Source organism: Scophthalmus maximus, chromosome 9 (genome assembly GCF_022379125.1).
Source record: "Scophthalmus maximus strain ysfricsl-2021 chromosome 9, ASM2237912v1, whole genome shotgun sequence".
NCBI classification, from domain to species: domain Eukaryota; kingdom Metazoa; phylum Chordata; class Actinopteri; order Pleuronectiformes; family Scophthalmidae; genus Scophthalmus; species Scophthalmus maximus.
The window spans coordinates 3509239-3581327 of record NC_061523.1 but is presented as its reverse complement, the minus strand read 5'-3'; the positions used below and the strand labels follow the sequence as shown (position 1 = coordinate 3581327).

Here is a 72089-nt window from a genome sequence, read left to right as displayed (position 1 = left end):
ATAACAGTCAAGCAACACTGATAATAAAGCGGTTATTATAGCAGCAATAAACGGGACACAGAGGTCCGGTACAAACTTCACAACAATACACAGTAAGTTAACTTACTGAAACACACATAAATAATCTACGTTCTGCCCAGAGCTAAAGCCTCTTAATGTACTCCTTTGAGGGAGAACGAGCGTGTGTGGTCCGTCCTCGGATGCGGCGATGCGCGAGGCGGGAGCCGCGGCGCTTTCTAGCGACTGGCGGCGGGGTGCGCGGTCCTCCGGGGTTCGGATCGGACCGGCGGTCGACTCGGTTGAAAGACTGTGGGTTCAGATCTTTCCCTCTCCGGGAACCATCACCTTACCGTGGTGGAGGGGTTTGTGTGTCCCTATGAACTTGAGGGCTGTGTTGTCTGGAGCCTAGTGCTCTTGGTAGGGTTTCCCATGGCAGAGTGGTCTCAGGCAAGGGGCCAGACTAAGTATGGTTCAACAAAGACACCATAACATCCAGGGAAAGGACAATACCATGGCACTCTACGAGAAGGGCCAGAGCAGATTGTACCTGCTCAGGAGACTCAGGTCCTTTGGAGTGCAGGGGGCGCTCCTCAAAACATTCTTTGACACTGTGGTGGCATCAGCCATTTTCTATGGAGTGGTCTGCTGGAGCAGAGGAGGAGACTAGACAGACTGATCAGGAAGGCTCTGTCCTAGGATGCCCCTTGGACACAGTGCAGGTAGTGGGAGAAAGGAGGATGGTAGCAAAGCTATCATCAGTGATGGACAATGACTCCCACCACATGCAGGACACTGTCTCTGCACTGAGCTCCTTCAGCGACCGGCTCCTTCACCCTAAGTGTGTGAAGGAGCGGTACCGCAGGTCCTTCCTTCCTGCTGCTGTGAGGCTGTACAACCAGCACTGCTCTAAATAGAACAAACACAAACACACACAGGTCTCAACCACTCGGATACACTTAAAGTGCAATAACTAACTACAATATTTATATTTAGTGTCCATGTGCAAATATTGCTAGTACTCTGTATATAGTAGTCATATACCTTTGTTTTTAATTTAATGTTATTTTTTGTTAAATTTTGTACATACTAACCCTTTTTTCTAAATGTATTTATAAATTCTCTGTCCACTTTGCTGCTGTAGTGCCCAAATTTCCCCATTGTGGGACAAATAAAGGTATATCTTATCTTATTTTTAAGCAATTTAAAAGAGTGAACAGTAACGTCTTTATTTTAATGTATTTATTATTAATTATATTACTCCATATATGTATTACAATATCAGACAGTTTTTGTATAGAAAAAAACGTACTGCTCTATTCCCCTTAGATGTAAATGGCCATAGTCCACTCTATATACGTTGAATGCATTCTGTAGTGAGAACACATTCAAACACACAGGTTCAAGGCCAGGATGATCCACCATGCAAGTTGGGATATACTGCTGGAGCTGTTCTAGTCTTCTTGTAACCTAGTACATTTTAAGGGTAAGTATTCGATTACAGAAAAAAATGACTGCATCATTTTAATTTACAACAAGCATTTACTTATACCTGAGGTATCTCCCTGCAGCAGACATTCTCCTCCTCTGTAGACATTGTTGCACAATTCCCACATGTACACCTGTGCCAAGAAAGAATGAATATGTGACAACATTGCGGATGCTGATTATTTCAACTCAATTGTTTGTTGCTAATAAGAGCACAAGTCACCAAATGCAAGATTTCATAACCTAATTGGTGTTCATAGGTACATCATTTTTAAACTAGGCTGGAAGATTATCATCAACAACATCAGTGCTGTTCCATTAAAATTGAAGGAGGTCCAGTTATAGAAATCTTCGCAACCTCATAATGTCTAACTTGTGTATGATTTAGTGCCATATTGAAGTATGCTGGGTGCCTAATTATCAACAACTGACTGTCAAATGCAACAAAGAAAAAGGACTGTAATTCAACTACATTTTAACAATGTTAATTATCAGTTTTCATATTGAACTGGAGGAATTATTAGTAACAAGTACTCTAATAATGTTCTCTTCTCACTTCAAGTAAAACATACAGCTTTGAAAATGTACATCTCAGCAATCTCAGAACACAAAACATGGGAGGAGAAAACAGTACACTGAGATACCAATATTATCTCACACTTCATGCAATCATCTGAGTTTCCTGGGCCACTAAACCAGTGTTATATGAGTGCCATATCTCCCATCGGGACTGGAGAGCATTGTGTGTGTGTGTGTGTTTGTGTGTGTGCCCCTCTCCATGTCTCTCTGTGGGGGAGGGGTGGCAGAACGACAGGGGAGAGAGGTGGGAGCATGCACATCGATGAGCATCACTGGCGTAAAAACAAAAAGAACCTGGATAAAGTTCATCACTAACCATTCAGTAAGGTCCTGTTGCAGCCTTAGTTGTTGGACTTATTCGGGAGAGTCTTCATGCTCTGGGTCCATCTCTGGTTCGAACATATATGGCTGCAGACCTGTGTTTTCACCGGCACCTGCAACCATGTTTTTCCCACGATACTTGCAATTCTTTTCATAGCAGCACACCGCCGTAATTGCGAAGCAGACCTGGGGAAGAGCGAGGCGGAGCGTGACGGAGCAAGAAGGGAGGGGGGAGGAGTGAGCAGGAAAGGCACTGAAATCGACCGTTCTCTCACAGGGTTGTTTAGACAGGGTTGAGGAGGGTGCTGTGTTGCTTGATCCTTGAGGTATTTTGACAAAGAAAGTCAAAGACCTTTAGTTCAGACACCTGAAAACCAATTAAACTTGTGGAAAAAGGGGCATACTATGGGCCCTTTAATTATTACAAAAAGAATCAGAAACATTTAAATGTGGCCAAATTGTAGCATGAAAGTCTACATAAGAAACCAATGATGACTTTTCCACCAACACAAATTTGAACATGGGTACTTTCAGCCCTAACCTGTGTCGGATTTGTTTTAAACACTGCAATGCTTCAATCTGTTTATTTTAATTAATCAAATTAAATGCAACATTCATCAAGATTATTTATAAAAGCTCAAAGTCAAAGTCAAACTGGTGCGCACCAAACAGGGTTCGTCATTGGCAACTTCGTGGACATGTACTGTAATCTTATTTATGTGATGTGCTTATTTATTTGCATGATGTTGGAATTTTTCTTCATTTAGGTGAAAATGGTTGTTATAGGCGTTTTGCTGAGCTTCTACTTGGTAGATGCATATGCTCTATGCTATATTGCTACATCTTGAGCAGTGACTCAGTTTCACGTGACTCACAGTCAGAGGCGCAAGGGTGTAAAGCATTAAAAGGACTCTATCTTGTTCCCATGTAAACAAAATCTATAACAGTGATCCTCATTATTTTTCCAAATGAACCGCACAAACCAACTGCCACAAAAACAAAGTCTACGCCAGCCTCACATATCTGCCTAATTTGTTATCACACAACTTACAATATGCAATTCAAGTATCACTGCAATTCTAATAATAAAAAACAATCTTAGGCCTACTTTAATAATGGGATCTGCGGAAGTAGGCATGCATTAAAGTTGAAAATGTCTTTGAACTCATTCATATCACTGAATATTGATTAAACCCCCCCTCAGCACCCTCTACTCAGTCATCCTTCCATTAGCTGCAGCTGTGAAGGGGCTTTAGACGTGTCTCTGACTGGGACCAGCTGAAGTAGAGTGTACTTTTACTTTCAAGTTCACTCAATGTTTACACAGATCACTCATGTTACCACCTTTACTTGCAAAACCGTTGTTACACTTGTGGCAACGAGCATTGTATCCATTGATTTTGTTGAAGTACAACCAGACTTGAGACCAAGTTCACTCTCTGCTATTGCAGGTGTGCATCTCTGTATGTGCTCTGTGTCTGACGGGGAGTGAGATACAAATGCCTGCCCCTTTTCTGTGTCTCTAGGCGTTGTGTATTGGCTGCGGTGGATGCCATGCGAGCCGCCAATTAGCCGCTGATCTAGATGATCACAAAAATGATTCCCCCCAAAAAAGCTTAAGGACAAGGACAAGCAAAAACAAAACTTCAGATCCAACTGACAAGGCACATTTGTTGCTCTGGAAGAGATTCAGGTGGCAGAAAGTCAGCTATATTTATTAATGTGGTGGGGTGTGAAAAGTTCCAGACAGGATTAAAATCACACCGCACCTCCTAAAGGGAAATAAATCCAGTCCAAATGTAATCCTCTGCAGCCCTGAGCAAGTGAGGTGAACTACAGTCATGAACATGGCCTTTACAAGCAGCGTCAGTGCTTTGGTGCGCTGTAAAATAATGAAGTTGTTTCATTGCAACATAGACAACATGTGTTTGTTTTTTCCCCTAAAGGCGTTATTCAGGAATTGGAGAAATGTAAAGAGCAAAAATTATATAAAGCATTTTTTTTTAAAAAACGAAACGATCCAGGTTCAAAGTAGGTTTAAAAGTGACTGAGACAAGGAGGTATCAACAACTAATGAATTGTCTGAAGCCATCACTTTTTCTGAAACCTGACACAAGGACACTGAGGACAGGAACAGCAGGGAAATCTGCTGTTTGTATTGTACACTTCCTTCACTAATTCATCCAGGAACTGCTCACGTTTTTCAGGGCGGAAAAACCTTTTCTGTTATGGCTTCACTCTGCCTGATGACAGAGGCAATTACATTCCCCAGAATTGTGGGAGAACAAGATAAGAGGATCTTGCATCCTTGACCTTTTTTGGTACTTTGAAAGATTATTAACACCACTGTATCCAGAGCTGGGGTTCAGCAAAGCACTGTTAAATCTAAGGCTGTGGAATACCAAACGGGTCACAAAGTTTTGTCTCTGTGCCATTAGGTTATCGATTTACTTGTAGACTAATTTTAACCTTCTTTAGTTGGGATTTAGGGACATATATCAATGATAGTTTGAAAAGAGCACAAGATCTGCACACCTTAGGGATTTTATTTGCTGTCGTGATGTTACGAGCACAGAGTTCTCCCTCGTTTGTCGTCACTATGATTAAAAAAAAATGAAAATAAAATCCTCTAACTGGAGTTTAGGTTGTTCAGATCTCCTCCTCTTTTTAAATTAGGTACAGAAAACTATCATGATTTGGGTTATAATATTATATTACCATGTGTTAGAAACACTTAGTTGAGCAAAGCTGCAGTGAGAGGGACAGGGACTTGATTTGGATCTTGAGGTGTTGTAGCATATATTTACCCAACAAACATGTACCTACATGCATTTCACTGCTAGATCACAACTGAACTGTTGCTCCATTCACATGCGTCACCATCGCACACACACACACACACAATTTCTCACTGAACTATCCATTAAAGGAACAGCACTACCTGTGTATATAGCTAGCATTTGTTAGTCAGGGTTAGGGGCTTCTAACCTTTCAGAGACTGCAGGTCTTAGCCAGGTTTTAAATGATGCTCGACTAACCGCTTGACAAGATGCAGACTTTGTCAATGGGACACAGGAAAATGACAGAAACAATGATGAGGCTGTTGGTCAACCTACCTTCCAGAGACAATAGCTGCCATCACAAATGTGCAGTAAATTAAAAAGAAATGAATGTAATCAGGCAGCATCAGAACGCTGTTCAGAACGCTGTTCTGAGATCAGACGTAAGGAGAAATATCGCTTAAACTTCAAGGTCAAGGTCAAGTACTGCCTGCCTGCTGAGGATAGTAAAAAGTCTTTGGGGGGGGGGGGCAGTGAAGCAAACGGCGCTGCACACAGCTCGACAATGGATCAAAACACTAAGATAGAGATCCTTTATTTCAGGTAAAAAGTTTTAGAAGGCTATCATTATGAAAATGTGGTAGGGGCAAAAAATACATTGTTAAACAAAGTAAGAGCTCAACTGGAGACGGGAACATATTGAGAAGGATGGCAAGACAAAAAAAGTGCCCACAGATTCACATGTAGGATAGCAGGTACAGCACCACATCAGACGTCCCCATGTTTCCGTGTATTTGACCATGGCCCTTCACTAATCTGTCAATGTGGGGCGCTAAAATGAAAACCATGAATATAGGCCATCCAAGCAGCTACTACTCTAACTCCAATTTTTAGCTGCATACATAAAAAAATGGCTAAACACCAGGTCATATGGATAAGAAATTTTACAGCAGATTCTTGAGTCCAACACAACCAATTCCACAGGTAAGCACAGTTAAGAGTCTTAAACTGATTCCAGCTCATTTAACTACACTTTTTGCTTCCGTGAACCCGTTTATGCAAAGACTCAGAGGTACAGCCTCTTGGAACATGTGCAGCCATTGTCTCATTGTTCCCAGATTTGGTGAATTTGTCCATTTTTCAATGATGACAGGCATCACTGCAGCATTTCAAATCCAATTGACTCTGACTCTCATTTCTTTTTAGCTCTATCTCTCCACTAAGAGGCAGTTCTGTCTGAGTTCCCCTCTGTACTACATGTCTAATTGTGATAAAAATCAACCGATAGAGCAGAAAGTAGAAGGACTACAGGCTACTATCATGCAGTAATAAGTGACGTCAACCATACTATGACATTTTTATGTATAATGGTGTGTGAATTTATGGTGAAAAAGAGTCAATATAGCAATTTTCTTTCTTCATTTGGTGTCTTCTAATACCCCTTCAGAGATTTATATTTTTTGCATTTAAAATGTTTCTTTTTAAAAAGGCAACCTTTGACCTTTCAGGGCAAACTTTGACTCCTTCCCCTTGAGTGGAGTCACTGATGTGCTCTGATGCAGACAGCAATGGCTGTCTGGACTTGCTATGTTTAGTGTGCCGGGTGGGGGGGTTGGGGGGGCAGCAACACGTTCGGTTGACAAATCGGCAGCCACACAGGAGCCTAAAGGAGCTGTGTCCTAACGACCAAACACGGAGGTCAGTAGCAAGAAGAGGGAGGGCAGCTGCTGCACTCTTGTCATTACTTAGTTGAATTATTATCTTCAGTTTTTCTGCAGTGATCAAACCACAATAAAACCACGTGGTTTGATTCAAAAGAAAAAAAAATCATGGTTTGACTTAAACTAGACCCTTTGCCCAACGTTAAGAATGATATAAGTGTATCTTCACCGGCAGAACAAAGCAAAAATAAAAAATCACTTGTGTTATATTACCAACCACTATAATACAAAACAAAACAAAATAGAGGCATTATCTAAAAATATTTCAATACTTTAAAGATATATACAACATGTTCAATATATAATAGTGCAGTGCAAACAGGAGGTGTAAAGTGTTTCACTGCGTAAGCGGTATGGGGAGGGGGGGGGGGGGTGTTTGCCATTTAAAGTCCTCAGCAGCTATGGGAGGATGGTGTGTGTGTGTGTGTGTGTGTGTGTGTTACATTAAATTCAATTAACTACAATTTGTGCATTCAACCATGAAGATACTCCCCAAAAACTGCAAGAATCATGAGACTACATAAACATTTATCAATTGGGGAAAACGGCTTCAAGTGCTCCATTTTTTTCAGTTTCATAAATATATACTTATATATATACTATATATGGTTGCAACAGAGCTGTTTAATGGTACCAGCTGTGATTGCTTGGAAAGCCTTGAGGCTAATGTATAACCATACACTTATTGTCTGTATGGAGGTTTTATAGGTGCCTGAACAGAGTCCTGATTGAAGGTGGTTGTACTGTGACTGTGCCTTGCACTGCGGCTTCACCAGGAATCTGCAGACTGACAGGTCAGCGAACAACTGTGATCACACACACAATGGAATGAAGGTGGATCCATCTCACATCGTTCCTCCTCCATTCTGCTCTCTCCTTCCTTGTCACCTTCCTTTACCCCTTCGGCGTCCTCCCCGTTTGCTCTCTCCAGCGCTTCCTGATAAGCGACCAATCAAAAAAGGTAACAGTGACGTGTACAGCGCCTTTATCTCCCCTTTTCTCCCTTTCTTTCTCTCCCTCTCTCTTTCTCTCTCTCTCTCTCTCGCTAGCAGCTGCAGTTGAGGAGTCTCTCAGCCGTGTCTCTCCATCAGGTCTGAATGCCTCATTACCTGGATTGTATGGCCTAACATTGGCATTCCCCTCACTTTCCCTCCCTCTCTGTTTCCCTTTCCTCCTCTCTATGTCTCTCTCTTGCTCCCCTCTCAGTTCAGCAGCTGTAACTGGTCGGTGCCAGCCATGGCCATCACTGTTCAGTGTCTCCATCCCTCCATCTGTCCTCTCTCATCCTCCAAGCTTCATTTCACACACACACACACACACACACACACACACACACACACACACACACACACACACAGAGTCTCCATTTCTTTCTCCTTATTCTTTGATTGTTTGACTCCCTCTTCCCCCAACCCTGCACCCTATTTTTTCCTCTCCTTTCTCCTCTTCCCATCCTTCCCTCTTGGCTTCTTACCTTGATGGCATCAGCGCTATCTCTGCCCACAGAGACCAGTGTGAAAAAAAACAAAGAAGGATGGGAAGAGAGGAGAGAGAAGGAAAGTGAGTGAGAGAGAAAGGGATTCTTTCTATTGGCTTGATTTCAGCCTAGCTAATTGGTTTATCCAGCAGCCTTCCCAGTTTTGCCTGGTTCACTACACCATTCATCTGCTCCGTGTGTATGTGTGGCAGTACAACTGTGTGTGTGTGTGTGTGTGTGTGTGTGTGTGTGTGTGTGTGTGTGTGTGTGTGTGTTTGAGAGGTAAAGGAGCCAAAGAGCCATGCAAGAGAGGTACAGAGGAAAAGTTAAACAAGAAATAAAGAGCTAGAACCAAATCATCTGAATCAGAGTTAATTGAGAGAAAGGACAAAACGGCTGCGAGAGCGCCTTAAAGTTGCTGTCGGCAAGATTTGCAAAAATAACTTTTTTTCAAATTTGCTGAAACTGTCACTATATGCTGGTAGTAATATGTGAGACAGATCGTCTGTGACAGACTCTGGGTCATTCAGCTCCCCCTACTGCCTTTAATGCCATTTGCCAGAATCCACAGCGCCCGAACAAAAGTCTCCAATCACAGCCAGGGGGCGTCTCTCCGCTCTGTCAATCATCCGGGTAAGTGCTGCGCTGCAGAACCTGTGCACACACTCACTCGCTCGGTCACGACCAAGCTCACATCTTAGCGACGAGGAGGTTGCAGCAGAGTTAGTTTGAAAACACTGTGGTAAAGAAATGCCAAGCATCGAAAAAACTGTCCGGCTCCTTTGCCAGAAACTGCATATACGACAAAGACCACGAGCAAAAACAAGCTAAAAAGAAGGAAACAGTGCTATGGCTATTGGTTTGCGACTTTGTAGCATAATAGCTGAAAATATGTTTGTGTCCAAACAGTCTAATCTGTTTTTGAGAGTTTTCCTTAAGTGTGTTTCTTTGCTTGTGCCTTCGCGACCAAATGCTCCCCCATCAGTGTCATACTGTTTAGTTAGCATCACTATTTATCACCAACAGAGCATCCCGTGCTATGCTAAATGCTAAGTATATGTCAATATTCCCAGCTGTGGCTACAGTCACGTTCACGTACTGAATTTGCAAATGCGTGATGAATTTGTAAGGAGGAATATTTTTTCCTGGATCATAGTTTCACATACTCATATTGCTTTTCTCCACAGATGCTGACTTTACTGGGGGAACAGCTGAGGAAGGAATATTCAACACACCTACTATATTTCATTCATGTGCAAAATGAAGCTTGACAATGTTTCATCATTGTGTACTTTGATACATTTGTTATGCTTTTCTTTGAGATACTGCATCGGTAGTACTGAACCAGTGAATCTGATTACCCAAAATTAATATATTTGTAATGCCTTGAATTGATTCAAAAAGTATATTGATGAAAAAATGAAGTAATCTTCCCAATGTTGTATATTCATGCAATGAGAAAACAATCACTTTCAAAATCCACTTTATTGCAATGCAAATATTGATGTTGCATAAATATTAAAATATAACGTTGAAATAAATAAATGAAATGAAAAAAAATATATATTGCACAGCACACTATTTACATCTAGCAAAGTCTGAAGCTAAACCATCTTGGGATGAAACCAGTGAGAGCAGCAGTTACCAACTTGCACATCACATGAAGATCAGCTATGTCTCCGGCTCCGATGTCCTCGGGTGTCGAGCCGACACGGTGACCTCTGCCCCGTCTCTCACGGCCGCTGCACGGTGCACTTCATAGGCGACTCCCTCTTCTCCTCAATCGACTGCTTGTCGAAGCAGCCGTGTTTACTTCCTCATCGGAGTCCAGTATACCAGTCTCAAAGCTCTAATAATGTTATAAAATATACACCATATACATGAAAAAGCTGATTCGAGGCTGATTCCATCCAGCAGGTGTTTGACCGGATGACAGGTCACAAAAGAGAGAAGAAGAAGAGGAGGGGGAGGAAAAGTATTTTGTGCATTGTTTGTTGTTTGTGCATTGTTTGTTGTTTGTTGTAACATCATTTTGTTCTCATCTGTTGCATCAGTTTTCAGTATATGACATGCCATTACCGAGAAGAAATGCATCACAAAATAAACGAAGCCGCATTGCTTCCTAAACAAAGACAGCTGGTTCATACTCTGGGGCCGAGAGCCTTGGAACCTGATGCCTTTCTTTACTCCAAGTTGCTTTTTGACTGTTGAAGCGCAGATGCTCGCTCGCGATCAGAGGAGGAGATGTGAGCCTTCCAGAAAAAATACACCTTGGACAGGCATTAGAAAAAACAGTTTGAAATTTCGGATTTCGGAAATGTGGATTTTTAAGTAAGATATTGGACGTACAAATTATGCTTATAATACATTTTGCTATTAGCACAGTGAACAATTTTATGAGCACAAGAAACATTTCATACTATCTACCCATTAAAATAAAAATAAAATTTTACTCACACTCATGTGAGACAACATCACTCCCTGAACAACATGTTTACGTCCATTACAAAGCCCTCTGGCGGCCGGAGTATCTATGATAGGAGCAAAGGAGGGAGTCAGAGTGATGGTCATGGTTGAACAATTGCTTCTTTTAACCAAGACATAGATCGCTCTATGACAATCATGGCTCAATCACTGGCTGTAAGTGGCAATAGAGTAGGTAAATGTTTAAACTTATCTGTTGTGAAATAAATATTGATCACTCAATATAACAGCTACAGAATAATGACACCATCGCCATCAAGATTGATTCACCTATATGACAGTTTTAATCTGCAGCTCTGTCTGCCACTGGAAATCGAATGTCGTGGAAAAAAGATGGCGCTCAGGTCGGTGAAGCGACACCACAGAGAGGGCTGGTAAAAACTTTGTGGATTTAAAAAAAAGTTGTTGTGATAGTCCTGATGATCATTCCAACTATGGAGAGCTCCGCGACTTGATCAAGATTCACTTGACATTATTTGTTCTAGACCAGAATATAACAGAACCTGTCTACTTATTAATGCAACCACGTGTTTTACTCTGCCTTCATGATGATTGGATGGTTGTTTCTTGCTTTGGACAGTAGCCAGCGTCGAGCCATGTTGCTAACACAATAGAAAATAAAGTCGCTTTGCCAGGCACATTTTTCTCTTTGTGTCTTAGTTAATCATGACCGTGTTTTGGCCAGAACATGCAATAAACCAGAGTTCCATCTCCATTTCCCTCATCAAGCCAGGTGTGCTTGTACCTCATGAATATGTTGTTTTTCCAGTAGAGAGACCTCATCTCTGCAGAGGAGTTCACTTCACACATGAGCAATCCATCTGTATGTGTGCGTGTGTGCTGCATCCACCTATGTAGGTGCACATTACCATCTTGATAATGAGCCTTAAAATAACTGAATTACTGCATCACTGACTTCCCACCAGCTTTTTGTTGGTCAAAAGCACAAATGCCTCAAAATAGCGATGTCCCTGACTACAACCCCTTACTACAAGACCAACACAAGCACGGATGCTCAGATGGGCATAAGTCCATGTGTTATTACAAGAAAGTAGGCGAGGGATGGAATAATAATAGCTGCATTGGTCTAACACTTGTAAAGACATTCACATCGAGCAAGGTTCAACTTTGTGTGAGATAGGGCCGATAGACTTGGATCGGTTTTGCATAGACAACTCCTTAAATATCAAAAATGTGATTCGAAGCACTGGACTGATTTGTCATCTTAATCCTAATTTTGTTTGTTTTTTAAGCCTGAACCTAATATGTGACACAGGCTGCGTCCACAATCACCCCATTACTACTATATAGTGCACTTTATAGTGCCTTCGCCATTTTGTAGTGGTATCCGAATTCTTATTGAAATTTCCTATACCCTATATAGTCCACTGATTGTATCCTAGAATGCATTGTGAAAGGTAGTGGACATCCGATGGTCACTAACCGAGCAATATATACCATGATGCATTGCGCTCGCTGCGCCGATAACATCAGCAATGTCTTCAGGGACCGATGACGATGTGGCAAAGTTAATACACCTGCGAAGAGAGAAGGACCACCTCTTCTCCGGAAAGTGGTTTGCCTCGGCAGCAGGATGGAAGTGAGTTATGTCAAATCTTTAATGAGTAGACTTAAGTAAAATAAAAATACTTACTCACTGTCTATCAATATATGACACCATTCTGCTTGATACAGTTGTGTTTCAATATACTTTGTATTAAATTATGTAGAGCTGTGCTGAAAGAGATGGACCTGACTGGCCTCATAACTGCTGCTAGAGCAGCTAAGAAGTGGGAGAACCTGAAGAAAACATACAAGGTTTGAATTCATAGTATTAGACTGTAGTGATATCATAGTTAAAGTGTAGATAGATCAGATACTGTTAACTTTGCGTGTTTCCTCTGTTGTATATATCAATTAGAACAGAATTGTGTTCTACATAAATTACAATGTTTGCAGGAGCTCAGGAAGCCACCGAGAGGGAGCAGAACTGAAACAGGGGAGTCCACTGCTGTGACCTGGAAGTGGTTCTCTCCCATGGATTAGGCAATAGGTGGAAGGCCATCTATTCAGCCTCCATGCCTCATTGCCTCAGCCTGGGGAGAGAACCCTTCTGCTTCCACATCAGCCTCCCCTGATTCAGTGCCAGAGGAGCCAGAAAATGGTCAGGGAGTCAGGGAGTATGTCAGGGTCAAATGAGCCAGTACCAGCAAAGACACTGAGACTTGACCCCTTACTGGAGCTGCTGGAGAGGCAAGAGAGGAAGGAAGAGGAGAGGGCTAGGAGAGAAGAGGCAAGGGAGGAACGGTTGCTGGGACTGCTGAAAAAAAATTGTAGAGAAAATGTAGTTCCAATCGGTTAATTGTGTTCAGTTGTATTGTTTGTGAAATGTTTAATTAAATAAAATTGTTTGTGAAATTGATGAGGACTGACTGATGATATTCACAGAGGAAAAAAAATGACTTGTCTTTAATTTTGAACATTGTTAAGGAGAAGTAACTGTACACATTAAATACTATGAGAAATAGAATTAGAAACTATTATTAGAACTATTGGAACTTTGAGCTATAACAATTTAAACTATTTACATGAAATGACACTTGAACCAGAAAATTGGTATGTGATTTGCAACTGCTGCCTTCAGAAACTGAGTAACTTTTTTATACAGCATATCACTATCAATAGTCTTGGTCCTGAAGAACCGGAGCAGTGGTGTTTGGTGCTGAAAGAGCATAGATAGATGGATACTTTATTCATCCCAAGCATCAGCAACGTGCCCACGCAGCTGTTCCCCACACTGCTGGTCTGCCTGGAGCTGACCACCTCCGTCATCCGGTCCCGGTGTCTCTTCCACAGGTTCAACTGTCCCCATTTCTGAGGCAGAGGTTGTGCAAGATGGCACAACAAGCAACCACCTTCACAGCAAAAGCAGGCTGCACCTCCAGAGCCTTGAAGAACAATGATCGCCACCTGGTCTTCATGATGCCAAATGCTCTCTCGGTGACAGAACGGGCCTTTGCGTGGTGCCTGTTAAAACGTGCGGCAACGGCACTTCTCACTGGCTCCCTGTAAAGTGTGATAAGGGTGATGGGTTGGGACACGCAGGGGTATCCACCATCCCCCAGAATGCAATATCCCTGAGGTGGGTACAGACTGCGCACATACACAGAGCTGTTTTTAAGCACTCTGGCATCAAAGACTGACCCTGGGTAACCAATGAACACATCCAGGAACTGCACTGATGGTCACACATGGCTTGCATGTGGATGGAGTGGAACAGTTTCCTATTGAAATAGCACTGAGCATTCGCACTCGGGGGCTTTATTCTAATATGCAGCCATCAATGCTGCCCACAACCCTGGTGAATGCTGCTGATCCAGCAAGGTGCTCGAAGCCAGTGCCGATTCTCTAAAGCTCCTCTGGTGGCAGAAAGTAAATGACCCTGTTCTTCAGACTGATGATTTTGTTAGCAACCCTGTGAATGATGTCATGCACCATGGAGCATGGGATGCTAAATGCTTGTGACGTGACACGGTAAGAGGTTGCGCTTGCCAACCAAAACAAAAACACCAGAACCTCTAGGCCCTGAGCCTAGCCATGGTCAGATGGAGAGTGGAGAAGGTGGACGAGCTGAGCAACTATGGGTCTGGAGAGGCGGAAGTCAGAACCAAGTTACTTGGCCGTGCTAAAAAACTGAAATATTGATATTGTTAATGAAAATGAATAAGAGCAACAATCCAATAAATCCAATGTGAAATCAAAATTGGGCCTTGTTCAAGTTTCCCCAGGAGGGGGTGTCTGACAGAGAACTCAGTGGATGTATGTATATATCTATTTATATCTTCTTTATAAAAAAAAAGAAATGTACATGCCTAGCATCATCTTCATCCTTTCACTTACTATTTGATGATGTCTAGCTAGTCTGGCAGCAGCAACACGTCTCAGCCTTCTCTCTCTTCTTGCTTTATTTCGCCTAATTTTTGTCAAAAACCATTGAATAATTCTGAAAATACACACGGACAAGTTGATATTCGTGGGCATTTTATCGAGACAAGCCAGAGCGGTTTTGTGAGTATTTCGATTGATGGCGTAGTTTGTCTTTTGTTTTTTTAAACAGGAAGGAGAAATGTGATTTGTGGCGTTAAAATATAATACCGGCCAGCGTCGTTGTAGTTAAGTCATAATCCTGTGACAAAAACGTAATTACCATCGCGACTCAAGTAGTGTCTGAAATCATAGCTGGTGAGTGCACCATATAGCCCACTAAAACGAATTCCCTTTATAGTGAGTAGGGGGTAGTGAATGAGTGGGTGATTTCGGACACAGCCCGAATCTCCTACCCTCAGGGTACAAGAGAGATGTGTGAGTGATTGCATGATGCAAATCATGGCAACTGAGCCTCAACAAAGCTGTTGTAATGAAGCTGAAAAGCTCCACAAGCATTAAATTAAGGCAAGAGAACAACACTTTGTTCATCAGCGATCTGGTGAGGGATTTTCCCAGGTTGCTGGTAGGTTGCTTCCTTTAGACTGCATTCCAGGGTACAACTTGAAATTGAAATCAGTGTTCCAAAGAAAGCCTGATTTATACAGTAAAGCGTGTGCGCACACACATACACAGACATGTACGTGTACACACATTCTGCCAGGGCCGGCCCTTGGCATAGGCTGTATAGACGAATGCTAAGGGCGCCGTCATCCATGGGGGCGAACATAAAGTGGACGTGGTCTTCCTGAGTTCCTTGCTGGGCCGCACACCTGTTCCTGATCAAGCTTGTTATCTCCTGCATTAAAAAGCTGTGAGTCGTCGCCAGATTGTTTTGTCTCGACCGTGATTAAACACTCGGATAGTTTCTTCTATGACTTTGGTTAGATCTTGTTCTGGGATTTAACCAAAGCTGATTTACCTTCTCTGATCGTTTTGCTCAGTTTCTGAGGCAGGCCAGTTCCAGCTATAAGTCCTGAAACTCAGCCCAAGCCTTAAACTTAGTCATGAAACCATTGCCAAGCTCATGCTGCCTTATTCCTGCTTCTCTACCTAACTGCTCAACGTCGCCACCCCAAGTCCTCCCCCTCTATTGCTTGAAAGACAATTAAATCTGTTAAAACTTTAATGGAGTCTGGTCGTCTGCATTTTGGGTAACATTTCTAGCTCAGCCCTGAACACTTTTATTTAGAAAAACAGACAAACTGCGCCCCCTGAACGCAGTTTGTCACGAGCTGTCATCATGAACTCTGTCTGCGGTCATGATGTGATGCAAGTAACCAATGATACATGCACGTTATTATCACCATCCAAGACTGTCCAGGTCTGCCTTTGAGTTGCAGCTGAAAAATGAGTCCAAACAGGATGAAATTCTTATTAACAGTTCTCAAAAGTTTCTTGAATTATTTGTTGTGTAATTAATACATCATTAATATTGAATTATAGTATATTATTATATATTGCACATCTTAGATGTTGTACAATGTTTAATTTCTTGCATTGCAAGTGGTGATAATGGGGTGGGGGGCGCCGGTCAAAATTCTCACCTAGGGCGCCAACATTGCCAGGGCATTCTGCCACCACATAGATTCATAATTTAAGGTGTCATAACTCACACCTGCCTCACATAACTCAGTTGCAGTTATAGTAGTGCCGAATCTCATGTCCTTCAGGGTGTGTGCAAGTTTGTGCGTGAGTTAGAGGGAGTGCGAGGGAGACGGAGAGGGTAAGGAGAGATTTAGATGACACACTTCATGGCAGAAAAAAGGATTTGATTCTATGTGAGCGGACAGTGAACGAACAAATTGTGCCACCAAGGAAATGACGCGTGGGAATGTGTGTCGAGTGGAATTACACACATCAGCAACGCACGCATTTACGGAGGTGACTTTCAGGGACATATTTTTGCGCAACACACACACACACACACACACACAGACACACACACACAGACAGACACACACACACACACGGATAATGGGCACACAAACCGGTGTGGATCCCAGACAAAGCTTCTTCTTTAGTTTCCCCTCACAAGCATTTATTCAACTTAATGCACTGTGCAGAGGAGGCTGCCAGTCTTAGCGGTGATGCTTTTTGTTTGTTTAAGTTATGGCCCTCCATCAGCCTACTCAGGATCATAATAATGCATATATTTATGGACTGACACTCACCATTCCAATGTTATTTCAAGGTTAACAACTGCTTAAAGTTGCATGTTGTTCAGTGCAACTTTGTTTCAGGAGCAAATGTTTAAGTTAATCATATTCTGCGGATCATATCCCTGCATTTGGATTAACTAACAGCATTTTTTTTAATCTCAGGTGATACTGTTTTGATTCTGTTGAATCAAACAATGTGATACAATCACTCAATCTATTTGAGCGACAATGTTTTGTCTCTGTATGGTATAAAAAAATGAGGTTCCTATCCAAATGTTCTAATACAGATTGTATTCTAGATTCCAAATACATTTAAAAGCCAGTATGTCCAGAATGAGGGCATTATGTGGAGGAACGCTCATCTACAAAGCAGCTTGCAGGACTTGATTTGAAAGAATGCAATTAGTTTTTTTCAAAATGTTTGGCATAAATTGCGCATAAATAATGCTTAACTCACGTTGCTTCAGTCAGAGGGAGACTCAGGTTGTGCCAATTGGCTCCAGTCGTGGGTAAACAATTCTGTGACAATTCTCTGACATTGTGCCACCAGTCCAGAGTCAAAGTGATAATAGTAGCAGTGTAACATCTAAAAAATTTAATAACAAAAACATTTTAAGTAATGGCAAAATGTTCAACAACAGTGAGGAGGATATCTTACAGTGAGTTGTAGAATACGTTGACTAGACAAGAATCTGCTGGAATATGTTTTAGGAACATGGCACAAATCCAGTTGCAATTTAACTGCCCAATGCCCATGTTGTTATAGCAAACACACTTCCCCCATCTAAGCACCCATGTGCGGTCTTAAAGGAGTTGTGGTCAGGCTTATTGTTGGCACATTGCTATCATGAGGCAGTTAAAAGCAACTGAGCAACAAAAGCCTGGTCTGAAATTAATGGTGCCGTATTTTACTGTATTTTTAAGGTTCATTATAAAGATAATAATATCCACCTACACTGTAAAAAAATACCAACTGTAAAAAAAGTTATTTTCTGGCAGCAGGGGCGCCAGAAAATAACTGCTAAAAAACAGAAATGTAGTGTAAAATTAAAAACAGATAAATTGTAAAAAAAACAAAACAGTTATTATCTTTACCATCATTAGCATATATTACTGTATTTCTACACAAAATCCCTCTAGAATTCCATGAAATCTTTTACTTTTAACATATATTAATTGTTTGAATAGTCATACACCTTTAAAAAACAGAATGATTATCTTTAAAAAGTGATTAAATAAGTTTAAGTAAAGATAACTTCTAGTATTATTACAAAATGTTAAAGGGACAGTGTGTAGCATTTTAAGCAATTTATTACCTCAAATCAACGTTTTCATTCATAAATAAGTCCTCATTGGTGTACAATTAACTCTGCCAACAATCTGACTTATCATCCTGAGCGAAGAATTTCTTATCTGTATTTACATAGGATGGGTAAGCTCTATAGAGGCTTCCATGTCCTTCTGGTCAATAGAAAACTACGAATGGCCGAGAGGGACATAAAGCACTACCTGGTAACAGTAAGGCTAATCGTGTTTTCGCTCACAGCCAGCGAACGGACAAGGAGCTCAGCGAGACGCGCTTGTCACTGCCCCAGCAAACGTGAAAGCCTGCACTGCACTTTTGTTCATAATGCAAGAGCATAGTTATGCCACACCACAGGAGAAGGAATCTTCGTCGCCAAAAAAGCGAAAAAGAGAATTAAAAAGGCAACGTGACGAATTCAGAAAACGAGGGTAAACATCGGGGTAGCTTGTCCCAGGTGGAAAGAGCTAATGAAGGAGAAAGATTTTCAAAGCAGCGCTGAAGTTGCCTTCTTTCTTCTCGACATGCAAGTCATTGTTACTGTCTAAATTACAAGCTTTTCTCATTGCTTGGTTGTGTAATTCATACAGCATAACAGTAGAACACGTATAGTTAAAAGCCTAAACAGCCTCATTCGTGGATAGAAGCATAGGCTGTGTTTGATTGTATAAGGGTAACATTTCATGCCTACTACCTCCATCAGTACTTCTCTTAGGAAAATAGACAACGTGGTAAATTATGGTCTTACGCCTGGCATGAAGTTGTAATGTTATTTTTTATGTCAGGGGAGACTATTTACCTTATTCATTCTAAGAGTGCTCCTGAAACCCAGGTGTGTTGACAACAACCCCCACCTGCGAATGGGGGATGGGTTGGCTATTGAGTGAAGTGTAAAGTTGTAACGAACCAGTTTAGACCCAAGCGCGAGACACAAGGAGCTCAGTTGGTAATCAGCTTTATTGTTGAGTACACAAGCAAGGCTCGGAGTCGGGGGCAGAAGGCAGACGTCTTTTCCGGGATCGAGGCGAGACGGGAAGGTCGGGGACAGCAGGCAGAGGTCTTTACCGGGATCGAGGCGAGACGGGAAGGTCGGGGACAGCCGGCAGAGGTCTTCACCGGAATTCAGGCGAAGCGGGGAAACCAGGGACAAAGGCAGGGTCGTAACCAGGGCTGAGACAATACAGGGAAGTCTGGGGCAGAACCAGAGTCGAAACCGGGAGATCCGTCCGTGGGTTAATGCTGGAAAGTCTGACATGGAGTACAAAGAACAATCTGGTGGTGAGTGACTGAGTGAGAGGAGGTTAAATAAAGACCTGATTGGTGATGAGCTGCAGCTGCGGGGCCAGGTGAGGTGATGAGGTGGGTGTAGCTGATTGCTCGTGCGGGACAGAGGGGAGGTGACGTGGGAACCTACTGGGCATGACGGTGAGCTGACTGTGACAAAAGTGGAGAAGGTGCTAACAAGGTTGTAGCCTAGAAGTTTGGTCCGAATCCATTTTGAATGAGCATATTATGTGAAAGCAATTGCATTGCTTGCACACCAAAGGCTACTTCAACTTTTATGTTATCTGACATTTAGGGTCTACTGTTATTTATCATACTGTGACCTTACATCAAATTATATATATGTGTGTGTGTATAGTGTTATTTGTCCTTATGTTGGAGAGAGTCCACAACTGCTGGAGTCAAGTTCCTTGACTGTAAGAATGCTTGGTCAATAAACCTGATCTGATTTGTCCATCTAATTTGTCAAGTTATCAGAGAACCCCTTTGGATTTGGAACACATCAACCCCCATGAAACCAAACTGTTATGAAGTGCCAACTGCTGTGATATTGTCTGGTATTTCCAGTGGGACAGACGGGCAAGTCACCGCATGGAAATAATTTTGTCATTGTTTTTTGAGTACGAGATTCAAATAAAATTTGTATCTCCCTATACCTCATAGTGTGTTATGATTATTGTTTTCAGAGATGAACATCTAAGGGCAATTGCAGAGGCACCGTAAATTGAAACCCTTGAGCAGAGGTAACCCATAAACTTTCATATTGTTTTTTATCCATGTAGTCTGTTGCATATTTTCATCTGATACATGTTTTTAAATATTATTTATTCTCATAGCCTGCATGACATGAGCATTGAGGAAGAGGAGCTGGACGAAAATACCTTCAATGACCACATGAACAGTGTGTAAGTGGGCTTGTATTCTATTCTGTCATTGGTTTGTAGTGAGTTGTGTAGGCTTCATTCATGAAATTGCTGTTATGAGTATGTTGTGCCTTAAAGGATTGATTGGGCAGAAGAGGGGCCCACATTTCACAGTGACCCGGACGACAGCTCTGATGAGGAATATCTTCCATCAATTTCTTTGCGGTGAGTCGAAATCTATTACTACTCTTTACTTGTTTCTGTGCTGAGTTTTTACATATAAACGAATTTCAGGACTATTTTGAAATGTATTTCTATTCTTCTAGTTGACTTCTTCTAGACACAGAGGTTTAGGTCATGGCTATATGCCGAAAAGTTATGGAAATTCTTTGATTGAACTGTGTATGATCCCTGATGTTCTGCCTTTGCAGAATGGGTGGTGCACTGAAGGGAGCGCAGGTAATAGATAATCTGCCAACTATCGGGATCGATGAGACTGTGCACGACCTGCCTGCCCCTGAAGTCCTTTCTGATGAGTCTCGAGCAGCCAATTTTGCCAGGCCCTCAGAAGGTCCTTAGTGAGGATGATATCGTTGGCGTCAGAGCAGCAGTCATCTATGAGACAGCTTGAGGCAGCTAGTCACATTTTTAACTCTGCCCGTGCACACATGCACTGGTGTCTTGAGGAATGGTTTGGTGTGTGACAGTGTTTCCCCCTTTTCAACAAGCATCGCCCTCAGGGGCACTGCAATGAGCGTTGAATGGGTAAGCCTTTACAGTAACTTCACATCACAATGTATGGTAACAGACAGCACTGTATATGCATTGCGAATTTATTAGGCTACTCTTTCTGACCATTAGATCTGCCCCAATAAAAGAATTCTGGGAAGAGAAGAGGTCTGAGGCCATCAGCCGACTTTAAGGGAAAGATGTTGTGCTCTTGGGTGTGTATTTTTTTATTTTACCTTGTTCTACATACATTTTTATAGTGTTACACAATGCATCTGTCATACATGTGTTGTATTTTGAAATGACCTTCTTTTTCTAGGTGATGGCAGAAATGACTCACCAGGGCATTCTGCACAATACTGCAGCTACACGACCATGGAGCTTGATACCAAGGAAATTGTCCATGTGGCCACTATAGACAAGCGGCAGACAAACTGGAACTCCAATATCATGGAAAAGGAAGGTTTTATCCAGACTGTGGAAAAACTAACCAAAGAGTTAAAGGTAGAGGAGTTCAGCACAGATGCCCATGTCCAGATTGGAGAGTAAGTGGTCAACAGATAAAATGTTGGAATACAAATCTTCAATTGAGACACCTGCAAATAAAATGATTCCCTACGTCACAGACCCAGACAAAGGCAGATATAAGGAGCTCAGGATTCACCACAGCCTGGACATATGGCATGGTGCCAAAAAACTGTCCAAAGAAATCGCTGTTGTAAGTTATATTACATCTAATTTCATTCATAACACTATCCTGTACCTGCAGTTGAATCATTGTATTATGTGAGGTCTCAATGCAAAAATACATGCATGGAATCACACCTGGGAGACTGGAAGCTGCCAACATGATCACCTCGAAGACACTCAAGGAAAACAGTGAATTGAGAGGGATTCCCAGAGCCTCAAAGCGCTAGTGAATATTGTCCTCAACAAGCGCTGGCAGAAGGATGTTCACAAGTATCTGTGCTTCAGGTAAAGTGTGGGGACATGACAATTAAACAGAAATTTCACAGAGCGGTAAGAAATGTGTGGGTGTGTTTCTGGCTCTAATTTCTTTTTTTATTCATCCAGATCAACGTCACATCTTGAGTCTTTTCAGAATCATATTCTGAGGTATGCCAGCAAGCGCCAAGCCTTCATTCAGAGAGTGTATGATTCAAGAGTTGTGCTCGCAGCTCTGGATTACAATTTCCACCGCAAACATACAGGACGGCTGAGGGCCAACAAGTGTATGTCAAACTCTCATTCAAAATTTCTGTTGTATTAAAATAATTGCATATTCTTACAAGTATGCGAGTTTAGTTGTCATAATGACCTGTAATACTTGCCTTTTCTTTATTTAGTTTTAGGAAGAAGTACAACAAGAATGCGAGGAGATATAGCCTTTACGCCTTAAAATGTGAGAAATCATATGGTTATATCCCCGAGTTGCAAGCGCAGATTGTGAAAGGAAGAGTCGCAAGTGGGGTTGGGATGCCACGAAAGAGGGCCCTACGCCCAGATGATCCAAGGCAGCTTGGTGTTGTGCCCCCAATACCTCCACCACCGACATCAGAGTTAGTACGCACTCAGGTCAGCAGAGGTCTAGGTAAGTGACAAACATCTACATGCTGTTATTTCAGCTCATTCCATTTGCCTCTAACTGATACTGAATTATGTGAAAATACATTACATACATTACATTACATAGTTAATGATAATCCATTGTATGCACATGACTAATGGCACTCCATGTCTTTTACAGGATCAGCCTTCTAAGCTGCTACCAACTTGGAGGCTGATTGAGCTGTTGTTTGGTGTTGCTGGTTTTTGAGGTGTAAATACAAGGGCAAAAATGTTTGTAAATAACAATAAATCTAATTCTGTTTTCAAAAAACATTCATTTCAATCGTATTGTTTATGAAATTGCTATTGCACCTTATTTTGACATATTTTTCTCGATTCCCTAGTGTAGAAAAAATACAGCACTGTCTCAAATAACAAATCTTTTATTCTATGTAACAAAGTTAGAAGTCAACAGAACTCTACAATACAAAATATACAGATAGATAGATATGAATATAACTATTTACAATGTTTATTATTTACAACAACTATTTACAAAACTATTAATGTCAATCTCTTAAATCCCTGGAATGTAGCCAGTGTATTGACCCTGAGGGTCGGGGAATTTATCCCTGATCCTGCAAACACAGCAACTTGGAATCACTGACCTGTTCCCCTGTCCTAATGCACCATGCTGCCAGAAAATAAAGTGTCTGTAAGCTGCATGCCTGTATTCCCTGTTGTCATCGCCGGGCTCCCTTACATTTCCAAAGGCAGTGAGGTCCTCCCGGTACTGCCTATGGATCCGCAGATAACCCTCATTTAGGCAGTGCTGCGTGAAATGTGACAGGAGGCTCACACAGTGGGCAGGGTCTTGGCCACAGCATTTCCGCTCCCCGTCCATCGCCATGTCTCTGCAGTGGCCACAGGTACCCCAAGGTACTTCCGGTACCTCCGCAGTTGTAGGAGCACCATGTCTTTGTTGATGCTCCATTAACAGATCAAAAATCAGACCCGGCTGCCTCTCCAACATTCCCGCTTCGAGGCGTCTGTGATCCTCCAGGCTCATCTTCTGCAGAAGTCTCTGAAGAAATGAAAGGAAATAAGATAGGGTTAGGCCATTAGGTATACAGGTAGGTTTACAGGTACACCTATATAGCCAACAGGTTGGACATGTTTTGCAGTATAGTGTGCTGTGCACAGGAGGCAATGCAGTGTAAAGGATCTAATTTTGTATCAATGTTGACAAAAGACAACTTCATTGGTGTGCAAAAGAAAAATACTCTCTGAATATATGCTCTCTCTATATATATATACATATTTTCTAAAAGCCTCAATTAGCTCACGTTGTGACTAGGGTTTCGCTACGTGCATAGGATTGGGCAGAGAATGGAAATGCATAGCCTGTTCATTTGTTGCTAGCCATTTAAATTGTACAAACCTCTGTCGCTTCTCTTCTCTGCCTTTGGAAACCTTCAATCCTATCAAGATCATCTCTTGTAACTGCTGGTCGTCTTTGTCGTCGTGGACGTGGTTGTGACTCTCGTTCTTCTCCTCGTCCTCGTCCACATCTTCCTCCTCGCCTCGCCGATTCAATGCCTCTCTGTCCTCTCCCTCTCCCTCTTCCTCTCCCTGTCCCTACCTGATGATGATGATCTCTGACAATGCACGGACATCGAAAAATAAACGTATAAAGAATGTATCACTACTAATTAGCACATACAGGTACATCTCAATGAATTAGAATATCGTGGAAAAGTTCATACGTTTCATTAATTCAATTCAACTCGTATATTATATTTGATTTGAGTGACACCTTGATATAATATCTACATTTCAGATGGCTGACATTTCTGTAAAAAAAATATTTTTTTTACTGTTTTTGGGGCTGTAAGCCGTAATATTCAAAATTAAAACAAATAAAGGCTTGAAAAATTTCACTTTGGGTGTAATAAGTCTATAAAATGAGTTTCACTTTTAAAAATTGAATTACTGAAGGAGTAGATACTTATACATGCTCACACTAATGATTCAATGCAGTTTGAAGTTTGTTTGAAATAACGTACCTCATCACCCGAAAGAAAACTCGACGAGGTAGTATTGGATGACATTGCTTTTTGGCACATAGCGCCTACCGTAGTTGCAACGCACATTTGAAAAAGCGAAGCGCTAGAGAGCACTATTCGTTTGAATGCAAAATACAGTTTTACCACTAGATGGGAGAAGATCCTACACAGTATCCCTTTAATGTAAATCTAGGGAAAGCGTTACTGTTTTCACTGTATTTTTACACAAAATGTCTCTATAATTCCATGAAATCTTTTATTTTAAACATATATTAATTGTTTGAATAGAGTCATCCACCTTTAAAAAAACAGAATGATTATCTTTAAAAATGATTAAGATAAGTTTAAGTACAGATAACTTCTAGTTTTATAACTAAATGTTAATGTAAGGCAATGTCTACATAAAACACATTAAAAACATGTGATTTTACTTTGAAAAAGAGCATGTTTAAATTAACCATTTTGCAAAATATATCCGTAAAAAAAATGTTTTTTTTAAATTCAGATACATGGATAAACTGTCAAAATATATTAACTGAATTTGTCTTAACGTAGCTTAACTGTACTTTTACATTGTCACCCACCCCCCCACACACACACAAACACAAAAACTTCTTACGTACATAATCATTTATTTCTCTATAAATATAAACTTCCCCACAACATACTCATTTGCAACGGCTTCAATATAATTCAGCATTATATTAACACAACATAGTTGACATTATTGACAAACTTTTCCTTTCGGAACAAAAGTTATACATACAAAAATATAAAAAGGAATCACACATACATACATATAAAACATGACTATGAAAATATATATACATAAAAGAAAAAACTATTTATTTTCAAATAAAAAAGCAGAATTAATCAACAATGGCACATTTGCAATGGTTTTAAAATTTAAATTAAACTCAAAAACTGACAAACTCAAATGTTTTTACAGTAGGAACACCTTTTGTTTTTGGCCAAATATAAGCAGAATGAACCTGTTCCTTCATGTATGTATGTGTGTATAAATAAATAATAAAAATATATTTAGAATAATAAAGCAGAATGAAATTGCAATGGAACATATCTGAGGTGATATGGACAAAATCAAATATTACATTTTTTGACTGAATACCTAGATAACGATATTGTGAAATTTGAAGGATCACTATTGGTTCTTTATCAAAATATTTCGACAATCCTTAGTAATTTGGATAGGATGACCAAGATGGTATGAACAAATAAAATGGCTACAACTGTGTACTGTCTTTTACTGTAAAGCAACCTTTAAAGTGAGGAACTTATGCCATATCACTATATTACTTTATCCAAAATCCCAGACTATAAGCAGTCTTATATCAAAATCACTGAAATATTAATATATTGTACAGCCCTGATATGAACATCCAAACATTAGTTTACATACTAGTTAACAAACCAAATTAATAAACAACTCTTGTGGTTTGTGGAACACATGTGAACTCTCTATGTATGAAAGAGAGTAACTTGTGTGTATATCTGTGAAAGAGAAAGATGCATACATCTTTGTGTGTGTGTGTCGCCTGTGATGATGCGTTAAGGAAGCTTCTCTTTGCTTCGTCTGGTCATACTCACTCCTTCACTTGTCCCCTTTTTTCTACTCCATTCAAAGTCTGCAATGTTTCTGATCAACCAAAGAACCTTGAAAGAACCTTGAAATACAGTTCAAGGTAATTTATACTTTGTTGGTCCCTGTGGGGGAATTCATTCTCAGCATTTAACCCATCCTAAATAGGAGCAGTGGACAGCCACTGTGCAGGGCCCAGGCACCAACTCCAGTTCTAGGAGGAACATTGACCTGATATAAATGTTGATGGTAGGACAAACCAGAGCACCCAGAGGAAACCCACGCACACAAGGGGAAAATATACATACTCCACGGAAAGATCCTGAGACGGCCAGGATTTAAACTCAGGACCTTCTTTCTGTGAGGCGACAGTGCTAACCCCTGAGCCACCATGTTGCCCAATGTTCTGATCATATCTGTTCAAGCATTTGTTTGAAAAATATGTACTGGATGGGGTCTTATTGTTTTGTAACCAAGCATTTTCAGTCTCATTCATGTTGAACAGATATGAAAAACTGCTCCCTCAAACTTGAAAGTTGTCATGCATAAAGAATCTTTTTAAGCGCATTATTGCATGCTTTCATTGAGTGGCAAAATAAACAGGTAAACCTTCCCTGAATTAGCCCCATTATTTTTTTGTGCCCCTAAATTCTGGACTGTTTTTAACCCTGACACTTTAATTGCGCTAGCTCTAGATCTGCTTATGTAATGGACTGAGTGACTGACTCCACCTTGTTGAACAAGATGCAGTATGCAATTTTGACCATTTGCTGGTGACATCAGTAAAAACAACATCGCACTGTCACAGACACGCAAAGCATAGCGCATGTTCTACTGAGTTCTAATGACAGAAAACATGGATATAACTCTCACAAGGCTACGATTGGATTATTTGGATTAGATTTCTCTTCTCTCTTTTGCCAGAGTAAGAAAATGAGGGCATTGACTAGCTCAGTGGTAGCACCGGCGCCCCACGTCTGGAGGCTTGAGTCTTCCTGCAGCGGCTGTGGGTTCAACTCCGACACCTTGCTGCATGTCTTCGCCACTCTCTCCCCCCTTCACACTGAACTGTCCTGTCAATAAAGGCTTGAAAAGAATGACTGATTACACTTCCAGTCTTACCTCTGCAAGAATTCCAGAGTTGCAAATATCAGTACAATGGCATCACCATCAGTACAAGTCTGCAGCACTTAACATTAAAACTTGGTTATAACATGGTAATAGTTTCATAATAAAGAGGTAATAATTCAGTCAATCCATGTAATTACCAACGTAATAGCTTGGGTTTAAAATTTTTAGATTGATATTGTATGGATTTGTGTAAAAGGCTAATAACGGGCCTCAAACAAAGGGTAATAATGGGGAACATGTTAAGATTGCAGTGATGACTATTTTTTAATAGTATGGTAATATTTGGGTAACAATATGTTAACGTGCCAAAAATAAAATGATTATATCAGTGCAATATTTGAATAAAAAAATGGTAATATGGTGACATTATTGGGTTATATTTTGTAAACCTGAATTTGCATCCAACTATAAAACAAGCACATTGACTATGTGCTTCATTTTTGTGTAATTCTTGATGCCCTACATAACCTCTAACTGTTTTTAATGCAATGCCACATGTATGACATGTGAAAGCTTTTTGAACACATAATGCAAACTATGAAAAAATTCTTACTTCAGAGTAACACTTGTGGCTGCTGTCAATTCCAGGATTTATCAGGTTCCAGGCTGAGGGAATAATAAAATACAGGTTTGCGTTATTTATATGTATGTATACATTTTAGATACATACATTATACATATATATAAATACATACATCATATTTTATCGATAATATGGTCTTCCATGCCCATCCCAAACCATCATCGCCTAATTTATTTTTCCCACCAACATTCAGCAAAAAGAAATACCAGGGTCAGAGCCAATCAGACCATGGTATTCTTCTTCGCTTTAAGCTGGTGGGGAAAAAAAGTCTACACAGTACACAAACAGACTAGCTGAATGTCAGGCGCGCTGGTACGACTGAGGACATTTTTAGTCGCACTGCAATGATTTTTGGTCGTGTGTGTGTCGGCTGCTCTGCCTGCATGCTGCTCCAGGAGCATGTAAGCGGAGCTAACGTTAACTGCTAAGAGCCACCATTGCAACCAACAAACTACACAAATCCAAACAGCTACACCATCCACAGTCAGACACACAGCTGCTTATATACTGCCAACGTGCAGCTAAAAACTCACGCTAACGACTGACGCTGCTCAGGTGTGTGAGTGTTTTGCAGTCTAGCGAAACATCCTGGCGCAGACTATTTACTGACGTTTACCAACCCGTTGGTGGACCGAGCTCAACCCCCCCTTTCCCCCACCGGCCCAAGAAACAGTCCCCCCTTCTGTTAGCTAGTCTTAGCTGCTACCTAGCTAATGTAATGTCAGTATTACTTGCTATTTTCAGCTGTAACATCTTAGCAAGGATGTTAGACATTGGCAGTATTTGAAGTCTTGAGCTACATGTTTTAATTCCACTCATTCGCGCTGCTTCTCCTTTATTGGAAACACGGCTGATTTGTCCAGGCGAGGTACCAGCTTTGCTCTCTTGTGGCGTGCTCCCGCTTGCTACCTGCGTCGTCCCGCTTGCTCCCGCTTACAACCTGCGTGGTCCCGCTTCCTCTCGCTTGCTATGCTCCCGTTTGTTGCCTGCGTGCTCCCGCTTCCTAGCGCTTGCCCGCTATGTGCATTCATAGAAGCAACTCTGATTGGCAGGCTCCGTCCGTTACGTATTTACGGTCATGGTCATTGCTCAAATCCTTAACCATATTGAGTAGTTTGAAAATTTGTAACCACACCATACACACTGATGTCAAAGTAAAAGACCACAGAAGGCCTCTCAAAGAAACACGTAAAATATGGTATAAGATATAGTTGGCAATGTTCTTTTAAATTGAAAGTAGCGAATTCTGATAATATATATTATATATAATAACAATATAAATGTGGTTACACATTTATATCATTATTTTTTTTATTATTATTATCCAGAATATCCCATCTGTAATTTAATGCCCTATAATATTTTACAGTAAAGTAGACAAGCTCATATCCGGGTTATGATATGCCTGGTGGGATACATAATTAGGAAGCATGCAAAGACCATGTTGTCTACTGATTTGTTTTGGAACCATGCAGGTCAGATATAGGCCTAATGTTAATAAACAGGTAATTTACTATAATTTATAATCATGCATAGCACAGCCTCATTGCTCTGTGTTTGAGAAACCTGTACCTGCACCTACCTGGGTTTAAAGATAGCTGATAACTGTTTAGTCTAATAAAAATGCTCAATTTACTTTGTGAAAACATAAACCTCACAAAAAGTCAGATGGCACTACTACAAAGATATACAGAAGCAAAGTATGATCGACAATGATACATTACTGAGATTAAAAAAAGAACAGAACCGAAAACCTTGTTGTTAGTCCATGAGTCAGTCTCTAACCCTACAAAGGTCAGAGGGTCTCAGACGGTCCCAGGTGACATTTGCTGTTGTTGCCCGAATAATATAACACCTACAGCTCTGAAATTTTACAGGCTTAAATAAACAAGTTGGTGATGACACAGTCCCATATTGGTGTGTCTAGGTCAATCCTGTAAATTTCTTTTTAATCTACCAAAAACGTCAGGTCTACAGGTAGGCTTCAAATTAATATAGTACTTTGGCTTTTTAGTCATATCTTCAGAACAGTTAAGGCTAGAAATATCAAGCAACTTTCCTAATCATTCCAACTATCAGTGTGCGATATGCGCATATGTGCACTCTGCAGCCCTGTATATGTATATATATATATACACATATTATATTATGTATATGTGTGTTAAATCTGGTGGCTGCTTTGCCTGCATGCCGCTGCTGCGGTTCAGCGTCCAACAAGCGGAGCTAACATTAACTGCTAACAGTCACCGCTGCAACCAACAAACTCCAACATCCTGGCGCCGACTATTTACTGGCGTTTACCAAACCGTTGGTGGGTTATTGACTGAGCCCATATACCCCCCACAAAGGTCAGAGGGTCGCAGAGCATGACATTTGCTCGCAAACTATAACACCTACAGCTCTGAAATTGTACAGGTTTAAATTAGAAAAGTTGGTGATGATACAGTCCGATTTTGGTGTGTCCAGGTCAATCCTGTAAAATTGTACAATTTTTTTAATCTACCAAAAACGTCAGGTCTACAGGTAGGCCTCAAATGAAACCTGCTCTAGAGTACTTTGGCTTTTTAGTCATATCTTAAGAACGGTTAAGGCTAGAAACATCACAGCTGTTACGGTAAATGTTAAAAGAGGTCAGCAGGTTAATGTTACTTGGGTTGTGAACGCGACTGTAGACAACAGTGGTGTAAAATGCGTATACGCTAAACTAACAGCTAGTGTTTTTTAAAATCTGCTTCAAAACTGATCAAAATCCACCTAAATTATCCTTGACCCTTATTTTGGCATGCAATTTACATCGCAAATCTATGACTGATTGGCAATTACTTTGTCTTTTTAATCCGAAATTATAAGTGAATGGTCATGAGGTTTGCCTGGGATAGGGAAGAGTGAATGACACCTCTCAGCTCGTTCATAGATTTAAGATTGCATTCCCAAAGGTCTGCTGTAACTGGTGCGTTGGAGCATCATTTTATATCTGTATGGTGGTCTGGTAGGAATGCGCACCCAATATTTTGAACGGATAGACTCTTAATACCTTTCTCTGTGTATGGGGAATGTAGTGATGGGTCAAATAAATGTAAGGAAGTGTAAAAGAAGTGTAATAATTAATTTTTAATTTAACTCTACACACACAACACTGTTTTTGAACTGTTTCATAGGATAGTCAATACCTGTGTTTTTTCAGTTTATGTATGTAAAGTAGTGGTTAAGTAATGCAAAATGACAAAAATATTTCTTTATTTAGTCATAGATTTTCTTTCAATTGTGAAATTTAAACGTATTATTAAAAGTTTTTTTTATTTATTTGACAGTGGCATATCACAATAAAAAATATTTTTGTAAAATTACAGTAAATGCAGCTACTTTTGTCAGTAAATAATACTTCATATTCACAGTTAGTTTTGGTGAAATTACATTTAGAAGCTGTTAAAAACAGATATTTAATGTATTCCATTTTTACAGAATTCCTTTGTGAAATTACAAAACACATTTCTGTTAACAGTTTATTCTTGTAATTTGAACACTTTTTTCTGTCACTGTGAAATACAAAAAAAAATTGTAAAATCTATTGAGAAAAACTGTAAAAAAAAATAAATACAGTGTACATGGTTGAGTTCACAACACATACACTGAGCTTGTCACACACTGACAATCTGAATGTGCACTTTCACTTTGCATACAAGCGGAACAGTTTCTTTCAGGTAGTACTTGACAAAGCTGCCCTTATAATATAAATCCTTTTTTTAATAGGGAATGGGAGATTTCACTATGATTAATTCATTGCATGTTGTGCCCAAAATACACCCATGATCAATTAAGAGAAAAAATCCAACCCTTGAACCATGCGCCTGGTGCAGATACTGTATTTCGCCACCATTGAACTAGCAAAAGTGGTTTTATACATGGCTTAAATGCACCTCCTTCAAGCGGTTCACATTATTAAGATAGAAGCCTGAATTGGTTTTCTTGTTGAAGTAGAGTGCTAGTTAAAAGGACAAAGGTATCATGGATAATGATACCATTGCCAAGATGGCGCCGTGCTAGGTGGCAGCCTGTTGTAGCAGCTCCCGGTGTTTAGAACTTTTTTATGTCTTTTACTTGCCTTTTTGTACTTCTTTATTTCTAATTCTTCGGGACTACTGCAATAGTGATGACAATGGCTGGTGTCTGTTTCGGAACGTTTCTCGCTGTTTCACTGCTACTTTCGTTACTTCTGGTAACGGGGAGCCACGCACAGGACAGCGGGTGCCTTGTTTACACACGCGACCAGCTGGTCGCACAGTGTGGACCGGCGCTGCTGCCCGGAACCAGCCCTGACATCCTGGAGACGTCGGGGGTTGCAGAGCGGGAGCGAAACGGAAAGCAAAGAGGAGGAAACATAAACCAGCCGTTCCAGCGATGATCATGGGGAACGTACAATCTCTGGGATATAAGACGGACGAGCTGGCCGTGCTTATCAAGACCCAGAGGGAATATCGTGAGTGTCGTGCTTTACTGAGACCTGGACTCGGCACTCGCTTATCCCGGACAACAGCGTGGCTGCAGCCGGCTTCAGCGCGGTCCGAGCAGCAGAGATGAGCGGAGCGGATTGCACTGCATGTGAGTGAGAGGTGGTGTAATCCTGGACATGTAACCGTGAAGGAGCATCTCTGCAGCCCGGATATTGAATTGCTGGCCGTCGGGCTGCGTCCGTACTATCTGCAGAGGGAGTTTACGTCTGCCATTGTGTTCGCTGTTTACATTCCTCCATCAGCTGATGCGGAGGTAGCTGCTGACATCATACACGCCACAGTTTCACAGCAGCCCAACGCGTTCATGGTTATTACTTGGGATTTTAACCATGCAACACTGGACAAAACACTCCCAAAATTTCATCAGTATGTTGACTGCCCCACCAGAGAAAACAGAACACTGGACCTCCTGTATGCAAACACCAAGGATGCATACAGTGTCACCGCCCTTCTGTGAAGACAACACCATGCCAGCCTGGACTGTACGTTGCTTCCCCAACAACAAGCCCTGGATCACCAGCAACCTGAAAGGACTTCTTAACAAGACAAAGAAAGCCTTCAGGTCGGGGGACAGACTCCAGCTGAGGGGGTTGCAACACGAGCTGAGGGAGAACCTGAGGGAGAGTAAAGAGTCTTACAGGAGGAAGCTGGAGGCCAAACTCCAGCAGACCAACGCGAGGGACGTGTGGATGGGGATGAAGGCCATCACCAGGTGTGGTGTGAGAGACAGGCAGCCTGGACAGGGAGCCTGGATAGAGCAAACGAGCTGAACTGTTTCTTTAACAGGTTTAGCTCACAGCCCTCAGTCTGCCGTCTCGTCTACCACACACCCTGCCCCCCACACACCTTCGCTGCCTCCAATGATCCCGCCCCTCTTCCCCCCTCTCTCCCTTGTGGTGAGCACACCAAATCCAATCCCCCCACCTTCACAACACCTCCATCCCCCCACGGACAGTCAGAACCCCCTCTCCCGCTGGACTGTGACAACGGCCCAGGTGAAGAGACAGTTGGAGAGACTTCACCAACACAAGGCTGTGGGACCAAATGACATCAGCCCCAGGGTTCTGGAGACGTGTGCCAGCCAGATGTGTGCTGTTCTCCAGCATCTCTTCAACCTGAGCCTGAGCCTGGAACAGGTGCCGGTGCTGTGGAAGACGTCCTGCCTGGTTCCTGTTCTGAAGAAGTCGACTCCATCCGGACTAAATGACTACCGACCAGTTGCCCTCAAATCTCATGTGATGAAGGTGCTGGAGAGGCTGGTCTTGGCCCACCTGAGGCCGCAGGTGAGATCGTGGCTCAACCCTCTAGAGTTTGCCTATCAGCCTCTTCTGGGTGTGGACAATGCTGTCACATATCTGCAGCAGCGGGGCCCATTCGCATCTGGATGGTGTTGGCGGCACTGTGAGAATCACTTTCTTTGATTTGTCCAGTGCTTTCAACACCATCCAGCCACTGCTACTGGGTGACCAGAGAGATGGTGATCGACTTCAGGAGGAAGAGAACAGCTTCACAGCCCCTTTTCATTCTGGGGGAGGAGGTGGAGACAGTGGAGGACTACAAGTACCTGGGAGTCAAGATCGACAACGGACTGAACTGGAAAACCTGTCCGTCCTCACAAGGGCAGCCAGCTCGTCCGTCTTGTTGGTCAGGCAGTTCACATTCGCCATCACTATCGACGGAACCGAGGGCTTGTACTTCCACCGCTTAGCCGCTAGCCTAGCCTTCACCTTCGCTCCGGCTCTGCAGCCTACCTGCCTCCTCCTCAGCTCCTCATTCAGTCATTGTATCCGTAGGATATATAAAGCTCTACACAGCTAGTGCTATATAAAGAGAAAAAAGTTTAAAATAGCACACTTAAAATACTAAAGACAACACGACACGTACGGAGCTACTGGATAAGTGTCCTGCTCTCGCCGGCGCCTGGGAGTGTAAATGGATGCGTTTGAAGCTGTGGTGGAGAGGAGGACTTTGAACAAACTGTTATCCATCATCGATAACCCGGACCATCCTCTCCACCTCACACTGGACAGACAGCGGAGCTCCTTCTCCAATAGGCTGATTCAGCTTCGCTGTCACAAGGACTGTTACAGGAAATCTTTCCTGCCACAAGCCATAAAACTCTATAACACATCACCTCTGGCTGACAGATAGACCTTGTTCCACTGTCAATGCTTCCACTGTCAATAATTCTGTGAATTTATTATTCTTGATTTCTATATTTTTTTGGCAATTCGTATATTTTAAATTTTAAATTTGGTAGGTAAATATTGTATATATTTTTTAGTGTGATGTGTGCTGCTGCTACACCAGAATTTCCCAGCTTGGGAGGAATAAAGTATTTATCTATCTATCTATCTGTCTATCTACTCAGCAAGATTGACTGATGTTACCTTACTAGAAGTGTAAAGTAAATGTATAATGTAGAGAAGTCATTAGGAAAAAGTTATTTTCCATTGCTGTCTACAGCTTGAAGTTTCAGGACCTGTGATTTATTTGTGACTTTTTAGGAATTAAAGATATTTCAGTCAGGACCACTATAGTCAAAATTAATTAATTTAAGAATCGCAATTAGTAATATTTGGCGGTATGGCTCTCTTCTGTGACCTCCCTGCCCTTCCATGTGAATATACGTGGAAAGCCAGAGGTAGAGAGAGCACACTTCCCTGTGAGAGCAGCAGCTTATGACCCCCAGCAGAGAACAGAGCAGGCATCAATGCCAACATGACATTGATTAAGTCGGATACAGTATGAAAAGGAGGTGCTGGGTTGGAGGTAGTTTGCAAAGTGTCGTGCAGTATGATAAGTGAAGATGATGAGAGCCCAACAGAGAACCCCTCCACCTTGTCCATCTCTGCCCCTCCCACACCTTCTAGCTCCACCAACCATTTAAGGAGAGTTTGGCCCCGCTGGAGCTGGACTTTGCTAAATTCAAAGAGCTGACCTAGGCCAGACTGTCTGATCCCCAAGACAACACTATGCAACAGCTTCAAGAGGAGTTCCAGCAGCTCAAGAGAGACAACCAGACCTTGGCATCTGACCTCGGGGAAGTGTAGAGGCACTAAAATAGGAGGACAGTGTGCTCCGTGTAAACCAAAGTGAAGGAGGATGCTGCAAATAAGGTTGACAGGCCAACTCTCAATAGTCCTCACAATGACGACTACAGAGACACAGACTCTCCATGCCAGTGTCCCAAACCCTTGCCTTGTCTCTGTCCCATCGTCTCTGCCCTGCACCAAGCCCAACGACACCCTAGCAACTCCTGATACACCCACACAGCCAGCTGCCAACAGCCAGCTCTACCCATCCCAGCTTCTGTCCACTCAGCCTGAAAAACAAGCCCCACAAGTAGTCTGGCTGACTCAAACGGGAGATTCCTGGACACACAAGCTTTTTCCTAGTCGGAAAGTACTATATAAACACTGCAGTACCACAGGCCACGCAATGAAGCTGTTAGAAAAGGAGACCCTCAGCAGCCCTCAATGCCTGGTGATCCACACAGGAACAAATAACTTGCATAGCCTCCGAAAAGGACACTGCTGAGGCACTGAGGAAGATGGCAAAATGCATCTCTGTCAGGCCTTACGCCTGTACATAGTTAATGGAAGGTTCAGAGGGGAATCTTTAGGGAGATTCACCTACTCCTCAGCTTTGGGTCTTGTGTAGTAGACTATGCAATCACTGACATGGACCCCTACACTATCAGTGCATTCACTGTCAGACAACAATCCCTGCTTTGAGACCACAACCAAATAAATGTCTTCTTTAAACTCTCACGTCAAATTAGTGACAAAAAAGGGAACCCAATAAGCTGTATACATTAAATCCTTCTTACAGATGGACCCAAGACAGCAGACACAAATTCATGGCTTCATCATGGCCTTAAACTCACCTGATCTGATGAATGACATATCAATATATGACCAAAACCAAGATGTCTCTACCAGATTTGGTGTAAACAAGGCCATTGATGATATGAATATGATATGTCATAAGGCAGCTATTAAAGCTGACTTCATAAAACAAAAACAGAAAGAAAAGACCTGAGAAAAATAGCAAATGACAAAATAAGACATACGTGAATCAAATCAATTCAGATCAATGTATTATAAAAGAAAAACTCCAAACATTAGAAGAAACAATTAAAGACAACCAAAACCCACTTTATTTCCCACTTAATTGGGAAGACCACAGACAAAATCTGTCCAGCCCAGGAAAGCTTGTGGTCAAGACATCATCAAAATGAAATGCTCAAATGCAGTGAAATGGCGATTTATCATTTGAACCTTTTGTGTACCATATTATCTTTGTTATCTCAACCCCTCTTTCTGTCTCCTCACATGATCTGTTATCCTCACACTTGTTGATTTGCTTTCTATTGATAAGCTAGTGTTTTTTGTTTTTGTGTATTCCTTTCTATTGTTTGGCCACCCTTTTGTCTTACTCATTTATTCATTGCATGTATAAGCAATCCACGTCTGCATCTTGGAGACACTCAGCGGTGGTCCTTTTAACTTAGGTGATCCTTTGATTATATGCTTTTGTGAAACCCCCACCAGGCTGAGGCCTTTAAGATGCAGCTGCTTTTGCTACTCGGGGTCAGACTCTGTTGCCAGATTCTGGGTGCAGACTCTGTCCTTTCCACCTGGGAACGTATGCTCTGCAGATTCAACTAAGAAATAAACTTGCAAAGACAATGTGACTGTTTGACACGTGTTTCTCACTGGGAAAACTCAAAGAGTTTCAACAACATGCAGCACCCCAGGGTGCAGTGTTGGAGTTGCTCAATATTGTATTACAATCAGGATATTTTCCTGAAATATGATGCAAAGGGCTCATTTCCGTCATTCATAGGAGTGGGGACAAATCAGACCCTAATAACTACCGTGGCATCTGTGTCAGCAGCTGTCTAGGTAAATGATTCTGCAGTATTCTAAATTGAAAGAATACTAGACTTCCTTGAGGAACACTATCTTGAGTAAAAGACTGTTTGTGTGATCAAGATCAAGAGGATTGTTGTTGGACCCTAGGAAACCAAGGAGGGACACACTCAGTCTCACGCGGAGAAGAGCAGACTATTCGGAGCCCAAATACTCAGACCCAGCCTAACCCCTCTCCTCTGCTCTCTCTCTCCAGGCACAGTAGAGGTATATAATAAATAATAAAACAAACTATATTTTTTTAACGTGACTGACGTGCTCCTTATTCCAATTGTTGGTTTAAATCACCTCGAGCTAAGCCCGGCCTCTCACATATGTTGGAGAATGAGGGCATTTTGAGCCAATGCTAATCAGTTCAACCAATAATTGGAATAGGAGTGAAAGTTTAAATCTTATGGAGGGAGCGGTTAATGCTCTCCTGCAGGGGCAGACCCAGCTGTAGGCAGCAGTTGTGGAGCTGGTCAAGGGGACTAGAGCCACTGCAGTAAGAAGCCACCCAAAAGATTTGCTAACCAAGCTAACAGGGGAGGACGATGTTGAGGCCTATCTCAAAGTGTTTGAGAGAACAGCATGGAGAGAGACATGGCAGCCAAATGAAGGGGGAGTTATCAGGCCTGCCGGGACCTGTCTGTTGGGGAGGCTGCAGACTACCAAAGCCTCAAGGCCGCTATCCTGGCACAGTATGGCTACAGCCTACAAGCAAAGGCCCAGAGATACCATCAGTGGGCATACTTCCCAAGCCTTCCTGCCCGGGCCCAAGTAGCCAACCTGAGTCAGCTAACCCGGAGCTGGCTAGCCGAGTGAGACGGCCCACCACTGTTGGAGAGATTGGTGGTAGACAGGTGCGTGCGAGCCCTCCCCGAGGAAGCTACAGGGTATGTTTCCCAACAAGGACCTACAAGCCTGGATGGACTAGTGGCCCGACTTGAAAACTTTCAAGTTACCTGTGAAATGATGCGGTCTCCATGGACCGACTCTCAACGAGCACCCACAGGGGGTAACAAGCATGAGAAGGAACACTCACAAAGGATGGCCCCGCCCCGGACAGCCAGGCCCCAGCTGGAACAACGTCAACCGCGACTCCCAGCAATGTTTTTCCTGTGGTAAGGAGGCCCACTTGTCCTTGAGCTGCCCAGGAAAGGAAGACAGCATGCCAACAGAGGAGACTGGAGAACACCCCCTCCACACATCTCTTTACCTTACCACCTGCTGGGCCCATGAGGAAATCCAACCACCCAAGTTTCCGATAACTGTGGCTGGGAGGGACACATAGGCGCTGTTGGACTCCGGTAGCACAATCTCACTTATTCGGCCAGGATTTGTGGACACCCCCATAGGTGAGCTTGTGGAGGGTTCTTGTGTTCATGACGATGTAAGGTGCTACCCCACGCTGAAGTGACCATGCAGACCCGCCAGGGCCTGTGCACAGTAAGAGCTGGACTGGTTGAGAAATTGCCAGTACCAATCCTTGTTGGGAGAGACTGTTCGGTGTTCCATCGGTACTCGGAGGAACGCCCCGGTCGGTGGAAAAAAAGTTATTCTGCACGGAGAAGAAGGATCAGGAAAACACTCTGCTCCCAACCAGCCTGGGCTGCAACACATGGGGGAAACAGCACTTCTGGCCCAGAGACATCTCCAGATGAAGATGGGGAACACCCAGAGACAGACGCTACTGCCACGGTGGAGGAAGCCCTCGCTGAACCGACATCCAACCAGGAAGAGGATGATTCAGCGACGGTCTTCTCAGAGTTCCCCCAGCCAGAGCTGCCCCCCTCTGCTGTCCCTGGGAAGGGGGAACTGCACTGTTACTAGACCCCAACCTGAGCCAAGCCTGGAGAGATGTTGTGGAGATCGACGGGAGACCACAGGAGGGGGTGAGTGAAGTTACTCATCTACATTTTATGATAAAGGGGGACTGTTGTATAGAGTGGTGAACGTTGACAATGAGGTGTTTGAACAGCTGCTGGTCCCCAAGCCCTATGTCTCCAAGGTGCTGTACCTCGCCCACTCTCACGTTCTTGGTGCAGCCGGTTTTTCTGGCCTGGCGTCAAGAGAGCCGTCCAGGATTATTGCCGCCACTGTGCCGAGTGTCAAAAAACTGTCCCCAAGGTAAACTACCATAATCCATTGATTCCGTTGCCTATTATTGAAACGCCTTTCAGTAGGATCGCCATTGACATTGTGGGGCCCCTACCAAAGTCCAGTCGAGGCAACCAATACCTCCTTGTTATCTTGGACTATGCTACCCGTTACCCAGAGGTGATCGCCCTGCGGGCCACTACTTGAGGAGCCATTGCTTGGGGGTTGCTCCAGGTCTTCAGCCGGGTAGGGATTGCAGAGGAAATCCTGACGGATCAGGGGACCTGTTTCATGTCAGGTGTAATAAAAGAGATGTGCAAGCATCTGAAGGTACGACAGCTGTGGACCTCAGTCTACCACCCCCAGACTGATGACCTTGTTGAACGGTTTAACCAGACCTTAAAGCAGATGCTGTGGAAAATTTTTGATGTGGATGGTAAAAATTGGGACCAGCTCTTACCTTATGTCCTCTTTGCAGTCCGAGAGGTCCCGCAGAGCTCGACCGGGTTCTCACCGTTTGAGCTGCTGTATGGCCGGAGGCCTCGGGGGATGCTTGACCTGGCTAAGGAGGCCTGGGAGCAGAAACCATCTCACCACCGATCGGTCAACGAGCATGTAGAAAAAATCCAGTAACGAATGTCCCAGATATGGCCCCTTGTTCAAAAACACATGCAACAGGCCCAGCAGGCCCAGTACAGAGTGTATAACCAAGGGGCCAAGGTCCGAGAATTCCAGCCTGGAGACAAGGTAATGGTCCTGATACCTACCAACGAATGCAAATTCCTAGCCAAGTGGCAGGGCCCCTATGAAGGGATCGAGTGGGTCGGCCCGGTGAACTACAATGTCTAACAGCTAGGCTTACGAAAGAGTGAACAAGGGTTTCACGTCAACCTTTTCATTCGACCACCTTCCAGTTCATGTCCTCTCTGCCCAGGTTAAGTCCCTTGCTGAGCCAGAAGTAAAGGTGGGAAGTCAGCTGTCCCCTCACCAGAGCCAGAAAGTGAGAAAGTTGCTGCACATAAACCGTGACGTGTTTTCAGACACCCCGTGGAAGGACATCAGATATAGCTCAAAGACATCGTGATGGAGCCGGGCAAGAAATACGACTATGACCATACCGCATTCCTGAGGCCCAGCGGGAAGCTGTCAAGACAGAGGTGATGAAAATGTTGGAGCTGGGGGTTATTGAGGAGTCAAACAGCTCTTGGTCTAGTCCTATTGTTCTAGTTCCCAAACCGGACACCTCCACACGATTCCGCAACGATCTCCGCAAGTTAAATGAAGTTTCACTGTTTTATGCTTACCCAATGCCCAGAGTTGATGAGCTTCTAGAGAGGTTGGGGCCAGCCCGGCTCATTACTACCCTAGATCTCACCGAGGGATATTGGCAGGTGCCTTTGACCCCTCAGGGTAAGGAGAAAACGGACTTCTCTAGCCCGGAGGGTCTGTTCCAATACACGGTCATGCCGTTGGGGTCCACGGAGCCCCAGCCACCTTTCAGCGCTTAATGGATAGATCCTGCGCCGCAGCTTAGCTGGACGATGTGGTGATCCACAGCAGCACCTGGAAGGACCATCTAATTTGATTGGAATGTGTACTGGGAGCCCTAAGAGATGCTGGACTGTAGGCGAAAACGACCAAGTGCTGTGTGGCGTTAGAGGAGGCTAACTATCTGGGGTATACCGTAGGTCGGGGGAATGTAAAGCCCCAAGTGGGGGAAGATCAATGCCACCGCGACCTGCCCACAATCACTGACCAAAAGCCCAGTGAAAAACTTTCTGGGGGTAGTGGGGTATTATGGACAATTTATACCTAACTTTGGCACTGTCGCAGCCTCCTTGCATGAGCTGACTCGAAAAAGTCTCCCTAACCAGGTCAAGTGGACGCCAGCTACAGAAGCTGCCTTAGAGTCCCTACAACAGGCCCTCTGCGGGGAACCAGTCCTGGTAACTCCAGATTTCTGTAAGCCCTTTCTGTTGCGGAGAAACGCGTCCGAAATTGGCATTGGGGCGGTCCTGTCCCAGGTCCATCACCTACATAAGCCGTAAACTGTTGGCGCATGAGAAGAACTACGCAACTGTGGATAAGGAGTGTCTGGCTGTCCTGTGGGCGATGGAAAAGCTGAAATATTATCTGTGGGGTAGGAAATTCATCATTGTTAAAGATCATGCCCCGTTGAGATGGCCTTTGTGTAACCCAGTTGTTTTTGGAACTGCAGAATTTAAAATTCCAGGTGGAACATTGGGCTGGGAAGCGGCCCGGAAATGCAGATGTTTTGTGAAGGAGGGAGGACTGCTTATGGGCGGGCACTCCCTACGTTGGCTTGGAGCTGGGGAAAGGGGTATGTGGCACCCCGGTGGCTCTGTTAGAAGGGAAACACCCTCCTCACGGTGGTCAGAGGCCCTTCCCACATCGCAGGCCACTGGGGAAGGTCATCGGAGGGAAATATCTCCCCAACTACCTGGTCCCTGTCTGGGAGAGCAGCAACAGTCGAGCAGCACCCAGGTTGATTAAAGCTGAGGGAAGCAACCCAGGTGTGGCTAATCTCCCCCTGATTAAGACTGCACCACAGATCTGCTTTAAGAGGCAGACAAATTGAGAGGAGAGGATGAAGGTGGGAGAGCGAGGACGTTTCAGTGGGAGCTGCCGCGTACCATGAGGGCGTGAGTAAAAGACTGTTTGTGTGTTCAAGATCGAGAGGATGTTGATGACCCAAGGAAACAAAGGAAGGACACACTCGGAAAAGAGTGGACTGTTCGGAACCAAAATAATCCCAGACCCAGCCTAACCCCTCTGTGTGAGCAGAGACTCGTTGGTTTCCTCGAACGGACTCGTGTACACCAGTCTGGTGGGAAAAAGCTTCATGGTACTCCAGTTTAACGGGTAGAATGAAACATATAATCCACAGTTTGTGAAACCTTACAGATGTATCCAAAGCAAAGTACAGATGGTCGGTTTCTGAATCTCAACTGAACTAACTGGTCAGCATCAGTTAGAACATCAAAGGCACATTGATACTTTGATGTCCAGGACATCAAAGTCATTAGCTACTTATCTTAAGGTGACAGTAACATGCTTAACTATTAGCCCTACGGTACTATAAACGATATAAACTGCACTCATTCTAGACTAAGCATGAACATGAATATGTCGCAGTGTAACTTGGCTCCCACATACCGGCCCCTAATTGCGCTCTTATCTGGAGACAATTACCAAATTATATGTGGAGCCACATAAACTAATGTAATGTATTACTGTCTATTCGGTCCAGCATGCTGGTCTTAGTCTTGATCTGGACCTGACGCACCATCCCGTACTTGTCTGGGACTGTCTGAACGATCTTTCCCATGATCCAGACGAGCACGATGTCTCCGATGACAAAGTTGCAAGATGGTCTGGACCACTTGTGGCGCTCCTGAAGCTGCGGCAGGTATTCCCTTACCCACCGCTTCAAGAACATGTCTGCAATATACTGGATTTGCTTCCACCTTCTGCGTGCATAAGGTCCTTACAGACCTGATCATCCTCTCCCAGACTCCTCCATGGTGCAGTTGGATGACCACTGCCTTCCCAAAGCCTACCAGCTTGAAACACTGACGCCTTCTAGCAGGTAAGGAGATGTCTTCCATTTGGACCACTCGTCAGCGAACCTATCAGGTATCAGGGTATCCCAGTCCAACTTCTCCCTGTAGAGCTCCTGCAGGATTCTCTTAGCCATGAGCACGACTGGTGCTAAAAGGATCATACACAGAGCTCACGATTGACACCTTCAAATGATGGAACATTGCCTCGATGTCTGCCATGACGGCGACCTCCTCCTGTCTGAATCTGGTGATGACATCAATGAGGGTGCTGGTAAGATTTGGTCCCCTGTACAGGTTGCTCCACAATCAAATACCACCCTGAGCTTTTTCTTTGTAGGGTGGTTAACCCCGTAGTGTGGTTGTGGTAGGTCCTTGTTCCTCAGTGGCAGATCAATGCTGTAATGTCTTTCTACAAGTGTAGCTGACTCTGAGGCTATCTCAAGAATTTGTCGGTCTTCTCTGGACATTTCCAGTTTCTCATCCTTCTCGTACTCAGGGAAGTTGCTCTTGAACTGCTGACTCCAGAGTTCCTCCAGTCTGGTGCTGCTGAGCTGTGGCAGATGTTTTCCCGGTAGAGTCCACTAATGATCCAGCCAATCGCCTTTTACACGGCGTGAGGACCGCCCTTCTCTACGCTGGCGATGAACTTCTCGGGTTCAATGGCCTCGTGGCCGTCCCTCCCAATAAGCAGACCTATCCCTGTATCTATTTTGGTAGTTGTACCTGCTGCAGGTGGGGCCACCCAACCAGTTCCCCCTGTGATGAGATGTTACCTTTGGTTGCGGGAATTATTTTCTGGGAATATATATCTGGGAGCCCCAGGAAATTGTTGCCGCCTAGGCTACTCACTACCAAGGCAGATACTATTTGAGTATCGGCCCACCTCCATTCCCCCTGGGTCTTTGCAGTCAGCAGCGAGATGCGTGTCTTTCTGCGTGTGATATTAAGCTCTTTCATCAGGTTCTCTGTACACAAACAAGAGGTACTGCCAGAGTCTATGAAAGCGTAAGTAGTTGTTATCTTTCGGCTTTTGTTGCTCTTGACTAGTACTGGTACTATTCCCAAGATCTTTCCGTTGTTTTCGGTATTTGTTGGTCCGCCGTTGCTTGTGCGCGACTCTCCTTTGGAATTTAACCCCCGATTCATCACCACGTTCCTTGTTTCTGGCTTTGATCTTGTCTCCTCAGGCCAACGTTCCTTCCCTTGCCATGTATTGGGTCCCTGGCTTTATCGGCCTTTCTGTCAACAAAGTCCACAAAGTCGTGGAGCATAAATGTTGATATTGTGGGCCTCTGTATGCCACTCTTCCTCCAGCTCGCATAGGAGCTTCACGTGGAATCCTGTATGTTACGCGTGTTGTTAAACGTATCCATGAACTCAATGTTCTTCACAGCACTACAGCATACTGAGAGATAGAGGCCGAAGGACTGGAGACCTTTTCCATTGTCTCAAAAAAACGTATTATATTCTTCCAGGAAAATTTTCGCCAAGATCTTGAATTGGTAGTTTTTCCCAAATGTCATTCCACTCGACTTAAGTTATCTCCAGGCCGGAGTCCTCCTCCCATTTCTGTCTGACCTACGTAGTGGAGTGGGTTTTGGAGTAATTTATATATCCGTGAGATTAGATGTTTGCTACCTTCAATCTTATAAGCCTAGGTGAAAACATTTAACAGGTTAGATTCCCTGTCCTGTTTGATTTCTTCGTTAAAATAATCCCTAACCTGGAGATACCTGAAGAAGTCACATTTGTCTCCAGACCACCACCTTTGATTATAGTGCAGTAAGCAGTTATACCTTTGAGTACCCACTGTCTAAATTGCTTGTCTAGGCCAGATGGTAAAAAAGTCAGAATCACAAGCCACGCATTTCAGTATTCTGGCCTGCTTCTCAAGGGGAAACCTTTTGCAGGTCTTAAACCACACTCCGAGGGCCAGCCTGGTCCACTGGTTTAGTTTACACATGTAGGAGTCTCGGTTTTGGTAATCACCCAAAACAGACTTCGCTGGTAATTCAAAATGTTTCAGTTCTAAATCTCTCCACTTAGCTGTGTAGTCGGGATTGCACCAGCAGACAAGTAGTCTTAACTGAGCAGCAGTGTAATAATCCTCAATGCTGGGAAGGGCGAAGCAGCCCTTCTCTTTGGATAATTATAGGGTTTTGTATTTAATCCGGGGTCTCTTGCTATTCCACACAAACCTTTAAATCAACCTATTCCATTCATTAAAGGCTGTGGGGGGAATTGCAACAGGAAGAGACTGGAATAGGTACAGAAGCCTAGGTAGCACAATCATTTTAACTGATTCAATCCTATTCGACATATATAGTGGTAATATCGTCCATCTATTAAGGTCTGCTTTAATTGATGTAGTAACAGGACTATGGTTACTTTCATATATTTTGGAGATGTCCCTTGGGATCCATACACCCAGATATTTAATAACCGTAGAGTTCCATTTAAAGTTAAATATACTTGGTACTTCATCATTCGCAGTTAAGTTGTAACAAAGTATTTGGGATTTGTGTGTATTCAATTTGTATCCTGAGTAGGAGCCAAACAATTCCAAAAGGGACATCAATTTGGGTATACTTTTCCCTGGGTAACTCAGAGTCAACAAAACGTTGTCCACGAATAAACTAATCTTATATTCAGTGTCCCTTACTGAGATCTCCCTAATCTCTGGATCTTCCCTCACTGCCTGAGCTAAGGGCTGTATAAAAAATACAAAAAGTGCGGGGCTGAGTGGACAACCCTGGCAGCACCCTCTCTCTAATGTGATGGATTGGGACAGGTGCCCATTAATTCTTATTCTAGCCGTTGGGGATGAGTATAATAATTTAAAACACTGAACTGATCTTTTGTTGAAGCCAAATTGCTCTAGTACTTGATAAAGATAACCCCACCCAACTGAATCGAATGCCTTCTTTGCGTCTAGGCTAATCAGTGACGCACTGATGTTTTCCTAAATTACATAATCAACCACATGCAGCGTTCGCCGAATGTTATCTTGTGTTTGTCTTTCACGGACAGACCCAGTTTGATCTGTGTCCATCATTTCAGAGATGATATGTTCAAGCCTTTTAGCAAAAATTGATGCAAAAAGTTTATAATCAGTGTCAGATAGATATAGGTTTATATGAACTACATTCGCCTTTATCCTTACCCCCCCTTAGGAATTATTGTTATTACTGCCTTGTTCCAAGACTGGGTTGCCTGCCCGTCTTTGAGAGTGTAGTTAAAGCATCTAAGGAGCAGTGTCGTCAACTCTGGTCTAAAGGTTTTATACCACTCACCGATGAAACCATCAGATCCAGGCGCTTTATTTGCCTTCAGTCGTGAAACGGCTTCATCCAGCTCAGCTATAGTAATCTCTGAGGTCAGTAAACTATTTTGTTGGACACCAATTGAGGGGAGATTCCAGGAAGCGGTCTATTTCAAAATGATCAGCCTTTTACGGTTGGCTGTATAAGTCCTTATAATAGTCTTCTAAAGCTTGTTGAATGTTCTCTAGATTGTGGCACACTTTATTATTTCTTGAATTCCTTATTTTGTAAATAGTCCTCTCAGCTTGTTTACGTAGTCTTCATGAGAGAAGCTTCATAGCCTTAGGGCCAGTTTCATAATATTTTTGTCTACTGAATCTCATTTTTATGTAATTTTCTTCATTCTAAATCATATTTATTTCCTGTCGGATACATTTCAGTTGAGCCAGTAATTGTGGATCTCTATGAGTGGAATGTTGAGTTTCTAAGTCCTTCATTTTTGCTTGTAGTTCCAGTAAGTGTCTCTGTTTATCTTTTTTCTTATAAGTAGAGAAAGCTATAAGTTGTCCTCTTATTAGGCCTTCCAAGCATCCCATAGGACATTAGGTGATACTGTTCCATTATCATAGTTTAGCAAGTAATCATTCAATTCTTTTTTGATGAAATCTTTGCATTTTTTTTATCATTCAATAGACTTGGTTGAGTCTCCATATTTAATTTTAACTAATATTAACTTTTTATTATCTAGGTGCATTGTGAAGTATACTCCTGAATGGTCTGAGAAATCTTTAATACCTATCTTGCAATCGTTTATCCTGTGTCTGTCTGCGGTGTACATAAAAAAATAGTCTAATCTCGAGTATTCTTAATGGCGTGATGAATAGTAGGTAATTTTTTTCATATAATTACTGAATTTGCATTTTTTTCTTATTCAAATTTCTATAGTCAAATTTGGGCTGTGATTGAACATTCCAGTCGCCCCCACAGATTACAACTCCCAATGATTCTTGAATCAGTAGATTAAATATCTTTTTGATGAATGATCTATCATGCCCTGGAGGCATGTACACATTAAGTAAGGTAACTTCTATGTGATCTATTGTACCTTTGATTAGTATAAAGCGACCTTCCTTATCTTTGATTTCCGCTGTTAGTTGGAAGTTTATTTTATTAGGGAGCAATATAGCCACACCCCTCTTATTCCCTGAGTGATGGAGAGTCCTTCTCTCCGTAGATCATCAGCAAACTCTCTTGCGTCATTATAGATCCTTGGTCTGCTGTCAGACACCTTGAACTTGGCAGGAGGCGGGGTCTGAAACCGTACTCCTCTCCTCTTGAGCATTCTTCTTATTCCAACATATTCCCTTATTTTCTTCATTACTTCTGTGGGGTAATCGTTGTCAAAGTAAACTCACCTGTCCTTGTAGAAAACTAATTTCTTTTTCCATGCGGTGGAAAGAACCTGGTCTTTGGTTTTATTTTCTAAGAAGTTTAAAACAAAAGATCTCGGCAAGCATCTCAAGGTGGTCGCGGACCCAGCGATCTGTGGCAGCGCTGTATTTTGAGATCAATTTCTCCCAGGGCCAGCTCTGATGTCAGAAATTTTGCCACAAACGCCACCATGTTGTTTTCTTACTCGCCTTCAGGGATGCTGTAAATGCGGATGTTTTTCCGCTGAGATTGCAGCTCCAAATCAGTCACTTTTGTTTGTATGGAATCCTGTGCCTGTTTCATTTGCAAGAGCGCGTCTTCAAATGCCGAGCTACACTCTTCGATTTCAGCTACACGCTGCTACGCTTCCTCCACATGTGTTGTTGTGGTTTTTAGGTCTTCCCTGATATCTCCCAGTGCCTGGTTAATCACCCCTCTGAACTCAGTCAATTCTTTCTTGACGTCTGGGAGCCAAATAAGTGTTCGTTCCGCAACTGCTTTGATATAAGGCACCAACCCTTTCATATGCTTCCTTGATCATGAGTCTGTCAGCTGCAGCTGCTATGGCGCCTTGAATTTCCCTCTTTCTTCCATTTTAATTCCCTTTTTAATCTTGCAACCCTTTCCTGTAGCTCCAGCTTTTCGGTTTGTATTTGTGTTTCCCTTTGGACTTGTGCTTCCATTTCCATCCTTTCCCTTTGGACTTGTGCTTCCATCTCTGCTTCTTTCGCCTCCAATAGTTGTCTGAGTTTAACAGTGACTGCCCGGGCCCGCAACGTAGCGCTCTCCAACTTTGCCTTCCGTCGTGCAGACGAAGTCGAAGATATAGCACGAGAGGAACCCTTGGAACCCGATCTGGAAGCTCTGTCCTCTTTGTCGTAACGTGTAGCCTCTGCAACACGTTTCTCTGCACTGTCTATCCAGACAACAATCTCTTTCATAAAGACCTTGAAGGCAACGGCCTTGGGTTGAACCAGCTAGTTTGATTCCTGCTCATTTCGTCCTATTCAGCGTGTTGATGATATGTCCCTTTGACGTAAATATCTGACACATAGAACTCTTTGAGCAGCTCGTCAAACTTTTCCAATTCGGACTGAATTTCTGTTAAGCCGTTGTAACCACGTTCATCCGTTATTTGGCATATCAGCTTCTTTTGGCCCATTAGTTGAGCTAGCCTTTCCCTTAACCCAATGGCTTGCTCCTTATCATTTTCCATTGCCTTAGATATGACTTTCGTCACCCCTCTGCTCTTCAGAACCGCACCAGTTTCAACAGCTGCATCTTTGCTTCTTGCTCCATTTGCTAGGTTAATGGCTTAACTGGTTCCTTCTTCTTTAGAGAGATGAACTTTACTCACAACCTCAGTACCTCTCCTTGACCATCCATCCGTGTGGAGCAGGTTTTCTTACGAAAGTGTGAGCTAAGACTGGTTGGTTTCCTTGAATGGACTTGTGTACACCATTCTGGTGGGAAAAAGCTTCACGGTACTCCTGTGTAACGGGTAGAACGAAATATTTAATCCACAGTTTGTGAAACCTTACAGATGTATCCAAAGCAAAGTACAGATGGGTATGAAAACTGTCGCTCGGTGGTCGGTTTCTGAATCTGAACTGAACTAACTGGTCAGCATCAAGGTCATGCTGAAGAACATCAAAGGCACATTGATACTTTGATGTCCAGGACATAACCTACTTCTCTTAAGATGACAGTAACAGGCTTAACTATTGTACCTAAGGTTCTATAAACGATACAAACTGCACTCATTCCAGACTAAGCATGAACATGAACATGTCGCAGTCTAACTTGGCTCCCACACCCTCTCTCCTCTGGTTTCTCTCTCCAGGCACAGTAGAGGTGGACAGCCTCCCCCGTTCCAGGATGGATTTAAGTTATTATGCCCCACCTGTTATGTAATAAAACAAACTTCTTTTTTTTTAACGAGACTGACGTGGTCTTTATTCCAATTGTTGGTTGAAATCCCCTCGAGTTGAGCCAGGCCTCTCACAATACCCTTCACACTTGAATTAACAAACATATACACCTAACAAAAAATGGTTAGATATTCACTTGTTTATTGATTTCAAGAAAGCTTTCGACTCTATTTGGCATGAAGGGCTCTTTTACAGACTTCTACACTGTTATAGGGGATCTGGTTAACAAGTTCAACTCTGTGAAGTCAGATTTCTGAAAGTCAACTCAAAATTAAAAATTCTCTCAGACAGCATATGTTGCTGCACAATATGCATTAACATGCCACCACCTGAGGGTCAGTGAATGACTGACATGCATACACACAAGATATACTGTATATATAATTAATATTAATCAAATCTTAATGTTGTGTTAATGTTCATGTTACTGTTTGTTGTTTATCATTCCAAATTTTGTATTGATGTCCGAATGTTTACCAAAATTGTATTTTCATGATTTGGCAACATTGTTGTTGAAACTTTTAAACACATTGCCCAGCGCAGCACTCGACCAGAGCTCTGCCAACCGTTAGGTCAGGTGAACAACAAAACAATACATGGAAGAATTAAATCCCCCTTCCAAGTATTTGTGCTTGGTGACTATTCTCTTGGTCTAGTTTTCTTTTTTGGCCACTCATGTCTACCTTTGCCGTGTGTAGTTGGCATGATGGCCAAGACCAGACGAGACCCCAGGTGCTTGGCAATAAGCCTCTTGCATTTTTGGGAGCGTCCTCTAACGGTGTGGATCTGGTTCAGATGTGGTCAAATGGTCCGCTCAAGCCTGTGAAACCAACAATTTATTGTTATTTGTGGGGGTTTGACTCGCGGGACGCACTGAGTGACGACGCGGGCCGGATGCGGCTGCCAGTTACCCATCCCCGCACTGGATTGTGGCTGAGCTTGACTTTGTGGCCTGCCTGAACAAACCTTATTCTCAATTTGCTGATATAAACCAGAAAGAGTTGAAATGTTATTGCTAAATTTTCAGAGTCATGAATCAATAATAAACATGAACATTTGTCAATATGGTAATTTGGGGATATTCTGTAGTGGACCATCTCAAACTTTAAAATATCTTCGTTGTGTAAAGCAACATTGACAGTATAAACCAGTACGATCAGGTATATGGCTACCATTAGCCAGGAAGACATGACAAAGTATATGGCACAAGTGGCATGATTTAATTGCATTTTTGCCTTTAATTGCAGGCCCTCAATGAACTAGCATTGCTCTGTTCAAATCCAAGCTGCATCATGAATTTGGTAAAAATTTCACTTTTTCCCCCAACTAATGGTAAGAAAAAAACACATGATGTATGGCCTATGTTGAAAATAACTGGACTTCTTCCTTAATATGGAACTGTTTTATCGTTGCTAAACCGAGAGCATAATCAATACTCAATACATCTATACACCCAATAATACCTTCAAACATGTAAAGGTGTTATTGGGGGTATAATTACTGCTAAAGGTTTTTAACACAACAAGGTGGTGCACTCATTTGAAAGATGCAAAGAGTTAATTTGTGCAACTGAAAAACCATGCTGACTTTTAAATCACCCCTCTGCACACACACACACACGCCAACATATATGAAATGTGCAGCACAAATTAGTTTTAAGGGAAAAAAATAAAACAATCACACAAAATCAATACATATACTGCAGCCCAATTATACACATCTGACACAAAATGGAGTAGATGCAGGCTTTTAGAGATATAAATGTACTTTTCTGCAAAGCAATTGACTTTATAAAGATTTATTTTCTAATTCTGTTACATACAGGTCGTTATGTTTATATAGAGTACATACATGTATACATATATTGGGTAAGGTGATGTGTGTTTGATAATCTTGACAATAAACACTTACGATTATTGTTAATCGTAATTAAGTCATTGTTTCTGCAGCTCTCATTTTTGTTCTAGAATGGTTGTATACATATGTATCAGTCTATTTGTAGGAATAAGGAACTGTTCCTGGTCGGAGAGTTAAAATTGCTGTCACTGATAGGTGGCAACTGGGGCGCAAGTCACCAAAGCCATTGAACTGGTGATAGCACTCCACTGTCCTGCTTAAATATGGCAGCTTATATAGACATTGGACACACGACACAGGACTGCAACATTTTGTAGTATCCTGAAGCAGCAGGACAGACACCTCCATTCTCAAACTCATACTGTGTTTCTTGTTGTGATGCACATGAAGGTCACACATGATATTAGTGTTGCCAAATCATCAGGAGACCCCCATGCAATGGAATGTAAGTGATGTTAACCCTTGGGCTATGAAACATACAGATATGTTCACTTTGTTGTTATTCTCTTTTTGTTTTTTTCTTCTGAATAATACATTTTTGCTAATAATTCCGATTTCTTGAATTAATAACGTAAAAAGCATTTTTGGATCAAAATGTATCTGTGCATTTTTAATTGGACCAAGTTATAGACGGATCCATGTATATATGTGGACTGTTTATTTCGAACAATGTGATTTAAAACTTGCTTGCTTAATTAAAAAAATAAAATAATGCAAAGGTGAGCCACAGCGTTGTTACCAGTGTAACAAGTGTCAGTGATGTGTTTTCATGGTGGTGCTCTCTCTGCTTTTAACAGCTTCCAGCCTGTATGTGTAGGTGCCAGCTAAAGTTGAAGTGTCCTGAGATAACTCTAACTGCCTTCTGGAGGGAAGGGAATTTGTTTGTTTTGTTTTGTGTACCTATTCATAAGTTGTTTAAACTGAATCTTCTGTCTTGCATATGGAAAATTTGTTTTGTGTCGTCTTTTGTGTATTTTCTACTTTTACATTTGTTGGTTGCTGCCAAGGAGGTTATATTTTCAATTCTGTCTGTCCGTTTGTCTGACTGTTAGGAGGATCACTCAAAACCTGCTGAACTGATTTCCATGAAATGTTTTGGAGGGGTGGGACATGATCCAAGGAAGAACTCTTTAAATGTGGGAGTCAGACCCGATAAATGGGCAGATCCATTTTTTCTTTTGTTATTTTTAACATTCTCTTTAACATGGCATTAGCTCATGCCAGGCAAGTTTGGCAAATGCTTTCATTCAAAGTGACTCACAATGGAGGGGCAACACTAAAGCTTCAGTAAATACGAGACCCTGAAGAAATAAGAGTTGAATCTTTTCAATAAGATAAAGGCAATCAAGTAAACAAGTGCACAGTAAGTGTTGGTTAGGTATGCTAGGTGTCAGGAGAGGAGGTGCACTCAGAAGAGATGAGTCTTCAAGAGGTTCTTAAAGACAGATGGAGCCCCTTGCTGTGAAAGCATTTGGCAGCTCATTCCACCATTGACCCACATGCGAGAACAGTCTGGACTGTGATTTCCTTGCGTGCAGGCATGGCAGTGCCAGGTGACGATCCTTGGAAGAACAGAATTGGCCGTGTAGGAGCATAAGCCTGTGTGATTGAGTTCAATTAGATGGGTGCAGACACAGGATTTGGCGTTTCACATGCTGTGCATTTGTGGTTTCACTGTACATGATGGGAGGCCCGCCAGAAGGCAAGTGTAGTAGTCTAGGTTAGAGATAACCATGGCCTGTACCAAGAGCTGGGTGGTATTTTCTTCATCTCCTGGACTTTGGAATATAACATTTTTGCATACATGCTTTCGTCACAGACTGAAAACTCATCTGTTCAGACTGCATCTTACTCCCTGAATTTATTATTGAAAAAAAATTGTAATAAAAAAATAAATTCTAAAATGAGCACTCTAAGCTCTTTTTGCCAATTTGATAGAGGTTTGTGTACTCTATTGATTCTTTCACTTTTGGGTCATATCTACATGGTTGAATGCAATTATTGTAAGTCGCTTTGGACAAAAGTGTCTGCTAAATGAATGTAATGTAATATTTAAACCGACTGAACTACAAAGCCCTGATATGGAGTTACTGCAACCGTGACAATAAAATTGAATTTTTAAAAAAACAAACTGCACCACATAAACTGATTAGTATATTGGAAAGAGATGAAAATTCACATTCTCAATCAATGCTTGAATTTAAGAGACATGATAGAACAGTATGAACAAAGGTGACTCAAGCACAAAGGTAGAACAACAGGACCATCTGGTAGATGAGCTGTCAATGTGTTACAGAGGCACAACAAACCATCCAATCATGATGCATGGAAACAAGAAATGCTGGTTCAGGGTTGATACCACGATCTGCTGCAGCTGTTTGTTGATACTGAGCCACATCAAAATAAAGGTAAACATCCAAACACAACATACCCAACTAGAGAATAGAGTGCATATAAACAACACACTCTGCATTTGAATTAAATATGACATAATCCTGTGATGGACAGCATTAACCTTCAAAGAATAAGCAGTATTGCTAATGGATGGAAGGATGTATAATGCAGCACAGCAAGGTTACATATCTGCATTACCGATTAACAAACTGGAAAATCATACTACATAATATTACATCCATAATAAAACATGATGCTCTCTTATGGAGTTAAAGGTCTCTGTCCACAGGCACAATCTAAATCAAACTCGTAAAATGAAAAATGCAGAACAGTGCTTTACCAGCAAACTGCTAAATTAGTCTCCAAAACTAAATTAGTCTCCTTCAGCCAAAACTGGTGGATTAATCAGTCAATAAAATGCAAGTTTTATTGATGCTGTTAGGTTTCATATTGCACAAATATAACATGAATGAGTGGGTTTGTAATAATCTGCAAAACTAGATGGAAAAGTTTGGTTTTTGGTCCATCCCAAGTTTGTGGACACGTGTTCCTCAAACTTGTGCCGCCCTGGAAAACTAACGGCCGTTAAAGTACATTTGGCGCCATTCCTCCGTGACACTGCGGTTTAATGTTGATGCATTGAATACTGAGTTTAGCAGCTGACACAAGCAAAACCTGTGCATTCTGACCACATCTATTATGGCTACTGTGTAATATATCTGGCCTGCACACATCATGCTTAGGCCGATATCAATACCGTTAAGTACCATTCAGAATAATACTTAAAATTTAAATGGACAGCAATTTCATTTCATCTCTCTGTGGGAAAACAGAGTCCCATCTCAGTGCATTTCACCCCCTCGCAGTCCAGCAACCTTGCTGACTTGACATGATGACGGTGAACATGAACACAGAAGCCTGGGAGGGCTCAGTCACATCAGAGAGTCAGCGCCAAGATAGTTTTTCCTCTCTATTTTATATACTTTGTAATGAAACCAGTGAAATGTTTATCTTTACCATGATAACATTCAGTTTAAGAGCAAGAGAAGATACATAAAGTCAACCAACTGCCTTAGATATACAGCACATTCCTGCGTTACTGACTTTACACAGCAATATATTGTATATCAGCCAATACCAGATGAAGTATGGCTGTATTGAATTTGAGCAAGGGTGTGTTTTATTCTGGAATTCAACTTTTCATTCCTGCAAGAGAGATGGTGTTTTATCAAAACTTGAATGGTTTTGCTTTTGAAAAGGTCCAGTGTGTAGGATTTAGGGGGAAGGAATTGAATGCAATAGTCATAATGATGTTTTAACTAGTGTACAATCACCTGAAACTTAGATTATTGTTTTTTCTTTACCTTGGAATGAGACCTTTCTATCAGCATTAGAACTCTGAGGTGCTGACACAGAGTACAAGGATGACAGGGCTAGCTTCAAAAATATCCTGGGCTCAACAAAAGGTACAGTATGTGGCAACCATGGTATAACGATTGACTTATAAATTACCACTTTTTTTTTACAGTTCTTTATAGGCTTCATTACAAATGCATGCTCTTTTAAATCAGAAACCGACTGTGTTTATCAGTGTAAGCAGGAGCTGTTTCCAGTTTCCTTTGGACACAGATAAGCTGCATGCTATGGATTTGAAATGAACTATGGCATATTATTCTGGCTTCTGTCTACAAAGGTCTTCAGCATGACACATATTTTATATATATTGCTAAACAGAAGGGATGCACTCCAGCAAACCCTTTTTTTCACCATTGTGTCTACACAATCACACACCCTTGCAGAAGCCAGTCTAAAGTTGCATCCAGGGGACAGGAAAGCATATCAACAGTAATATTTAATAATATACGTTTCCTAATAGTTTCCTATGAGGTTTAATTTCCTTCCAAAAATGAAAAGATGGACAACATTTTGACAGTTTTAATCAGAGTTTAGTTGGTTCAGTTATAAACAGTTGTTGATTTCTAGAGGTTTTTCCCTTGAATCAGGTTTGTTAACTATAAATAAGAGACGCATATGAATAAATACTTTATGTGCATGGAGGGCTTCAACTCCTCCTTCAACTCAATATTATTAAGCCCCTTTCACACTGGCCAAAAAACCTTTTTAAACCCGCTAATGCCCGGCATTTTCTGCAGTGTGAAAACGTTTAATCGGCATTCAGCCCTGGGTCAAATGACTCTGCAATACACCCGGGTAATAATCCGCTTCACCTACGATCGGCATTGATGTGAACGTCACACCCGGGTGAACGCTCTAATTTGCGCGATGACGGAGGCAATGAAGGCTCGACTCCTCCGTCGGTAACTGCTGTTACCTCACCAGCTGTAGTAAAGAGACCTCTCGCATGAAGCTAGCTCGCTTAGCCTAGCTTTTGCTCGTTGGTGGTAACAAATATCACCATCCAGATCATCGATGAGGTTTAGAACGGGGCACTTTATTTCAACCCCTCGGCGAACATACACAGCCTCATCAGTCTCTCATTACACAGTGGCCATAAACTGTCAGTCACATGGATGATGTGCGGTGACCATTCTCCTTGTGGCTGCAGCTACGTACACAAACAAAGCGTGCAGCGCAAACCTTCTTCTTCTCTCATACACACACACTTCAAAACCCATATGGCTACCTGCTTAAAGGGCCAGGCTTGGCTCGTAACACTGCGCTGAGTTTGTAAACTTTGAAAGAGTATACAAAGTACAAGATATAAGGTAACGTTGACGCACCGCTCTCTATCGCCATCTATGGCCGCCAACTGTCACTACACGACCATCAGACCCTGGTCTGCTCGCAGTGTGAAAGAGGCCAATTGCCGATTAAACGCGGGTCGACACCTGTTCCTAATGTGTTTCACCTTTGTTCTATTTGCCCTGCCCTCCTTGTGTGTATTTAGTCTCTGTGCTTCCCTTTGGCTGTGTTGGATCGTCTGTGTTCCTTGTTGGTTTCCTCGGTCTCTCCCTGTTATTTTCCCGGTATGTTCCTGGTGTTTCCCCCAGTCTGTTCTTGAGCTTCTGTCCTGTCCGTTTTATTATTAAATATCCTTTTTTTCATCACCTCTGCATTTTGGGTCCAGTTCCTGCTCATACGTGACAGACATGGCCGGAAGCATGATTAGAAGTCAGAATGAGCCTTGACACTGCATTTGGCCAGGGGATATAGGGGGCAGGGTGGATGATGTGTCGTCGAAAAATTTTGCGTTGGCAAACTGCATTCATGCATGTTTGCATGCAAGCCTGTCTCTCCAATCGGTCATTCAGGACTGTGTTTCACTGACTCATCCGTACATGAATTGTGGAAAACGTCATGAGGTCAAGGAAAGATGTAAAAGAGGATTGATAGGACATAGGAAAAGGCGACAGTGCTGCTCAGAGAATCCAACTCGACTTTCACTATACTACGTCATCACACGATGGCGGATGTTATTGACGTGCGTCTGTCGTGGTGAAACTACAAATTTCTGAAGATGAACTACAAAATCCACAGCGGCTCCATCAGCATGTTTTAGTGTGCTTTACCACCATGTGACATCAGAGGTAGATGATTCATATGTAACAGTGACTTACATGATGACGTGTCTTTTCTAGGTCATATTCATACTCTTCTTCTACTCCGGATTGAATCGTTTACGTCTGTGGATGGCGAGTCACGTTAAATATTGCTGAATTGTGGGGCGTCTATGTCTCCTTACTCTCACAAAGGAAGCTCCAGTGTACCCTATGCTAAAGGAAATAGGAAAGGAATCATTGAAGCTCCTTTCCTATGCATTTAGAGAATCCAAACAGTGATAATGCGACTCGCCAGTGAAAGAAAATCTGCCGTAGACCAGACTGTCTCAATTCAGTTCCCTGTCGCGGTCTACCTGGCAGATGAAGGAGTATCACCTCCGTCAGCCACGTGGGCTACGTCTTTGAAGGATGCAGACCCTTAATTGGGACACAGCAGTTGTTTATGCTCTATTTCCATGAGTTAGGCGAAAAGGATGAAGTACTTACGGGTCAAGATTTAGGAAACTTCCTTAGCAAATTTGACAATTCGACCACCCTCGATCTTTGAAAATGTTATTTGATATCATTAATCCCTCTTGCAGACTATTAAACTGGTTTTATGTGGATACCTTCATGTAGATGAAAATATTAGAACATTTTCTGCACAGCTACAATGGGAATTTGATTTCAACAGCATTTTTTTTTGGGGGGGGGGGGTGATGAACGGTGTATATTAAATGTAAATGTCTGTCATCCCATGCTTAGAGGTCCTCTGTCCTTAGGTGGTACAGAACACATTAATAACTTCAATTATTATTGTTTTTTTACTGTGTTTTACCTAGAGTATATTAAATGTGTATGAGATGAAGTCATTTAAGGATTCCAGGAAATAAATCATAAACAAAGGCAAGATGAAAGGCATATCATAAGAAACTGCAGCACTTCCACTTCATCATCCTGAGAGGCTTTTGTGAACACCGCTCAACTAGTTAATATGTGCCATTGCAAGGCACGTTAAAAAGAGAAGGAAAAGAAATCAGCAATATGTGTTTTCTTATGATATGATATCATAACAAGGCAGGTATAGTTGGGTGTAGTCTCAAGGAGCTTCGATCAGCAGGAATTATACATAACTAGTAAGAGGAATACAGCATCAGCAGGTTGAGTTGGGCTGAGTTCAGTAATGACCAATCACAATCAATCACATCGCTTTTGTCATCCCCAATAAAATCCGTGGACAGTTTGTTGATGAGCCCAAGGACAGTCCTTGACTGCTTTATCTCAAGTGTTGTGCAGTTATGAGTTAAGAAATGTGCACTCGCTCTCATGTCGTGCATGAGAGCACGCAGTTCAGGCTCATGAGCAACAGAGTGACAGGTACACAGAGTGAAGGTGCTGCCCCAGTCTAGTATGCTGTTAACATAAACATTGACGGTAAGAACCCCCAATTTATCCAACCCAGTACAGATTCTTTGAGATCAAGTTTGGGTGGATCTAACATAGCGTGTGCATGCACCAATTAAGGCTCTTGAAATATGGGATTTTGCACAGGAATACCTTGAACACTTTTGGAACTCATTTCCAAGGAAAACCCAACGATAGACTGTCCCATTCCCATGGTGTGGTAGGATCATACATTAGTCACTCATTAACTTTGTTCACTAGATTTCCTGAACTCACAAACATAATCCATACAACTTTAAATATTTCAAAAAGAGAAGTGTAACATTTATGGGAAAGAATATTAATGGAAATGTTGGTTTTGATTTATTTGAATTGTAAATATTGACTGATTGATGGTTTATTGCTGAGTGATGACCAATGATTAAATGTGCACTGTAAAATAATTGAGAAACTTTACTAGTGGGATTTGTGTGTGTATATATATATATATTCCTTTTGTTAATTTCTCCTTGATTAACCTTAAGTGTTTTTGTTATATTTTACCACATTACCAATAACCACAGTTGTGTCGTGTGTTTCATTGATCCTCAAACAGCTCCCAGAGTTGAACCTAAACTAACCCAACTCTCTGTATATTATTATTATTAATAAACTTGTAAGTGCTACATTAGCTATAATGCTGTTCAAAGCATGAGACTAACTATGTTTATGTGCACAAAATATTTTTTTTAATTCCAAAAAAGACAATATTCTTACTTAGATGCCTGTGAAGATTCTACGTCACCCAGACCAAGGCATCTACAGGAGTTGTACATGTGTACATAGGCAACAGGACTTGCTTGTGTTTTTTGAAGCCAGTTCACCTGTCATCCCTTAAGTTCTAACTGTATCTATCATTACCTATCTTGAGAGTCATTTTGTTAGACTTTCAGGTCGTTGACCCCACCTCAAGGACAAGGGACACTCTCTAGGTGGTTATAATGTATGTGAGTTTGGCCAGGGGAGACAGGAGACAAGAGGAGTTGAAAATTCCATCAACCTGGAAAAAACACTCAACAGAAGAGGTGGTCTACCGCACCAACTATCAGCTGACCTAAGTTCTCTCACCAGACTGCTCTATACCCATCCACACCTTTAATGACTTGCACAATAGCAGGTTGGGTCTACGACTAGCAGGTGACCCCAACAACCCACAATTTTGCCGGCGGGTCAACAACATCAATTTCTAGCATGGATTATGGCAAAATTTCACACACAATATGTCGTTTACATGACCCATATCAAATTATTGATAATAGTGGAACATTATTGTGTTTGTAAATGTATCTTTTGTATCATTTTGTTTTATTCTAAATCATGGTTGTCTTTTGTTTCCCTGTTAATATAATATTGTGGTCTGTTTTATATTTTGTCAGTGGACATTCATTTTTCTCTACATTTTCTGGTGTTTTCACCTTCTTTTGTGTCATGTCTGTGTGTTTCTATGTATGCGTGCTCGCCTTGCTGGGTGTGGCTTTTTATTACCTGCTCCCCGTTCATACATAACAGCAGCTTCTGTTGGAGCCTTATCTTCCGGTTCATTACTGAGCCTAAGCAGTTCCAGTGTGAACTCAATTACCTTTTGCGACAGGTAACCGTTTAAAACTCCCTCAGCCTCTGAGTTCTGCTTTGTGAGTCCAGCCTCAATTATTCAAGGGCAATGTAAAGTGTGTTGTTATTATCAATAGATAAATGTGATTAGTCGCTTGCTGTAATAAATCATTTTATCCCAATTTTCTAAGAACTGGCCGGGAAAATTAGTCTATAGTTAACTCTGGCTCATTTGCAGTCTTTTTCTGTTGATTAATGACGACTGTCCCTATAAAATCAATGTAGTTATATATGTGTGGATAAATCCTCCTTTTGCAATAACACTATATACTGAAACCTGTTTTAATTTCTCATCTAGCTGTCTTGCTCCTTTCATTTTTTTGTCTCTGTATTGTGCAATATACTGTATATTGTGAATATATGTTGTTCAACATGTCTATTTTTATGAGTTTTACGGCTAATTTCCATCGAGAAGATCCTACCCGGCCAAGGCTTTCACATGATTAATTGCACGCCGGTTACGAAGGGAAGTAATGGCCGGCGCCGATAACGCGAACGGAGAAAATACTTTTAAACGTAAGAGTCAGGCTTCAAAAATATCCAAATTTGATGTTTATATTTTAACGATTAACCAGTGTATTTTAACCATGCTCTCCTCTCAATGATTATGTCAAACCAAATCAAGTCATTAGGGTGGCGATAATGCGACTCGCCAGTGAAAGAAAATCTGCAGTAGACCAGACTGTCTCAATTCATTTCCCTGTCGCGGTCTACCTGGCAGATGAAGGAGTATCACCTCCGTCAGCCACGTGGGCTACGTCTTTGAAGGATGCAGACCCTTAATTGGGACACAGCAGTTGTTTATGCTCTATTTCCATGAGTTAGGCGAAAAGGATGAATTAATTTACCTTTCGTTTCTCCAACTCTTACATTTCCCTGACACATCTTTGATCGGTGATAGGCTGGGGACTGGAGAAAGTGACCAATCAACGGAGGAGAGCTGTCATGATGTCATCATGGCAGCCCTCTTCTTCCCCTTTTGTGTCATTGTTTGTTTTCCCCTGTGTGTAATCCTGCATGTTTCTCCCCTGCTCTGTGTCTGTGTCTTTCTGTGTGCTGGTGGGCGTGGCTTCTCTCTGCAGGTGGCGACAGGTGGAGATCATCACTCATCATTCGCCCTCAGTATAAGAAGACCGGCCTGAGATCCACTCGTCACCAGATCGTTCAGTCAGCAAGAGCTGTATCGTTGTTGTGATCCTGGCTCCAGTTACCTCAGTCAGTTCCCCGTGTCCTTAGCTTGTGTAGCTAACCCTTCCTTGTGTTCTTTTATTGTAGTTTTCCCTCGTTGCTTGCCTCAACCATTCTGCCTGCCTGCCTGTGTGCCCGCCTGCCTGCCTGCCTGCTTGCTTCTCACCTGCCTGCCTGCTTGCTTCTCACCTGCCTGCACTGTTGGATTTGTTTGTTCCCTTGGAGGACGCCATTGCCACTTGGAGGAACGCCACGTATCGTACTGGGACTTTGGGAATCACTCTGCACGCTCTGGAGAGCTCACCACCTCTCACCACTGGGACACGCCGCCCCCACCCCCCGTGCACAACGACACATCCTTGATGATCCTGTCACCAAGATGGAGGTTAGACAATCGGTGATAGGCTGGGGACTGGAGAGAAGTGCCCAATCAAAGGAGGGGAGTCACTGATCCTACCTCCAAAGTCTCAAAATCAACTTGTCAAGCAAGCGTGGCTGAAAGTGTTGGGCAGTTGAGAGCATGTAGGGGGGAGCAGAAATACTTGCGAGCGAGTATGGTTTTTACGCTTGCAGTGTTGATCCGCTTTTCTCTTATTATACACACATATGATTTGTACATGTAGAAGGATTAACAGTGAGCAAATGTGAGGTGAATGGGTGGGAAGAATACACACAATGGAAAAGAGAGATGACTGATGGAAGGATGAGAAAAAAAGAAGAGAAACAGTGAGATGTCACAATGTATTTATGGTTTCTAGAGTATACTCATCGTCAATAGTTTACTTCTTATATAAGAGTACAGCATTTGCCTTGGTCACCACAGAGATGCAGTTGAGCAGAGAAGGCCTGTGTGACTCCACTGTCACCTTCTCATTAATACATGAGTTTGTACTTGTGTGTGTAATCTGAGTCATTTGCACTCCACTGACTGTACCGTTTACTGCTGCTTAAGCAAAAACTGAACATAGTTCTTCCATTAAAACACTTTGTACATGTCGACATTTAGATGAAACATGTCACCTGCACTCTTGTCTATGTCTCTTATGATGTTTCTGTCTCTCTGCTGTCTGACTTTTTCCTAGAAGGTTAACAGATGACATGTCATGCCATAGTTCTGCAAGAGACTGAAGGAGACTTCAGTCGGTTATGTGTATCACATGGCATCCATGTTAGAAACCCTCAGCTTGGCTGTCATCTAAGGACATTAAAGGAGTGGTGTACTGTCCCATACAGCTTGACAAAAATAGTTCACTGTTATGGGCTCTTGTCTGTACCATTTAGCGTCTGGCTAACTTAGCTGGAGTTTAGAATGGGTTCTGCCACAGCGGCTTGTTGATAAGCTGGACCTGAATGCTCTGTCAATATAAGTTTTCCTAAACCACAAGTAAAGTGCAGATATGCCGGTTGTTGAGACTGTTCAAAACGGATCCACGATAGTTAAATCTTACTAAACATGATTTGATGGAAATATCTGTAAAAGTAAGTTAGCTATTGTTAACATGCCCACTGTATCCGATCACTTATGAAAACAGACGTAGTAGCTGACAGTGCTCGGTATCTTGAAAAGCCAGACCATTATTGACCGTGTTCTCCATTTCTTTGTCTGAGCCCTTTTAGCCAAAGAACGTCGTTCCATCCCCGGAGAAAATTCAGGAAGGTCTAATATTTTGTACTGTGTGGGCGGCTGTGGTTCTGGAGGTAGAGTCGGTCATCCACCAACCAGAAGGCTGGCGGTTCGTTCCCAACATCCCCCAGTCCGCATTGACAATGTGTCCTTGGGCAAGAAACAATTGCCTTTGGCGGCTCTTCCAGCACAGTATGAATGTGTGTAAATGGGTGTGACTTGCCCTGTAGAGTACTTTGAGTGGCCAATAGGACTAGAGAAGCTTTAAATAAATAAAGTCCATTTACCACTAATGTTACTCAAAGTCTTCCATCCTTGTTCCCAGCCCACTTCTTAAACAAAACCTACAGCCATGTTTGGTTGACCTCATGCAGGTGATCCAGAGGGACGAGCTGAACATTTATTTATTGTGAAACTTTTCTGATCTTCTATTTTGAGCCAGTTAGTAACTACTGACGGAGTTTATAAAGAGGACTTCATCTTTCATATCCATACTCCACGCCGCTGTATCAGCACTGGAAAATGGTCTGGATACACCCATTATCATTCCCTTATCATTCCCCAGCAGGGCTAACATACAGAAAGAAAAAAAAACATTCACTCTCACATCCACGCCTATGGTCAATTTAGAGTCTCCAATTAACCTAACCCCAATCTGCAGGTCTTTGGACTGTGGGGCAAGCCAGACCCCCCGGAGAAAACCCACGTAGACACTGGGAGAACTCTCAAACTCCGCACAATAAGACCATAGGTGGTTGGTTAGTTGGTCCGATCATGTTTGAAAATACCTCAGGTGAAATCAGTCATGGTGTAGAAACATCTCAGACGATCAAGAGAAACAGGAGGCACCTGGGCTAAATTTCACACATCACAGCAAAGGGTCTGTATATACATGTCAATGTGATCTTTCAGTTTTTGCTAACATTTCTAAAATTATGTTTTTGCTTAGTCATTATGTAATATATTACCAGGGAAATTTATTATTTTGTTTGTTTTGTCACTTTATCTTTGTGTTTTTCTTTTTTTGTACATACAACTCCCTGGGAAGCTCTGTTGATGCAGCATTTGAATATATGTTGAGTTAATGTTACAGCTCACAATTGATATACATAAATGTCCAGACAAAATTTATTCAAAACAAACCTCTCAAACAACTTCAAATTGGCTTCGCTTTGTATAATGTTTCTAAACCAAAGTTGACCTATGGTCTGGCTCTGACTAGAAGCAATAACACTCTGCTCCCAGCACATCTAAAGCTCAATAATTCTCATGCTACATCTCATTTGTTTTATCCCGGTAAAGACCAAGGGTAAAGTACCAGACCATTGTACACTGAAATGCACCCTACTCATCACCATGGGCACTGCAGCCTTGACACGCCCCCAGTGCTCTCAGAAACAGGGTAGGCTCAGGGGCAAAAAACAGACTTGTGTTACATGTTTTATAAACCATGGCCAAGCACCTTCACAACTTTCATCTCCTTTAAAGACAGGGCTCCCCTAGTCAACAGTTTGAGAATCCTTGTGGAGAATTTTTGAAGAGACAATATTCCTTTCTTTCTCAATATGAACTGAGCAGCTCAAATATACTGCTGAGAGTGGTTGGTGTATTTTTGAATTGAGTTCATTTTGGACACCTTGTAGCGTGCATGGTATTGATTACGACCGACCTACGCTGTAACGGAGAAGACAAACGGAATGGCACGAAACAAAACAAAGGAGCGGAAAACTTAAGTAGTACAGTTAACATTAGTTAGGAAAAAAAAACAACCTGGAGATAATTTTGGGGAGTTAAAAAATCAGAAGCAGACACGGGACAATGGAGAAGAAAGAGGAGGGGAAAAGAAGAAAACAAGGACTTTTAATTCTAAATAGCTTTCAGGTCGTGAGTGGCTCGTATTTGATCAAGAAACAAATACAATGTACTATAAGACAAAGCACGCAAAGACGTGTGTGTTGGAAAACATTGTTGCCGCAAAGACTCTTGTAGCAATGAAAGTCTCTCAATTTGAAAAAAATTGTCTAGTGAAAAATCTGATTGGCTGGTAACTTAAAAAGTCTACTAGCCATGTTGGCTGGTGATTAAAATAGTTAATTTAAAGCAATGCATTCAATGTTACATAATTTTTGCAAATAAAACACCACCATGGTGGCATAAATAAATTAAAAAATGTGGTAACAGTCTAGATGTGCCTGTTTTATATGTAAAAATAATTCCTGATCATAAACTGTATTTAAAAAATGAACGTAGTCACTGGGTCGAGAAAGTGAAGCCAATGAGGAAGTACCTAAGTCTATGAGTAAATGATTCTACTTCTCACTTGATGTTTTACATCAGTAAACATGTTATTAGAGTTTATGTTCTCATCAACAGTTCCAAGTCTTTTTTTAATACAGCATGATTTGGAGTAAAATAGACTTGTTTGACAGCTATTACCGTCCAATCTGTGCATGATTGCAGGTGAAGGTGGATGTGCAGTGTAGAAGCTCTCAGTCAGACTCACCCCCTTTTCCTCCAAAATACAGTCACTTCTTGTTCCAAAAAACCAACATGGCGCTGGTCCAAATGCTAAATTCAAGGCTTAAAAATGCCAGCTCCAAAAACCAAGGGGAGACATCAAAGTTGGTTGCCACTTGTTCCTGACTGTCTGGTCAATTAAACGGCTGCCTGCTTCATTTGCTCAATGTGAAATAGTTGTAATCCTCCTATGATCCACATTGAGACCAATCATTTTTCTTATATTAATTTTGTCTTTGAAAGAAAACTACTTTAAAAATGCAGCCTGAATAGTTTAGATCACATTTGTTGGTGATTGCAGTGACACATCTATCTGTATTCCAACTGTTACCTTGACCAAACTCCTTAAAGAGAAGATGAGGGGCAAGCTGTTGCCCTGGTTACCCAGTGTTTTGGATAGTGACACTGCGAGAGGAGGAAAGATTGGACTGGGTGTGTTGATAGTCACATCAGGGTCTAACCCTAACCACTTCATGTTAAAGATCTTTTTACACTTAACTTGTTCATTCATTCATTCATCGTCTACCGCTTTAACCATTTAAGGGTCGCGGGGGGGCGCTGGAGCCAATCCCAGCTGACATTGGGCGAGAGGCAGGATTCACCCTGGACAGGTCGCCAGCCTATCACAGGGCCACATACAGAGATGGACAACCATTCACTCTCACATTCACACCTACGGTCAATTTAGAGTCTTCAATGAACCTAACCCCATTCTGCATGTCTTTGGACTGTGGAGGAAGCCGGAGAACCCGGAGAAAACCCACGCATACACGAACATGCAAACTCCACACAGAAAGGCCCTGGTTGAACCGGGATTCAAACCCAGAACCTTCTTGCTGCGAGGCGAAGGTGCTAACCACTACACCACCATGCAGCCCACTTAACTTGAGATAGTTTTTATTGCAACATCCCTGTACTTGGATTTAACTGCATGTTGCCGTATTTTTCAGTGTGAATGCACTTACGCACTCAAAAGACCAAGTGTGAGAATGTCAAAGTAATACCATTTGAGACATTCGTGTTTGGAAATTTTTTCGGAAATATAATTTAACAGTTTAATGCAAACTAAAAAAAGAGGGGTTTTTTTGGTTTCTGCTTTAAATGATTTCATGACCTCTGTATCTCTAAAATCCTGTCTTTGGTCCTGATTAGGGTGAAATATTTAAATGAGTATTATCTACTGGCCTCAGTAGAGGCCCAATTAAGGACCTTTTGACAGCACATGTCTGGAAGTGGAAGCCTTGGCTGTGTGTGTGTGTGTGTGTGAACACACCCTCATGTGTACTCATGAAGATATGTGCGCTACATAAACCAGATATGACTAGATTGTAGCTTTATATCCTGTAAAATCATCTGTGATATTTGCTGGCTGTCGGCTCAGTCACGACCAATCAATCTCATGACATCATGAAACACTTTGTTATAACACATTATTATTATACATTAGCCCACAGAGCTGCATCAGTCTTAAATGTGTGCATACAAGGTACGTAAGAGAGTTTAAATTATATTAATGAGTTGTTGAATGCTGCTGTGACAGCTCAGTCACTTAGACGTGATGATATTGGTTGAACCCAGCTCCTGACCTTTGCTCCCTCACCTCACCGTGTCTCACTGTGCACACTACAATAAAGCAGAGATTCTTCATATGACATTAGACTGCAGCATGTTACAGAGAGAGAAGTCGAGGCCACTAATTATGGCTTCCTGTATAAGTGAACAAGAGTGTGTGCTGCACCCGCAATCTGCCATGATGTTTTGCCATAATAGTTCCCGCTGTAACTAATGGAGACGACGTGTCAACAGGCTTTCAGGCCACAGATGCTGGTATTTATTGTTCACTGGTAGCAACACACACGCACACACACACACACACACACACACACACACACACACACACTCCTGGTGACTATCCAGCTGCTTCTACACATCTGCTGTTATTTATCAGTTTATTAATGGGATTAATGGATGACCAGCTCGACCAAATGAGCAGGCCACAAATAGCATGCACAGTGGCTCTTCTGAGTCACTGTGTTGATTCTAAATCAATTACAGTGCAGTTAAATTCAAAGATACTCAGTCAGTTAATTTTTAGTTTCTTTCTGATGTGCAAAACAAAAAAATCGCATCATTGTTAATATTACCACGGGGTTATGCTGCATTCCGTCTTCAGTTTAGTCATTTCTTCAACAATGTTAATAAAGTTAAACGCTCAGCAACCACCAGTTTGCCACAGATTATTTCTGTGGTCTCCGGTTGTTCAGTAGGTTTCTTTCAGGAAGTAACCTATTAATTGTGTTGCTGCTAAGCTGACAAGTGTCTGACCAAATTTCAACTAAATTTCCAGGAAATCAGAAGAAATGTTTTCAATCCACAAACATTATGCTAATATTAAGAGTTAAATGCCTTGAAATAAACAGACAGTGCTGCCAGTTCCACAGTCAGGTGCCATGGGACCATTGCAATTGGAAAACAAGATGGATATAAGACTTTTCAGTTGGTTTCATGTATTGATCTTTCAATTGCTACAGTCTCCTCATGGCTCCACACAGATCTGAAGGTTTCATCTCATGACATTTTTTGTCTTTTCAGTGCAACGGAAGCGTCCAAGGACATTTATAGAGTCACATGCTTCATTAGCCGTTCACGTCATGTTTTCTTTGACAACTTCTTCAACTCAGAAGTGGAATTTAATGGTATGTTGAGTAACCTGCTATGATGAGTCAATGCAATGATTTTGCTTGAGGATTTGTTATTGAACATTGTCTTGTTCATGTACCGAACCTCAAGCTGCACACCCACCTGCCTATTCAAGGACATACTGTCACTGTATTTTGGACCTATAGGACCAATTTCCTGCAGTGCTCCCATAATTATTTAAAAAAAAAACACAAAAATAGACCCGAACCAAAATTGGACCAAAAACCTAACCAACTGACAGCAACCTAACTCAGAATTGTATTAGTCTCGTTATTATTTTCAGAGACATCTTGGAAAAGGTTTTTTTTGGGCCAAATTTTTGTTGACCCTGACCTCTGACTCATCAGCTCCAAAAATGAATCTGTACATACCTTCCCAACTAAAAACTCAGCAAGGTTGGTGAAAATCCATCCATGTGAGTTACTTTGTCCACACACACACACACACACACACACACACACAGGGTGAAACCAATGCCATGCTCAAGCAGCTATGCCGGCACACAAGGTTATAATTTCACAATATTAAAGCATAAGCGGCACTAATAAGAGGCCAGGAGGCAGGGCTTCCCCAAAATGATCATGGAAGTATTATGCTGAAGCTTTTTGTGAATCGCTGAGCTTCCTGATAATAATTAGGATACAGACACTAACAGGCTGCACTGATGCACTGGTCAGGTTCTTGAAATACCCACAACACTGTGCATCAATCAACCCTAACCCACCCAGAGCAGATTCTGTAATGCAGATTGATGGTCAGGCCACAGTGGACAGTAATCACAATGTATCTTTACGTAATTTATGAATTGGATTTTCAGGTTATGACTCCATATACCAAAGTGAAGCCTTGTCTTATGTGTTAATAAGAACTGGTTGGGACCTGAAGTTTGTGTTAATCCAATATTTATGTATGCAATAAAGGTCCCACTAAAGCATGTGCCTCCTTAACAAGGCGGCAACCTCAGTTTCTTTATACTTTCTCAAGTTTTAAGATACTTACTTTACTTGTTCTGCGCTTCACAATCTGTGTATTACGTGATGAATTGTTTTTTATGTACATGTGCTAGAAACCATGGTGTACACCTCACAATTGACGTCCCTGATGGAGTTTCTGTGAAAAAACACTCACATTAGAGCTGACAATGACATGAATAAGTTTCTTATCATTAATAATATTATTCATATTGTTTATTCATAAGGAGAAAAATGTCTTAAGTGTGATTACAACTATCTAAAATGACGGGTTGTTTTCTTGTTTGTGGCATGGAAGAGAAAAAGAAAAGTAGAGCACCACGTTTGTTTTTTTTTTACAGGTTTTAAATCACAGTTTTGTTGATGTATGTAATTTTGAGCAAGATAGGAATGTAAAAAAAATTGTAGTCACAAGATTTGAATTGGTAGGCTCCTTAAATGATGACTCCATTCATCAGTATTCAACAGGCAGCCCGAGTTCCATCATGGTTAATCCACTTCAATCTACTGCTGCTGCTATGATGACCAGGCAATTAAAAACTTTCTGAGCAGGTTTTCGTTAAGAAGAAGGAAAAAAAGCAGTTGTGTTATATAACATCTTGTTTCCTGCTCTGTATGCTGTCTTTGTCACCATCTCTCTCTCCCTTCACTCATCCCACAGGATTTCATACTTCATTCAGCTTATATTCATATATTTGTGCACGGGTCTTTGATGTTTTTATTAATCAGTATCACTCTGGAAATATGGTCGCTCGCTCGAACCAATCCTGTCCTTGTACATCCCAGAGGAAGGGGCGGCGAAAGAGACAACAGTGAGGAGATGAAAGTAGTGTCAAACAGTGGGGGCAGCGGTATCGTTATAAGTGAGAGGGAAGAAAAGGAAGGAAGTTGAAAGACGGCGTCACAAGCACCTGCCCTGAGAGTTCAACGTTGCAACCAATTACAACCAATTGGGCCTGTGTTGGACATATATATATATATTTTTTAATTGTTCAAATTTTAGCTGATTCAAAAGACCGTGACGGCAGATTAATGTATGGGACAAGAAAAAAAAGAGAGAGAGCCTTTGTAAAATGTTATTTTAGCAGAGCTAACAAATTGCAATGGCAATAGTCCAACCCCGTGGCGTAGAGTGAAATATCTCAACAAATATATAGTGTTGTGGAATTTGTTACAGACACTAAAGGGCCCCACAGGGTGAATCCACATCACTCCGATGATCCCCTCGGCCCAGTTCAGACTTAATCTGATTAGATTGGATAAAAAAATGAAAAGGTTCTAAAATTGTATTACATGATATAATCTACTCTTGGTTTTGCGCTCTGATCCAAAAAATCCAGATCAAAAGAAGGGTGGATTTCATGGACAAAATATGATCACATTGGTTGCATTATACAACATCTGTATCATGTAGTTTGTATTTATTTACATTTTTTACTTACAATTAGGGGCGGAATTTGGGGCGATCTTATTTTGGCATATGATCTGCGTTTCAGAGGAATCATACAGATCGCATAGTTAAAAGTTTTTTCTCGATCGCTTACATCCTATTCCTAGACCAATTAACTAAACAACCAAAACCATAACGCCATCTACCAAAAGACAGGCACGTTTCCTAAAACTCTAAACACTATTTCCCTGTTAACACACAAGATTCAGATTTGTTGAACGCAAAACTCTACACACAAATCCCTTCATTTATCGTTGGCTGCACTATGTGCTCATTCAGAAAGCACTGGCATTCAATATCATTAACTCAAGTCATCGCAACTTGAACACAATTAGCACACAATTCCCTAGGTGGAAACACTGGAGCCAAAATAGTTCACACACCAATCAGAAACTCAGGACAGATAGATACATTTCCGTAGGGCAGTTTACCAGATTTTGGAACAATGAAGCAACATGAACGAGGAGGAAGAGGAGGAGGAGGAGGGTGACAAATTATTTCATATGAAATTCATGCAACACGTTGACTATGTCCTTGTCAATGGGATGTGGATGAGGTAGGCTGGGCAAAGAGTGCAGCCAAATCTTAGCAGCTTTACAGTAGCCTCTATCTACCTTAAGAGAGGAGTTATTTACATGCTGCTCTCTACTGTAACTTTGGAGTCTTGTACTCTGCGTTGTTACAGCACACACTTGTACTGTAGCTGTTGCACTGTGCATGAAATGCATTGACTTACTGTACCATATCACATACAGTTATAGTAATTTATAGTTACTGTATGCTCCTAGTTTGTAAATAAGATTTTTTCCCATCAGTACTTCCATTTTTGCAGAACAGAAAGACGACCAACTGATGGAGGCAGAAGAAGTTTATTTTCAGAAGCGCAAGAGAGGGAAGTTGTGAATATGGTCACAACATCATTTGCTTAAAGAGGAAACAGACACAATTTTCCACCTTATGTACAAACTGTTTTGATTTGTTGAAACCATTAGGGTCAC

At 42.0% G+C, this 72089-nt stretch overlaps 2 long non-coding RNA genes across 4 annotated transcripts; one reads left to right on the top strand and one right to left on the bottom strand.

Annotated features, from left to right (window-relative positions):
• Positions 1-25401: 25401 nt before the first annotated feature.
• On the bottom strand, positions 25402-40226 carry LOC118319868. Its single transcript, XR_004796129.2, has 3 exons — positions 40088-40226; positions 28071-28123; positions 25402-27472 (listed from the first exon to the last, which is right to left on the bottom strand). It is a non-coding gene; the product is annotated as an uncharacterized LOC118319868 (long non-coding RNA).
• Positions 40227-41127: 901 nt separating this feature from the next.
• LOC118319867 lies at positions 41128-51773 on the top strand. 3 transcript variants are annotated; one of them, XR_004796125.2, is made up of 2 exons: positions 41128-43237; positions 49749-51773. It is a non-coding gene; the product is annotated as an uncharacterized LOC118319867 (long non-coding RNA). The 3 variants fall into 3 exon arrangements; XR_004796127.2 differs by having other exon boundaries at positions 43320-51773; XR_004796126.2 differs by having other exon boundaries at positions 41128-43482.
• Positions 51774-72089: the final 20316 nt, after the last annotated feature.